A 72,089-nucleotide genomic window follows, 5' to 3' on the forward strand; every position below is an offset into this window, starting at 1 on the left:
TCGGCATGTAATTTCCACAGGTGGGTTATCTCCTATGAGCAGATCAGCGGTCGCGTGGTTGCCGAAGCTTCGGCGAAGAATTCTATTGGCTATACGGCAAAGAGATCGGTCATGCGAATGTGGTTGATGATTTAAAGTATTCAAAAAGGGTTTTACAGAAAGATTCTGAGAATTTTGGCGGTTAATTGCGCAAGGTTATATCAATGAGAGATAAAGAATCTTGGTGGATTCCATAGTTGTGTAATAGTGGCTTCAAACTAAGTGGGAGAGTCTCACCGCCTATAATTGGGTTGCGCGGTTAACTACTTATGAGGTTTCTGGCTATCGGCATAAGGGCGAGTTATTTCAGCTAAGGGAAAAGAATATAAGTGGTAATTTGAGCAAATGGTTCGAGAGATGTGTGTCATAAATGGCCTTATCAATTATGTTCAGCCTTAGGGAAGGTTTAGGATTTACGCTTCGTGTAAATGTGGGTGCTTCATTGAGAGGGTGTTCATGTGCTAGAAGCGTCTTGGAGTTGATTATATTCAGGACCAAGTAAGAGTGGGTGACTCTTAACAACGGTCCTAGTGGATTCAGAGATTAAGGCATGGCACCTAAGGATTTCGAGTCCATAAGTACGGTTAAGAATTGAGCTTTGCAGCGGATTATGAAAAGAGGCTCGGAAGGTTCTATGATATCTTTGGCTTGTAGTATAGCCTTTGGAGGAATGATAGGGAATGACTTCGGATTCGCAAAGGGATTTTCAGAATGGGTGTATCAGATGAAGATGTGAATATGCGCACAAGGAGGGCATGAGACGGTTTGTGGGATTTGAGATAGCATAGTCACGTATAGGGGTGGGCATAAAATCCGAAAAACCGAATTCCGAACCGAACCAAATTAATTTGGTATTTTGGTTTTGGTTTTTCGGTATTTTGGTTTTGGTTTTTTCGGTATTTCGGTCTAATTCGGTACTTGATTTTTGGTATTTCGGTTCGGTTCTCGGTATTATAATTTTACAATTTCGGTAAACCGAAATACCGAAAATTTGGTGAACCTATATAATATATATGACTATATCTAAGCCCAATTACCTATATAATATATCTAAGTCCCGTCGTCCCACCCAGCTCCCCCAACTCCCAAACCCAAACCCAATTACCCAAGTCAGTTAATACCCAAGCCCATTACTCTTCCTCTCTAATAGTCTAATCTCTTCTCTTCTCTTCTCTTAGACCATCTGAATCAAATTAGGGCATTAGGGCTTAGGATATCATCGAGAATCGACTGCGGCTCTGCGAGTCTATGAGTTACGACTTACGATTAGTGGATAGTCGAGCTCGAGTCTCATCTCATCTTCACCGGTTAACTTCACTACTTTTGTGTTATAGGTAAGTTGAGACATCTTCACCGCTGCTGGCTTTGAACATGCGCACCAGAGATCCACCACAGTTTTGACAAAGCGCCTTAGTGTCTTGTTGTGTATATTTTTTTTGAAAAAGATTCAAAGAAGCAGCAATAACATGGCACATTGTGGTCTGTATTTGAAGTTTATCGTAGAAAGCAGGTTCTCTTTTCTATCCCAAGTCCCTTGTCAATGGCTCCTGGCACCCGAATTGGTAGATGGTTATATCAAATTAATTGTTTTGCTATTACTAACAGCTTTTTCATTGATTTATATTTGGTCAGAATTTGGTCTTTATAAGGAAATGAAGTAGTAGCTTTAGGTGTGCGTTTGTATCTTTGGGTCTTTACATCATTTTAGTTACTTGAGAAAGTCGTAACTTCCCAATTGATTGCTATCTCTCTTATGATAACCCACGGTGTAAGCTTTAGATTAATCAAGGGTTCTAAATAATGCAAGACTTGAAAAGTTCCTAAACACGTTTTTCAAGCAAAAAATAAATTTCAAATAGTTAAACACGTTTTTACCAATATTAAATAAGTTACTAAAAATATCAAAATTTTGTAAAGCTGGAGGTTTGTGCTCACGCTCTTCTTCAGTCCGATGTTTTATAGTGCCTGATAGGAATGCGAACTCTATCAGTGCCTCTTTGGTCTGCACTATGATGGTGCAAAATCATGTTCTCTATCGATAACTTCTAGTAACGTGCAAAGTGCAATACTTATAACTTTTATTTTTTGGTGCAACAATACTTATAACTTCAAAGCACATGGAATGTGCTAAATTGGATTTAGGTGCCAAGATTGCACTGTGTTTAAGTTGTTTAATATAGTTGTGTAATGTGCATCGTACAGTTGGCCAACTTTTGCTTTTCACTTGTATACTAATACTGGCGTGCAGAATGCAGATTGTAATATTGTATAATATGATACAGATATACTGGCGTGCAACTGCAGATTGTAAAGAAGTTGTTGTCTTGTTCAACTTTTGATTTTCACTAATTCATTTATGCATGTGCCATCAGATCAGCCATGTGCAGTTGTGCACTGTTATATATCGGAAATTTCAATTAGAGTGTCAATTAGACTGTTAGATCAGCCATCAGATTCTTTTAGAGTGAAAATTTCAATTGTGCATGTGCACTGTTAGCATTGATTATTCATTGATTGTTAAACCGAAACCGTACCGAACCAAAATAAGAAATACCGAACTGTACCGAAATATTTTGGTATGGTATTTGGTATACACAATTGATAAACCGATACCGAAATACCGAACCGAAATTCTTAAATACCGAACCGAAATACCGAACGCCCACCCCTAGTCACGTGATACAAGGCCACTCGAGAAGAGTGCAGATTGAGTTTGTTATGTGTTGAATGGAGTTACTATTGTTTCTGAGGCGATTAAGGATAAATTGGAAGAAGTTAGATTGGTTAGCCATGGTTGAATTGGCATATTAGTGGCAGTGGTCAGTTCCTCCAGTGTGATTGAGTTATGCCAGTGATTTGTAAGGATATGTGCGAGGCTTAACGACCGCCGCAATTGATTTTATTCGGAAGTATTCTAGTGTATGGCCCTGTTATGTGTAGGCAGATCCCGGAAGGGCTATGGTGGCTTAGACCACTACTTAGAGATTTGCATATTCTACGGTTATGAGAATTCACTTGTGTGCGGCCATGGTCCTCCTGAAATGATTTAAGTGAGAAGTTTCTATAGGATGAAGTATTAATCTATTAGTGGTTCCGGAGTTATGATGAAATCTTATGCTATCGCATATTGGCATGCTGGGTGCAGTGAGTGGTATGGAATTTGAAAGTGAGGATCAAGGTTGCGGATCGGTGTTGACGAGGATGTCACGATCTCGGATGAGCAGTAAAGGGGCTTGAATGTTTAGAGTAAGTTGGCATTGTCTTCGACGTCACCTGGGATCGGTGTTATGTGAGCAGGATGGCTCTTGAGATTCAAATCATATATCGCACTTTAGTTGTGCTTGAGTTTTGTAGCCTATGGCGCTATATGTCTTCCCAGGGATGGTATTATGCACTTAGCGTGCTTATGACCGATATTTGGTATTTTGTTGTAATGAGCAATTTAGCACGGTGTGTTCTCCTTATATGAATTTTATGTGTGGATCGGGTGGCACGCCGCCATGGGTATGTTGTTTGGATCGGGTTGCATGCCGCAACAGTGTGATGTTGAGTACAGTTCCCTATATCTGTTTTTATGTGTTTTGTTTCCCATTTTCTAAGGAAAGTTCATATTAGTTGCGTGAGTTGAGTAGTCCCTTCCTGAGTTCGTTTTCCTTATGTATCACGTTCGAGCTTGCAGCCTATTGGCACGTTGTGGCATCATATGGGACTTTTGATCGGGACCGGGGGTGGCTTATTGCCTGAGCAGTTCATACTGGGTGAGACGAGATTATTGGATCTAGGGTCGGTGCAGTCAGATTATATGAAGTATAATAAAGAGCAAAGATCATTATTTGGCCAGAATGAGGTAATGGTTCTTGTCAGAGGTGTAGACTCAATGATTTGTTGACTCGGCAGTTGGTTATGAGTTTTCACGCATCTCTTACGTCACGGCGGTATTGCAAAAGTTGGGGGCAAAATTTATATATATCATGAGGTGCAATGGGAGCATCACATTCATGGAATTTCAGCTATTGCTATCAGCGAATGTTGTTAGGATTATGTGAATTATGCAGCGCATAGTGTGGATTCAACAAGGGTATGCAATCATGTATTGGTGCAGCGTGTCGTGATTGATACGGTGTTTGTAGGTTGGCAGAGCTGTCACACCTCCTTTTCACTACACCCCGTAAAGGGTATAAATACAAAGGAGTTTTTCCAATTAAAGGACAATCGAACCGGGATCGTTTATTTATTAAAAAACAGAGTCGCCACTTGGGATAATTCAGGGTGTCCCAAGACACCGGTTTAAATCCCGAGTCGAGGAAAAGATTGACTCTGTATTACAGTCTGCGAACCAGAAATCCGAGTAAGGAATTTTGTTACCCGGGAGAAGGTGTTAGGCGTTCCCGAGTTCCGTGGTTCTAACACGGTCGCTCTGATCATACTTGGCTTATTAAAATTACTGATTTTAGATCCTATGTGCATTTACCTCTTTACCTCTTTTTAATTAAGAAAATTATCTTGAACTGAGTCACGCGTATGTGTACCCATTTGTTTGGCACGTCAAAAATCATGTCACGCGAACGTGTCCACAATTAATAACGCTTATTATTATTAAGAAAGTTTAGCCGAAGTTACGTGAACGCATACTCCGATTTTGTTTTTAGAAATCGTAACCGTGTCACGCGAACGTGTACACAATCACGATGATAGAACAAAACGCGCCTAAAGCAAACTACTTTCTTTATTTGTTACAAATGCTCACGACACCAACATCCATCTCACTTAACTAAAGACAAATGACACACCAGCAAATTAAATTAAGACACCTTTTCACCTACATCTACTTTGCATTGGCAGGTTATAAATCCAGAATACAACAATTCTAAAGAACATTAGAACTGAGAAGCAAAAACAACATTGAGAAATTAAAAACACAAAGGCAAAATGGAGTCTTGGTTTTGTTTTTTTTCGCCCTCTTGGCTTGCTTCTGTATTTACTAACCCCCCTCTTCTTTACCAAAGAAATTCCACTCTTCAATGACTGCCACAGTAACCCAAATGTACAAAAATTCAGTCTAAATTTCAAACTTTACTTTCCTTATTTGTTAATTTACCTATTAATCTAATCATCACTTCACAATACAAAACAACAGATAATTCATCAAATTATTTAGTAGATTAATTACAACAAAATTAAATGAATTAAAAATATGGAAGGCATTTATGAAAGATTGAGCAAGGAAGCAAACAAGACTCATAAATAGACAACAGCAAATAAAATAAATTTCATATTGGCTTAATGAGTAAAAATGAACACTAACAAAATATCAAATGGAACATTCACGAAACCTAAACGAGAATCATATAGAACTGGAATGAAATGGGAAGATGAACCTTTATATTGATTGACAAATTTGGCTTGTTACATCTGCACTCCAAAGGTGAACAAAGTGTAGGAGCCTGACCACCGACCGGAGCTCGGAACCTCGCCACAAACTCGAATTTGACTCAAACCCACTGCCATTGATGCCAACGTTGAAGCTAACAGAATGGCTATTTATGGGGCTGTTTCCACTGTTTTCCAGCTGAGTTTTTGTGGAGTTCATGGCTAGATTTCGCGGGTCTTTGGTGCTTATTTGTGACTGAAGTTTGCTGCGTTTTTTGGGTGGATTAAGAAGCGTTTCAGGCCTGAGTTTTCGTCGATGCTTTGGGGGTTAATGGCTGAAGTAGTGGCATTTCGAAAGGGGTGATTATGGGTTGGAATTTCGGAGGGGTTCAACTGGTTTGAGGGTGGAGTTTGGCTGAAAAAGAAAGGTCCTTTTAATGGTGGAAAACGGGTGTTGTTTATGAATGATGGAAATAGAAACTTGTCATTCTTAGCTACTATTTTTGGTACTATCTACTACTGGTTCATTTTTGTACAAAAATGCAAACGGAGAAAATGGGTGTTAGGTCTGAAGTTCAGCTAATTCCCATGGAGGAAAGCTGTTGGTTTTTTGTTTTTTTCAGAGGAATTGTTCCGTCTTTTCTTAGCTGCTGCTGCCCTCTTTTACAAAACGGTTGATTTCATAGAGTTTAGGGATCCCCCTCTATTTTAGATGTTAGATACTAAATTAGGTTAGGGATATGGGCCTAGGAATTATGGGCTAGGGAATTGGGTCAAAGACTAAAAAATGGACTACAAGATTTATAAAGACGGGATAAACCAACCTAAAACTAATTCCTCCTTCTAAAATTATATACAATTATAATATAAAAATATAAAACTAATTTTAATTAATTGAACTAAACTATATTAAAATATGAAACTATTTTTGTATTTTTAAGATTATATATAAAAATAAAAATAAGCTACTATTTTTGTATATTTTTTATTTAAATTTATGAAAGATGCATAAACTAAAATATTTTTGTAATTTTTATTTTTATTGTGACGAAATAAAGTAAAAAAAAAGTCAAAATTAGTTGAAATAGCTATATTAGGCCTAAACTAAATATTTACGTGCTAATATATAAAAAATCTTGGGGAGGGTCAAAAATCACATGTCTACAGGCAGCAGGCCTGGCAGAGAATTTCGAGTGTCGAAATTTTGGTTCTAAGCTTATTTGCTAGAATAAAAGGGAACATCTTTAGATTTGCTCGAGCTAATCTGCTCAACTGAGTTTTGGTAGCACGGGTAGGTGCACGAGGTGTTAAGTAGTGATTTCAGACTACTTTATTGCAGTTCTCGGCACGTTCGAGGACGAACATATGTTTAAGTGGGGGAGGATGTAACGGCCCGACCGGTCGTTTTGAGATCTAGCACATCGTTCAGCGGGTTGAGGCCCTGAGTAGCTTCACTTTAGGTATTATGACTTGTACGCATGGTCGAAATTGAATTCTGAGAAGTTCGAAGTTGATTTGGAGCGAGAATTCTCATTTCAGAAGCTTTAAGTTGAAAGAATTGAGTAAGATTGGATTTTTGAGTAAACGACCTCGGAATCGGGATTCGATGATTCTAGCAGGTTCGTATGATGATTTTGGACTTGGGCGTATGTCGGGATTGGATTTTGGAAGACCTGGGAGCGTTTCGGCACCTATTGTGGAAGTTAGCATTTTTGGAAAAATTTCATAAGTTTGGGTTGAAGTGCATTTCACTGTTATCGATGTCTGTTTGGGATTCTGAGTCTGGGAATAACATTGTATGGTGATTCTGGTGTTGGGAGCGCGATTGGTTTGGAGTCATTTGGCTAAAGTTGGAAATTTGAAGGTTTTTGAGAAGTTTGACCGGAAGTGGACCTTTTGATATCGGGGTCAGATTCCAATTCCGGAAGTTGGAATAGGTCCGTAATGTCGAATATGACTTGTGTGCAAAATTTGAGGTCAATCGGACGTGATTTGATAGGTTTACACATCGAAAGTAGAAGTTTGAAAATTTAAAGTTCATTAAGCTTGAATTGTAGTGTGATTCATAGTTTTAGCATTGTTTGACGTGATTTGAGGCTTCGAGCAGGTCCGCGTTATGTTATGGTACTAAGTTGTGTGATTGGACGGGGTCCCAGGGGCCTCGGGTGTGTTTCGGGTTGCATTGCACTCTTATTTGATGTTTCAACGTCGTTTCTTTGGGAATAAAGGGTACTACATTAATCAAATGAGCTTCAAATTCAGTTTTTATTGAACCATTAGATCAGTATCGTAATTACGGAGCCATAGCAAAAAGAATCATCGAATTTGGACATCGTATGAGGAAGTTATGCTCATTTTTGTGTCGGGAAAAACTGCTGCTTTTGGTATGGTCGCAATTGTGAACATATCCATCGCAATTGCGATGCCCAGTTCGCAATTGCAAACTTTTTGTCGCAAATGCGATCTTTTCCAGCCCTTCCTTGTTCGCAATTGCGAACCCTGGATCGCAAATGCAACATCTGCAGCTTGTTTTCAGCTGTGTAACTCGGGTTTTTGCTTCATTTTATCATATTTTGAACCCTAGGTCCTAGAGTGGGTGATTTTGAGAAAGGATTTTTGTATCAAATCATTGGTTAAGTGACTCTAACCAATTTTCAATTATATTTTGTGATTATACCTTAGATTTAACATCAAAATTCATGAGAATCTAAAGGAAAATTTGGGGTTTTAAAGAAAAACCTAGAAATTGAGATTTTTGGATTTTGACCACGATTTTGGGCATGGAATTGAGAATAATTTATATATTTGAGTTCGTGAGGTCATGGGAACTTTATCTTCAAAAAATTTCGGAATCCGGGCATGTGGGCCTAAGGGCAATTTTGTCAACTTTTCTATCGAGTTAGGAATTATTATAAATTGGACTATAATAAGTAATTGAACATGTATTAATAGGTTTACATAATTATTGGCTAGTTTTGGAGCATTTTTGCATCGATTTGAGTCTTCGGAAGGGCGTGGAATGCCGGTTATGGAACTTCGGAGCGAGGTGAGTCTCCTTCCTAACTTTGTAAGAGGCAATTACCCCCATAGGTGAACCAAATTAATATGTGCCTCTATTTGTGGGGGATACGTACGCACGAGGTGACGAGAGTCCGTATGTAGCTACTAGTTATGCCTATGTCCGGGTAGTTTTAGATTTACACCATGCCTTATTGATATTATTGTTGATTTATGTTTATTGTTTATCTTGAGAAGAAGAGAGATTGAGTTTGCTTAGTAAATCTCTTGAAAAGAGTCGAAATTGAGGAATTTGAGATCTTAAAAGTTTTTATTTGAACTTCGTATTTTTGAAATGAATTGAAGGAATATTATAATAGCTTAAGAAATCTATGTGTAATCATGTTGCATGTATGTTTCGCGAGTGGGGTAATTTCCTTAAAAAGCTACAAGCTGAATTTTCCTTATTTTGAAAAGAATCAAGAAAGATAGATGATTTTAATGTTAAATTTATATTTCCGCGTCATAAGTATGATATGTGAGCGGGGTGATTCCTTAAATTTATATTTTACCGCGTCGCACGTTTGATTTGCGAGCAGGGTATTTCCTTATACTACTCTTATGGGATCGGGCCATTCGCCTCGGCAGGATTTATGTACCACACTCTCATGGGAGCGGGCCGTTCGCCACGGCAGGTTAATAGATGCATGGTTCATGTCGTTCGACCCTCGGCAGTGCACATTTTTCTTTTATGTTGGATCGGGTCGTACGCCTCGGCATTCTCTCTCTCTCTCTCTCTCTCTCTATATATATATATATATATATATATATATATATATATATATATACACACACACACACATCATTCTTATGGGACTCGTGCATAACATTTGGCTAGCAGCCAGTGTATTTCAGGATCTTTCCCTGAAATTGTAACAACCATTTTATGAAAGCCACTATACCTTTATGTATATGTTTCGATTACGGAGGGAACATGCTAGTTGAGAGCTTGAGTATAGTCGTAAAGAAGGGAATTGTTTCATGCATTTTATACATGTTTGTTTAATATGTTTACTTTGCTTCATATTTATTCACTTCTTTACTGTATTTGATGTCATTGGACCACTAGTAAGTGTCGAAGTCGATCTCTCGTCACTACCTCTTCGAGGTTAGGCGGGATACTTACTGGGTACACGTTGTTTTTGTACTTATGCTACACTTGCTGTGCATTTTTGTTGCACAGGTACATATTTTTCTTGTGGCTTAATTCAGCGCAGCGGCATGGTTGATACGGAGACTGGGGTGAGCTGCATTTCTCGAGACGGTCCTCAACCAGCAGAGTCTCCTTCAAAGTAGTGTTTTGTATTTCCTTTACTGTCCAATTTGTATTTCGGATGGTTAGTGTATTACATTGTTCCCTAGAAATTGCTCATGCACTTGTGACACCGGGTTTTGGGATGACTAAAGAATTATTTAGTATTTAGGTTTGTTAAAGAGATCATTATTTATTTAGTGAAATTCTTTATTAATTATTTAATATTTAAAAGGGAATGATTTCAAAATAGTAAAACGAGAAATTTTTAGTTATTGGGTGTTGGCTTGCCTGACAGTGGTGTCCGGTGCCATCATGATCCTTAGTGGATTTTGGATCGTGACATATCAGTGCCGAATTGATTGACTCAGCAATATTTGATGTCATAGTCCATCCCCGATTAATAAGTGCATACAACCTAGCCCACTTTTCGTATCCAGCTAATTCCAAGTAATCTTTCACCCGAATATCTACCTTTTCCATTAGACTATCAAATTCATCATGGGTGTATGTTTTTGCCATTGAAAAGTATACTTTGCTCAATTTCTCATGACTCTTTTGAATTTTTTATATACGGTGTTCCATAGATGTCATATACAAGCAAAATGGGGAATGGTAAGATACACCCTGGATACAAATTTGATGATGCTTTCATTCCTATATGAAACAATGCTCATGTTTTTCCATTCGCCATAAGCTACCTTGAATTGCTCAAAGAACCACAACCAAGTAGCATCATTCTCTGAATCAACTGCATCATATGCTAGTGGCAGTATATGATCATATATATACAATTGCCTACAAACAAAAAATCTCATTACGGTTGTATTAAATAATTAGATTAGCAGTTTATATGTTAGTGTAACTTGTATGGACTTTTTTTTAATTGACTAACATGTACCATCCAACGTGCTAGCCGAAACGAATGTCCCTATGTATGCTGATTTCAGGTGGCTGCCATCCACAACGAAGATAGGTGTACAATAATCGAATCTCTTTATAAAAGCATACAACGATATATACAAATGCATGAACTCATTTTTAGGAGATTTTTACATTCTAATATGTGAACCAGGATAAGTTATATTCAATGTATATAAGTACCCTGGTAATTTATTATTGAATCAGCTGGTTCACCCCTCAGAAAATTTACTGCCTTTTCTCTTGCGCGTCACGCCAACATGTAACTAACATCGACATCAAAGTCCAATTTCACATCATCAATTATATCATTTGGCATGTATTTCCCCTTATGATTAGTAAATTTGGACCTAATCATTCCCCCAAACAACTTACTGGTTGCTTGACGTTGCTCATACACCTTATCCTTCAACGAACATGTATGCTTATCATTGAACTCCCTCACTTTGAACATTTGTGACTTGTTAATATTAGAAGCCTTAAATTTCCATTCACAATGCTCCTAAACACATAACAAGATATAGCTGCAAATACATTTTTGTTACACATACAATTGGTTATATTGGCATATGAGTACATTATATACAGATCATAGCAGGATAATGTTGAGTACAGTTGTATAAACGAGGCATTATACAATGAAATACAATGTATGTCACATGAATACATCATGGAAAATGTTGAATACAACATATAAAACAGTGTATTATAAATACATTAATATAGATGGTTCATTACTCCTATAATTGATTCAGCACATATTATTCCAAACACTGATACAGAAACATACAGTGAAAGACAACATATATTATGAATACACCACAATATGTGCTGTATTCATAATATGCTATTATGAATACAACATAAATCGATTTTGAATACACAAACATACAGTTGAATACAACATATAGTATGAAGTTGTAGCATGTAATTGCAGTCAAATCTGATAACATTTGACCTATCAACCCGGAATTGAAATCTTTCAGCAATTGTATATTGCTCCATCACCGCCTTTAATGTGGCTGTATCCTTAAATACTTATCAAACCATCACCTTTTTTTATTAGTATTTGAAATTATCAAATCCCTTTCCGGTTCGAAAACCTCAATTGGTTCACCTGAGTTTAAAGACGCAAGTGTAAGTATATCAAACGTATCAAATGTATTCACACCATCAGTAGAGTCAAGTTGCATTAGGCCATTTTGAATTATACTTCCTCCTTCTACAATATCCAATGTAGTTATACACAATGGATACATCCTGAATTCTTTGTTCTTCTTTTTCAACTCTACATACACCATAAAACCCATGTCGTTATGTATTTCCCTAGGCGTGCAATTTCCTTCCATTTTATATTCAATTTTAATTGACTTGGTATTCAAATCTATGTCAAAAGCATACTCCTTTATCAATATCCCCTCAATCGAATAATCGACATAACAATTTTCATTGTTCCACTTCCCAGAGTGACAAATTAGCATTGTTAAGCTTGTCATCTAGTAAATCGAATTATTAAATATTCTGTAAATACTTGTATCAATGTCGGGCAGAAAAATTCCTATCAATGACGGTCGAATCAAACCCTCGAACTATCTCAGGAAAAAAATTGACTAAATCTCTGAAGCTCTGCAGATTATGTTATATAGAAGCTGAATATACAATACTCTGTTTTTTGTGTTTAGCGTCTGAAAAAACATGCTAATTAATTGGGTTGATAATGAAGCGTGTTAGAATTGATTTTGTTGAGTTATATTATGAGTGTATCACGCTAGTTGATCCTCTTTCCGTTATTAGACAGTTGTGCAGACGTATTTTTAAGGTGATTGTCGTTAGTGTATTCATGAATACATGGCGCAAATACAGCGAAATACAGTCACATACAGTTGGAATCCTTTGTTTTTAGGCGATTTTTGCTATTGTATTCATGAATACAATAGCGCGAATACAATGAACACACTACCGTAATAACTTAATAGTAGCTAAAGAAAGTAATTATGTATATAGTAGTTATAAAAAGTTAATAGCCACTAAATAATAATGATTCTTCGCAACCTTTTGAGTTCAATCTCAGTTAGAAGCAGCTTGTTGGGTTGAGTCTAGTTGGCCTGTGACCCTGTATCTCTTTGGAAAGAGGTCAATATAAGTTAACTTCTATATTTCCTCTAAAACATGAGTTATAATAAGGAATTTTCACACAGTTTACTTAACTCAAACTATTAAAATTTGTCTACTGAATTTATTAGTTACTTTTTCAAACATGTATGGATAGAGTATTCGCTAATTCTATATATTATATTTATATATTTATTTATTATTTTTAGTTTAAACGGTTGATTGAGCGACTATTGTATATAATAATACAACTTGATAGCTCAAATGTCGATGTAGCATTATACTACTGAACCTTTTCATAGATCAATAGCTGCAACAGTTTGTTGTATGATAACTTGTTAAAGTTTTTCCCAAAATGAGAAAGTGTAAAGTTATCTTAATTACTCCTATTAATTTGGTTAGACAAAGAACATTTTTTTTTTTTTTGGTAATTATAGATTTTATATTTACCAGGTAAATATTTACATTTTAACTAGACAAAAAATATTCAAGCCAACTATATATATATAGCAAAAGCAACGTTGTACTCATGTACCTTCCATTTTCCCATATCATGAAGACTGCCAGGTTGCTCTACAAATAAAATTTGGTGATTCAAAATATTATAAGAATTTTTGTTCGTTTAAAATTTTTTTGGTAAAACATGTTTGTTTATAGATTTCATCCATGTTTTGGAAGATTTTGAAAATAAAATTTTCAAATTTTAAAATTAGCTCTAGACCTATTTTTGGCCCAAAATATCATTTTTTTTATTTGTTAACAATTTCAAAAATTATCCCAAACTTTTATATTTTATAAAAAAACCATCATCTATTATGACCCAACTAACCATCAGCTAATTACTATTATTTCTTTTCGACTGATGGATCTTGTAATATTATTGCAATTTGACGAATTATAGTGGCTAGTAACTGTGTTATTAGCAAAATATCAGGTTATAGTTTTAGGATATTGTATTATGTAGTTCATTATAAAAATAATATTTTTGTACCAAACTTATCTATGTTCAGGACTATAGTTTATGATAATGATAACGAATGACATCAATGAAGATTCTACATATACAAGATTAGCAAGTTTATTCGTTTGGTATTGTTGGGTATTTTTGATAATTTTTAGAATTTATGGCTATAAGTCACATTTCGTGTTTTTCAAAAAAAAAAAAAGTGAAATATGTTTTGAAAAATTATGTCCAAATATATTTTCATCTTCAAATCAAAACTTCATCTAAATCAGATTTTTTAAAATAAATTTGGGAATCTATAGCCAAACGCTAGCTAAGAGTCTTCGGGAAGTAAAGGGCGGGCCGGTGCATGAAGCATTCAACATTCACGTAGGGTTTGAGGAAGGACCGCACCTCGAGGAAGAATCTCATTCGATCTCCGAGCTTATAACCAACCTATGAACAATGGTCTGTCTCGTCTAGTTGGTCTCTTTCTTGGCATAAAGAGTCGTCAGTACTGAAAAAGCCCTGGCATTGCCTTCGGGAAATCTAGGAGGAATGTGATATGGACAACCTACTTTAATGCAAGTATCAATGACTGATTCTACGGTTTGAACCTGTGACATACAGGTCATACAAAGACAATTTTACCGTTGCTCTAAGGCTTTCCTTAAGAAAGTAAAATCTTAAAACTAACACAGACAAAAACCAAAATCTTTTACACATCGAATTGTAAGAATAGATCAACACTGCTCAGATTCTGCAACGTTATATTGTCAAAATTTATACACATTAACCAAAGTTGATTAAATTCTTATCCAAAATTATCCTTTTTGTGTATTGCTTCAATGAATATGGTTGTGATTAATTGAAACCAATCAAGGCTGGAGTGTTGTACTCTTTTATTGAAATTGATGGCTGTGTATTGTACTTGTCAGCCTGGTGTGCCGTGGCCTGTAGGGCATGGTAGGACAAAAGGCAGGTGTGGATACACTTTGTCCAAAACGGCGTCCCGTGACACTGTTTTACGAAATATATATACATAAATAATAAGTAAAATAAAACTATCAAGTATAAATATAAAAAGAATATCACTTATTCTTATAATTATTATTTTTTATTTCTTCAAATATTAGCCCTTTCTTTTATTTTTTCTAAGCCGAAGCAGCTTCTTTGCCTTCTTAACAGAGGGATAAGGTCCGCGTACATTCTAATCCTTCCAGACCCCATTTATGGGATGACACTAAATTTGTTATTATTGTTATTATATTTCTTCAAATATTAACACCGCTTATTAAAAATTCTACGTCGCGAAAAAAAGTGGGTGGGGATACTCAGTTACTTTATTGTCTTTATTATTTTAAGCCGAGGGTCTACCTGAAGCAACTTCTCTATTTTCTTAAAGGCAGGAATAAGGTCTGTTTATATATTACCCTCCTCGGACCTTACTTACCGTATTATACTAAATTTATTATTATTATTATTATATTTAATTTAAATATTAACACCGCTTATTAAAAATTCTACGACACGGCGAAAAGGGAGTGGGGGTCCTCAGTTACTTTATTATCTTTATTACTGCCTTTTTGGGACAATAAGCATGCTCTGTAAAGCCTTCCTGGCTGATATTCCAATACTGAATTTCTCTAAAGTCCATATTTTGTTCCCATATTGCGCCAATATGTCATGTCTTTGCACCAGCATTATAAAGAAAAGAAATAAAAGGAAAAATATATAGATAAATAAATTCTTTTTCTTTTTTCAAAGAAATTAAACAAAAAACGTTAAAACAAACAAATTTCGAAAATAATTTTTTTGCATTAATTTGTTCAAGCAAGTTTCAACCAAACAATGAAACGCGTTGTAATATTAGAAGGGGCGAATGTAAAATAGCGATGCTGGGTTCATCTAAACAATATAACTCCCGTTTGACAATAAAATTTGGGAGCTTTTTTTAAAATTTTGTTTCCAAATATTTGTTTGTTTATAAATTCTAACCATTTTGTGACAGATTTTGAAAACAAAATCTTCAAATCCCAAAAATAGTTCTAGAGTAGTTTTTGAAGTTTTTCACTCACAAATTTTCAATTTTTTCGAGTAAAATGTATGTCCAAACATAATTTTAATTTTTAAAAATTATTTTTTATCATATTTTAATTTTCTTTTTTTCAAGTTTCAACTAAATCTATATACAAACGCTAGCATAGATTTTGTCACATGGTGTGAAAAGTCACACAAGTGTCATTGGTTAATACTCCTTGAAATGTCATAATCAACACTAGGATATGTAGAAGAATGTCTGAGTTTTTTATTAGCAGTTTAATTCCAAATTTTACTAATAAGTTACAGTTGGAGGTTAAGTTTTACATCCCATTAATTTAATAAATTAATTTTTTTAATTCTTGAAATGTCATTTTCAGTCATCTGTGGTCCGCAACCGGCCGAGCCGTCCACTTCTTTTGGAGTTTAATATTATTGAAATGGCTAACCATATGAAAGCTTTGTGATGATTATCTGAAATTTAAAATGTAGTAAGATAATTGCCTATTTTTAATTGAGTTATAACTTTATAATTTTTTGGGTACTGATATTCGAAATTTATTGATTAGATTACTTTAAATTTGAGTAGAATAGGTCCATTAAAATGGTCAAACGCCCGTAATTAGTTTCTACCAAAAAAAAAAATTCTATTTTTAAAGTTAAAACTTGAGACCTTTATTAGAAATTTCAACTCTCTTTGCCACGTTTCTTGAGACCATATTTTATTGGAACAATTTTCTCAATAATTTAATGATAATTTACATTACGTGCTCTTATTAACTTCTAAGGGCTCTTTTAGTAGGAGGGACAAGGGATGATCAGCTTCGAACTTAAATTTGAGATAAGTTTATTTCATATTTTGTTGGAATAAAATCGTAATATAAGTGTATAACTAATATCAGAATTAGTTATTTCGGGATTGTACTGTTTTTTTATCCCTATGGAAGGGTAGGATAACTAATCCCAATATAACTAATTCCGGGATAATTAATCATGAGGTATTTTTACCTTCTGTAGCAAAGGTTAACACCTTATTTATTTTAAATAAATACCATTTAAAAAAATTATATTCTATAGATACATTTTAATGTTTATAACAAAATATATAATTTTGGTTACCTCTTATCCCTAAGCCACTAAATACGCTATTCAATTACACTATTTTCTTTCTCTCTCTACTTTGATATATGCCATTCTCTTCCCCCATTCCCTGAAAACACAACTCAGGGCTCCGCTCGCTGCCATATTTCTTTGTTTCTGTTTGTCAAGTCTCCACAATGCTCTCTCGTTTCATCTCCAAATCCTCACACCTCCGACTCTTAACCTTGCTTCCTTCCAAAACCCACTTCTTAAACCCTAAACCTATTTCCACTATACCCTCTTTTCCTATTCCCAAGCCATGTTTCTTCCCCAACAACTCCCATTTCTTCTCCACAAGTAACAACAACAATGGCAAAGATTCAGAGCCATCATCTTCTGATTTGTGGAAACTTTTTTCTGAAACTGATCAATTACTGATCAATGAATACATAAAAAGTGTTGAGGGTATACAATCACAGGTTCTTGATGATAGGTCTTGGGCTAAACAAGAACAAGAAGAGAGTGGTGATGTGTTTAAAGAAAACACGGGTGTTGGTGGATGTGGTGAGGATGAGATTCGCCGGAAATTAGGGTTTGTTCTTGAACAAAGATGACGGAGTTTGGGGTTGACCGACTTGATTTTCTGTTAATATATTTCAATGTATTTTCAACGTATCACGATGTATTTTCATGTATTTCATTGTATTCGTTGTTTTTTTCCATTATAATTCAATGTATCTCGTTGTATTCCATGTATTTCATTGTATTCACTGTCTCGTTTATGCCATGAATGTATTCATATGTTTTTTAAATTAATATAATTTATGTATTCAGATGTATTATATAATTTCTCTGAAGATTGCTATATTTTTGGGGTATTTTTTGGTTGAGAATCTTTTTTTATACAAGGAAATACAAAATTTGTGTGTTATAATTGAGTTTGTTGAGTTATATTAAGAGTCTATTATGTTAATTGATTCACTGTCCGTTCAAAAATAGTGTAATCCCTTGTTTCACGCCGTGAATACAGTCGAATATAGTCGAATACATTAATTTGTCCAGTTGTAATCCCATGTTTCACGCCATGAATACAGTCGACTACAATAACTGATTAACTGGACTTCCCTGATTCACGCCTATTTTTGCTACTGTATTCATGAATACAGTAGCTTCAATACATCTAATACATCTTATATCAACAGAAAACGTATCTACAATCCGTAATATAGCAAATGGTATCTATAAATAACTAATTAAAACTAAAAGATAGTGCTTTATAAAAATTTCTCTACCTTGTTTCTCAACCAATTCCCTCCATTTCAAATTAGATGAGGTATTTTTCTTTTTAGTCTGTTCCAAAATAAATGACACGTTTCTAATTTTGGAAGTAATTCAACTTTAAACTCTTCATTTTATCCATTTTATCCTTAATAAGAAGTTTTTATAACCACACAAATGTTATGGCCCCTTAAGCTTTTAAGACCATAAATTTTAAAAATCTTCCCTTATTTTTTAAAAAATTTGTGTCGAGTCAAATTACCTCGTCTAAATTGAAACGAAACGAGTATTAAATAATTGGAAAAATTGTTATGATGAAATATTAGCAAAAAGAGTATATTCCGTGGCAGATGCCAAATAAGGTTGATTAAGCAACCCAAGGATCTAGTACTCTTATAACTATTCGTGAATTTTCAAGACTTTCTGATGGGACGTTACATCATTGTGTTAATGTTCTTCTAAAATATCTCCAAATGTATAATTTTTTTTTCGCTTTTTTGTGTATAATTATGTATAATCAGTATATAATCTATGTATATCGGCTAGGAAAGTTAAACAATAAACTTATGCCCCGTTTGGCCATGAGTTTTCCCAAAACAAATTTGGAATTTATTTTCAAAACTCATGTTTGGCCATAAATTTTCTCGCATTTTGGCAAAATCCCAAATTTTAAAATCACCATAATTGCTGATTTTGGGCCAAAATCCCAAAACTTGGGAATTATATACATGTTTTTCCAAAATAAAGTTGAGAAATATGTTTTGAAAACGTATGTCGAAACACATTTTCATCTTCAAATCAAATTTCCCCCAAATTAGATTTTTCAAAATAAATATGAGATCTATGGCCAAACGCTAGCTTAGCTGGCTATTTGCGTAAAAATCCCTTTTATTGGGGGCAAAAGTTTAGTTTGACCAGTAATGATTGAGAAATGACGTGAATGCTTTCTGCAGGGATGGAGTCAAACTGAATCATTTGTTATAAAGGAACTCTTTCATTTGAAAATTTAATATAAGCTCTACTTTTAATGGATTCAAATTTTAACTTTCAAGTTAATTTACTTTGCCTTTATATGACCCCAAAAAAAAAAAAATTTACTAGCTACCATCTTATAATTTTATATATTAACCATGTAGAAGTTGGAACATAGTTGACGAATTTTGGAGCAGTGGTAAAATATAATATATAGTTCAAGAGTTCGGGCCGTGTAAGTAGCCACTAATACTTGTATTAGGGTAGACTATCTATATTACACCCTTTGAGGTGCCGCCTTAATTTCTCCGAATCCTACATGAGCGCAAGTTGCCATGTGCATCAGACTGCCTTTTTTGTTGAAGTCGGAACATAAAAGGAGAACCTTGAAGCAACGGAAAAATGTAATTTATAGGCCATGAATTCGAGCCGTAGAAGCAGTCATAATTAATGCATGCATTAAGGTAGACTAACTATATCATACCTTTGGAGTGCGCTATTTTCTTGAACCCTACGTGAACGCGAGATGTCTTATGCGTCACGCGCTTTTTAATGTGGAAGTTGTAACTTACTACTTAAATTTTCTTTTAGATTTTCAATTCCCATATTAAGATAGTCTCTTTTAAAAAAATAAAAAATCCATGTAAATGGCCAAATGACGAAAAGTCGGTTGGATATCCGTTATTGGAGACCACCTTGGTTCAACATTTGGCCCACTCTAGGGTGTATTCCAAACAATCAATCAAAAAGTGTAATACATACATTTGATATGATAGGAATACAACTATTATTTAATTTTGTGAAAAAAAAAAATTGAGCATTTAATCTAATATTCAAGGCAATGAATTAGGGGTGGGCATATATCGGATAAAATCGATAACCCGAACCGTTAATTCTTTATTGGGTTATCGGTATTGGGTTATTGGGTTAACGGTTCGGTAACAGGTTAATTTTTTTTTATTGGGTTATCGGTCGGGCTCGGTTTGCATTTTTGTTATTGGGTAAAAATCGATAACCCAATAAGAATGATGTAATTTACTAATTTACCCTTAAGTATATACTAGGGTTATTTATTTTCCTAATTCCCTCTTCACTCTTCAGTCTTCAGTCGTTTGTCTCTCAGTTCTCATTCTTGTTTCCGTCGCAGCCCCCAAGAGTCAAGATGCAAGACTCACCACCAGTTCTCCGCCAGACATCAGTAGATACTGCACAGAAGTGGGAGCATGCTTTTGTTAAGAAACAACAAAAATTGGCAGTTTACACGTTCTGGCAGTTTGGTTTCTTTGTTTTATATATTGCAAATTTTTTTAGTTGTTTTATGTTATCGGGTAAACCGATAACCGAACCGATAACGATATATAACCGATAACCGATAACCAATATCTTATCGGTTTGATTATCGGGTTATGATATTTGTAAACCGATAACCGATAGGCAAAACTGATAATATTCAAAATCGAACCGAACCGACCGATGCCCACCCCTACCATGAATGGAATGACTCGAGACATCATAAATTCCTTTGTAAATCCTTTTATAATGGATGCGATCAATATGAAAAGAAAAATAAATTATGCAATCAGGATCATCAATATTTAATTTTGATACCATGTGAAAGAATTTAAACATCCAATTGAAATGTTAAATAATTATTAGAATGACTCAAAACATTATAAAGACCATAAGAAACCATTACAAAATAGGAAAAATGACACAGTATAGCCGCTGTAAAAATAATAGCCGGAAAATGTATAAAATTTATATATTTTTTTTTGTAGATATATACATTCTGTATGTTACATACAAAAATTATATAAATTTTATATACTTTTTTGGCTAACAAATATAAATAGTTTATGGCGCGGGCTAAACGTGATAATATCCCTACAAAATAACGAGGGACAACTATAATATTGACAATGTATATATTTTGTTCAAACAAATACATTGACCACATGTACATTAATTAACTATTATTAATATTATGCATTAAGTTTCAAATCCAACTATGAAAAAGGAAAACAAGAAAAATAGTACCAACATTAAATTGACAGTTCAAAACTCACATGAAGCAATGTGTGGAGGACCAATTTTATTTTAGGAGTGAAGAAAAAGTATGTTTTGTGACATTGAAAGAGTTCCTATTTTTATTTAGAAAAAAGAGAAATAGACATAAACCAATAAAGTTGTTTTTGTGCCTCTTTTTTCCTTCCCATTTTCATGAATAAAAATTCATAACAATATTGTTATCCTTCATATAAAATACTAGAAAAAAATGGAGTAGCAAGTAATCCTTCATCCTTAACCAGATGTCTCGGGTTCTAGTTTTTGGGTATGGAGTCGCCTTTGTTAGGGAGCGTTTTCCCCAATGTGGGATTACCCGGGAATTCGAATTTAGTTGGGCCTCGATGTGGGTACTGGACATCGGGACCATTTTTTTGGGAGAGAATTATTCGATTTATGCACCATAATAAATATCCGATGACATAGTTGAGGTGTAGTCAAACTGATTCACTATATGGTTATATCTCGCATTCGGGTAGAGTCCAAAAAAGGATCGCACCCCAAGGACTGTGATGTAGATAGCCTATCCTTTAGTCAAATTGATTCAGACAATATGGTTGGGCGGTACGGTGCATGAAACATCCCTTATCCAGGCAGGACCCGGAAAAGGACCGTACACCAAGGGGTATGATGTAGATAGCCTATCCCGATACAAGTATTAGTAGCTTATTATACAAATAATTACTTACATGTGACTATATATATATAATCTTTCTTTTTAACATCATAATATTATTGTGAAGAACAATTATATTATAGATTAGAGTTTCCAGATTATAGTCACATTTGCAAACTGCTGACTTATTTGTTATTAACCCACTTGAAAAATTTGCTACAGATCATGTCTAACAATATAAAGATTTTATTATTTTTAGTTTTACTTTTATTTTTGAGTTTACCAATAACAGTGAGCAGGAATTTTGTAATTGCATTTCACTTAACTACGTTGAATATATTTCTCAATGTAGCCATATTTTATTATTTTTTTGCTCGCATGAAATTGAAAAAAAAATAAAAAAAAAATTATTAAAACTTATTTTCTTAAATTTACCATGATATTTTTGCGATTGTAACATTATGTTATTAATTAATAAAATTAAATTAATTTAAAATATTTTTTTTTGATAATAGTGCCACTATAAAATTGAAGGAAGGTAATAATTTTCATATTTTTTCACATGATTAACAAAAAGAAAAAATAAAACCTTAATATAAAATACTAGAAAAAAATCAAGAAAAAAAAAAAACAAGAAAAATCCAAAAAATACAACGAAAAACTGAAGAAAAAGCCAGCATGGCCGGTGCCTCTCTTCATCATCATTAACCTCTCTCTCTCTCTCTCTCTATTTCCCACAATTTTATACATTTTCTTCTTCTTCTCCTTCTTCTTCTTGTCTGCAAAAAGAAAAAAATTATTACAAAAAATTTCCAGCCAATCCCAAATCTCAAAAGCAAAAAGAGAAACAAAGAAAAAAAAGGAGGAGGGGCCAAAATATACAATCTTGAAACCCCATTACATACAATTATTCACTTCCTTTTTCATATTTGGCCAGCTTTGCAATATACCCCTTTTTCTCTTTCTTTCATATTTGGCCAGCTTTACACACCCTTTTCGTTTTTCTTCTGTGGGAGGGAGAATTTTGTGCTTCATAGATCTCTCTCTAGGAAAAGAAAAGGTGCGATTTCTACAATCATTTTTGAGGTTTTGATCAATTGGGGTTTTGATTTTTTGATCATATTTACCTCAGATCTTGATTTTGTGAATTGAATTTATATGTTTATTTGTTGATTTTATTGTAAAGATCTGTTTTTTATTTAGTTTTCAGTTATATTTCAAATTTGATTAATTGGTATGCAGATATTTGTTTGATCTGTAGGTGATTATGGATGAACTCTTTGTTTTAATTTGTCAAAATGGGTTTTTGAAGATTTGATTTCTTTTGGATATAGTTGATCTCTTTGATTAAATTTGTCAAATGCTCGTATTGATTTGATTTTTATTGGCTAAAGTTGTTGTATTGGGGGTTAGTGTCTGAATTTTGGATGAGTAATGTTTGATTATATTAGGTAATCTTACAATAGATCATTAGTTTTATAAGGTGCACATTATTTCTGAGGAATGTAAAATTCAGATGTTTACCATGAGTTTTTTTTTTTGGTTTAGAGATTATACCTTCCTTGAGCCGAGGGTCTATCGGAAACAACCTCTTTACCCTCCCAAGGTAGCTGTAATACGCACTAACCTCCCCAGACCCCACTTGTGGGACTTCACTGGGTCGATTGTTGTTGTTGTTAGTTTAGAGATTTATATGCTAGTAAAAAATGCAGAGACCATTTAGTGTTAGAGTAACCCCTAATTTGTATTGTTTTTGACAAGTAAAGAACCCCGAATTTGTATTAACGGACCGATTATTGAGTTTCTGAATCAAGCGGAATTGCTATTGGATTCATGTAGCTGACTACAGCTTAGTTTGGGTTTTGAGGCGTAGTAGTTGTTGCTTAGATTGAGATATAATGCAGTTCAGTTCAGTTGAGATATAATGAAGCATGAAATGTTGCTGACTTGATAATGCTTCTCTGCTTCCTTGATACTTCCTCTAAATCTGAGCACAGAGGGTTCGATGAGAATAGAGGAAAAAATGTGAATATTAATTCTATAACTTTTGACTACATTCTCAGTTTATTGGAATTTGATTGGTGTACTAACTTAGAGAAAAAGTTCAGTTGAAATCCTTTTCTGCTTTTGTTGGCTGCTTATTGGATTAGGAGCTATATATGAAAAGGTGTTCGAACTACTCTTCTGCCTGCTCTCGAAAGAAACTTTGTTGGTTGTAGTATTCTCATGTTAAGATTGGAAAAGTGCCTGATCATTGATTCTTGAATGTGCTGCAATTATTAGATGCTCAATGCAAGTCTTAATGTTTTAGGAACTTATGAACAAACATTTGAGAGCACTCCTACTCAGAATAATTTAAACTGCCCATTCGTATGCCATTTTGATGCTTGCGAGGGGCAGATATTTCCACTTGATAAGTATGGACGACTTAGTGAATTGTAGGAATGAAGAAAATTACTTTTGAAAGACCTATTTTTGATTGCATTTGCCAAAATCAGTTTTAGACAGATGACAAGATTTCTTCATTTGAAGAATAAAAGACTGCCAAGTCTTTAAAATTGAATGCCTCCTTAATTCGAATTAAATCAGATTAACACTCTTTGTCGTTTAAAGGGGGTATCTCTCTTCTACTACACTCTTTGTTTATTTTATAGTGGATTTGGTGATTCAACCCTGCTCTCTGTAGCTGCGCCACTTCAACCATCTCCATTTTAGACGCTTATGAAAATACTTAAGAGTTCTTAGTGCTGATACTTAAGTGATGGTGATTGGATTTACCGGTAGGATGATTTCTAGCTTCTAAATTGGTTTTGTGGAATGGAATTTGGTAAAAGAAGCTGTATCACGCTTCAAATGTGATGAACTCTCTGTTGTGAAGATTGATTTGTTCCCATAATATGTTCTAACGAAGATTTCATTATGTTTTGGTACTGTATATGTTGATGAATTTCCTAGTTTTGTTGCATTTATCAATATGGACTGTATTCCATAAATACTGATGTTCTCATTTCCATTGTACAGTTGGTTTGCTCAGAATATTGAGATAGCTGAGCTTAGGACCTTCAACATTCCAGTTTCCGTTGTTGAAAGAAGTGGTAACAAGGACTTTGCACAATGTCTAGCTCTGCAAAAGCTTTGGATCCTGCATTTCAGGGTGCAGGTCAAAGAGTGTATCCTTATCTGAGTTTCATTTCATATTTCTTGAGGTCATTCTATTTGATGGATTATGTACAGGAAGCTGGAAGGTGTTTAGTTACTTTCTGACTGTTTGTGAGTGCTTGCAATTTTTGTTAATTGTTTATGGCGTAACTTGGTCTGTCAGAAAATTTTGAAGTTTAGAATTCTACTTAACTCTATTTAGAGGAACCGAAATTTGGAGAATTGAGGATTTCCAGCCAGTTCCTTTGCCAAAATCCGATTATGGAAAATTTTACTCGGGTGATTCATACATCATCTTGCAGGTACATATTGATATATAAGTTTTTGTTTTATTTTATACTGAGGTATTTAAGAAAATGTTTTGTGCTTGTTGACTTCATGGGATAGTGACTTTTATATATTCATAACCTGGAATACTTCCATTTTAAATTTCAGACAACTTCAGGAAAGGGAGGTGCTTACTTGTATGATATACACTTCTGGCTTGGAAAGGATACTAGTCAGGTATGAACTCAGTTTCATTCTTCGCTACAGATCCAACTTATGTTATTTTCCATTTTCTATAATTGAATGCTTTGTTAGGATGAAGCTGGAACTGCAGCTATCAAAACAGTGGAGCTTGATGCGGTTCTTGGAGGGCGAGCAGTACAGTATCGGGAAATCCAAGGTCACGAATCTGACAAATTTTTGTCATACTTTAAACCGTGTATTATACCTCTGGAAGGTGGTATTGCATCTGGATTCAAGAAACCAGAGGAGGAAGAATTTGAAACAAGGCTGTATATTTGCAAGGGTAAACGAGTTGTGAGGATGAAGCAGGTACATCTTAACGGCTAATGTCTGAGATCGTCAAATTGTGGTTGAGTTTTGATTATAACTGAGTTGAAAATGTTTTCAGGTCCCGTTCTCCCGGTCCTCTCTAAATCATGATGATGTGTTCATTCTGGACACTAAAGACAAGATATATCAGTTCAATGGTGCCAACTCCAATATCCAGGAAAGGGCCAAAGCATTGGAAATTATTCAGTTTTTGAAGGAAAAATATCACGAGGGGACGTGTGATGTTGCAATAGTTGGTACGTACAAACCATGGAAAATAGAAAGAGAAGCGGATCAATTCGTATATATTCTTACACTCCCTTTATCCTAATTTAGCTGTCCTTGTTTGACTCTGATTGTTAAAAAGGTTATCTGCCCTTAATTCTGGATTTTTGGTTAATTTAGTTTCTACCCCTTGCAACTAATACATTAAGCAGTTGGTAGCATTTCAGCGTACTTTTCATATGAAAAGTAACTGTCTAATATCATTCTAAACTTTTATTAATTTGACCATCAAAATCGAAGTAGGACACTCATATCAGGATGGATGGAGTAAGTGATATTGTTCATATAATGTTTGAAAGTTTTCTCAAACGATAAAAACAACATCACGCTTAAACATCAGGTGGAAAATTTCAAAAAGTAGAGTTCGCCATTGAATGCTGCCATGCTTTTGTGCATATTATCAACCAAGATAGGGAACAAATATTTAGACTTATTAGTAAACTAATGGGGAATGGTCTTTATTGTGATGCCAATACCATACGGTTGGACAGAGTCAGTGTTTATGTTTATCCGCCATGTACGGCATCTAGTGCAGCATACCGCTCTTTTTTTACTTTCCTAAATTTTATGTGACATACCTGTGGGCTTGACTACTCAATACCTTTTCAACTGTATATCTCAGATGATGGAAATTTGCAAGCTGAGTCTGATTCTGGTTCGTTCTGGGTTTTGTTTGGTGGATTTGCTCCAATTAGCAAAAAGGTTGTTACTGAAGATGATATTATTCCCGAGAAGACACCTCCTAAACTTTACAGGTAGTGTTTCCTTCTTTTATCTTATGTTTGTTATTAGGTTGAGATTGTTGACTGAATTGTTACTTTTTAAGTAAATCATGTTGATGACTTTGATTCCCTTTTTTTACCCCCATTTCTATGTCAATTGCAATGCCCTTATGCTTGCTACTTTCTCATCACTGAATTGCGTATGTCAAACTTTTGCTGGTGTTAGTGCTGAAGCTGATTGCTTCCTCATTTTGCAGTATCAATGGTCAAGTCAGTTCTATGGATGGTGAACTTTCAAAGTCCAGCTTGGAAAACAACAAATGCTATCTTTTGGATTGCGGTGCTGAGGTATTTGTTTGGGTTGGTCGTGTAACTCAACTGGAGGAGAGGAAAGCTGCCATTCAAACAGCAGAGGTAGAATTGCTTAATCTACATGTTTCTTGTTTGATATGGTTTCTTGTGGCTAAATGGCTCATAATATCCCCAGGAATATCTTGTCTCTCAAAATAGACCCAAGGCAACACGTGTAACCCGGGTTATTCAAGGTTATGAGCCCCATTCTTTCAAGTCCAACTTTGACTCTTGGCCATCAGGATCCGCACCTGCGCCTGAAGAGGGGAGAGGAAAAGTAGCAGGTATATTTACTCTCAACTTGTGAAGAATTGTAATGTTGTTTGTCGTCAGTAGTTTTAAGTTGTTGTCGCATCTTTACAGCTTTGTTGAAGCAACAAGGTGTTGGTGTCAAAGGTGCCAGCAAAAGTGCTCCTGTAGTTGAGGAAGTACCTCCATTGCTTGAAGGGGGTGGAAAAGTAGAGGTTCGAGCAGCACCCTTATTTCCATTTCATCAACAATGTTTGTGTTGATTTACCAGCTTGTTAACTAAAAACATGAGATTTATTAGGTTTGGCGCATTAATGGTAGTGCAAAGACACCCGTCCCAAAAGAAGATATTGGTAAATTCTACAGTGGAGATTGCTATGTAGTTCTCTACAACTACCACTCTCATGATAGGAGAGAAGATTATTATCTATGCTGGTGGATTGGAAAGGACAGTATTGAGGTAATGTGGATTGTCACTGCAAATCAAGGGTGCATGCATCTTTTTTTCCATAATTTTTATTTGCATAATTATCTTGATATGCCATGCCTCTGAGAATTATAGTTTTCATTGTCTTAACTTGCTTAGGGTCTATCGGAAACAGTCTCTCTACCTGTCAGGGTAGGGGTAGGGGTAAGGCTAAGGCTGGGTACATCCTAGCCTCTTCAGACTACACTTGTGGGAATACATTGGGTCGTTGTTGTATTGTCTTTAACTTGCTTGTGAGCTAGTCCTTCAGGGACATGGTGAACATGGTGAAACAAAGGAAATGAAATCATAATATGTAATGGTTTACATCTAAGAACTTCAATTGTTTAAATGATTCTCATATGCTAATACTTTCTTGTGAACTATTTTTCAATTAGGCCAGTATGGATATATTTATAAAAGAATGTCTTACCTATAAAACATGATTTATTACATTAGAGTGAGGTAGATATTATGTTGCTCGGACTCTTCAAAAATGTTACCGTGCTCGTGTCGGGTCCTCTAAAATGCACCACGTTTGGAGGATCCGACACGCACCTGGTAGCAACTTTGAAAAGTCCGAGCAACATATAGGGTGGATGTGATTTTTTATAATATGTGAAGTGATTTAAAGTGAGGCGTCTAGTGTGTTATAGGAATGTCAATTCAAGGATTGAGTACTATAGTGCAATAATACTATTTGGTTTATTTTGAAATGTTTGGAGGTTCCGATATTCTCCACCAGGGAGGGGGTCAAATTAAATCTGAAGGGACTAAAAGACCCGCCATGTGCTTTCATCTAGTTCCCTTTTTTAGCTTGTGTTTCGTTTTTCTGCTTTGTTGTAGATATGTAATGACTCTGAATGCGTGTTGTCCAGTTTCTGTACGTGATAAAGTCATGTGTTTTGATACAGGAGGACCAAAGCATGGCTGCTCGATTGGCCAGTACAATGTGCAATTCGCTTAAAGGAAGACCTGTACTGGTATTACTCGTCACATATTGGTTATCTTTCTCAAAAGGTCGGCTAGGTTTTAATTTGATATTTACCATTGTCCAGGGTCGGGTGTTTCAAGGGAAAGAACCTCCACAATTTGTTGCAATCTTCCAACCCATGCTGGTTCTCAAGGTACAGCGTAATACATGCTGCTGTTGCTGCAGAACTTGATTTTACTTCTTCAATAACCCTGATGAATTTCTGTTTTCCTCAGGGTGGTTTGAGCTCTGGCTACAAAAATTATATTGCTGATAAAGGCTTGAATGATGAAACCTATGCTGCTGATTCAGTTGCACTTATTCGGTTATCTGGAACTTCGGTGCATAATAACAAAGCGGTTCAAGTTGATGCTGTAAGCTTACGGGCCTTCAACTTTTTTTTGGCTACTAAAGTTTCAGATAATTTTCTACCAGGATTATTTATTGTTCTCTTTTCGTGTCTAAACTCTGTCAGGTGCCAGCTTCGCTGAACTCTAATGAGTGTTTTCTTCTGCAATCTGGCTCTTCATTATTCAGTTGGCACGGTAACCAGAGTACTTACGAGCAGCAGCAATTAGCAGCTAAGGTTGCAGAATTCTTGAAGGTGAGGACGGCCCAATCTTTTAAGTACTCTTTGAGAAAGTGCTCATGGTTTTACTTTGAAATATCCAAAGACTTGGAGGGGAATTTAAATTTCTTTTCTCAAGCGGATTCCACTGAGTTTATGAGAGTTCCCCTAATATAGAGTTAATTATGAAAATAAAATATATCCATATCTACAGCGAGTGAGACAGTGAGTGAGTTATTTCATGCTAAAAGTTGCTTGAAGTTGTTATCTGGCAATTCTCATAATTCGAGCTAGCATGGAAGGTGACAATCTACTCCAATTGGAAAAAGATGACACATTTTATCCCGTATCGTCTTAGTGTGTGCTACACGGGACTAATTGAGTTAATTTTCTGTGCAACTTCAGCCGGGAGCGACAGTGAAACACACTAAAGAGGGAACTGAGAGCTCAGCTTTCTGGTTTGCTCTTGGAGGAAAACAAAGTTATACCAGCAAGAAAGTGGCTCCAGAAGTCTCCCGGGATCCCCACTTGTTCGCTTATTCATTTAATAAAGGTGCATCCATTATCATATACTTCGTTTGATTTTTCATTTGCAATAAGGATTGCTTTCATCTGCTAACGATTTTTTTAATGATTTCCATGTTATCACGTTGATATCCAGGAAAATTTGAGGTAATACTCTATAGTATGAATTCTAAATCTCTCAATTTCTGTTAAGATCCTTTACCTTTTTAAATTTGTTCTCTACTCACTTGTTAGGTTGAAGAAATCTACAACTTCTCTCAAGATGATTTATTGACCGAGGACGTCTTACTACTCGACACACATGCTGAAGTGTTTATTTGGATTGGTCAGTCAGCAGACTCCAAAGAAAAGCAGAGTGCTTTTGACGTTGGACAGGTAATTCGCAAGGCTATCATAGGCATTTACTTTTATGTAAGCGTGTCTTCTAATTTACATTTTAATCCTTAATATGATTACAGAAATACGTAGAGATGGCTGCATCTTTGGAAGGATTATCACCAAATGTTCCACTCTACAAAGTAACAGAAGGAAATGAGCCTTGCTTCTTTACAACATTTTTCTCATGGGATCCTGCAAAAGCTAGTGTACGCGACTAAACCTTTCACCTGGCTGTCATTATGAGACTTTCTGTCACGAACTTTGATATGGAAATCTTAGACACTATGTTGTTGCCATAGAAGAGTTGCACGGGTCATCCGTTATTTATATATTTGTTTTATAATTTTGGAGAGGATAGGGAATACAAATTGCTATACTTAAATATGTCAATCACTGATGGGGTATATTAGTATTTGTTTTTGAGCAACAGCTAATTACTTCTATCGTAGTGACAACATTTGAATACGTGTTTCTGATCTTTAAACCAAAATCATGCACTTGTAATAATATCAAATGATCTCACTTAAAAAAGGATCTCTGTCAATAGCTTTGTAATAGGGGTTAAACTAACATGTTGAAGCTTCTTCTTTCTCACTGCTGAAGACAAATTAAGTTACTTTCCTTGAGGGTGAATTTCTGCATGGATATTTTAACTGCAATTCTGGTACTCCACGATATCTGTAGTTGTAACATATTGATCTTATCAGTTATCTCAAGAGTGTTTTTTCCCACCTCTTAAGGAATAATATGATCTTTATTTTGCACTAAACTACCTTACTATTTAACCAGGCCCATGGAAACTCATTCCAGAAGAAGGTTATGCTACTCTTTGGGGTTGGTCATGCTTCAGAGGTAATTACTAGATTTCATCAAGCAAAAATGTATTTATGCTCAATTTATTTTTTGTACTTGCAATTGTTTTTCCATATCTGTCATCTCAAGACATCTGAAATCCGTGAATCGCATAGTTGCTAAGTCCTTTCAGAGGCCAATCTAGCATGTGTGACAATGTACATTTTCCTATCTAAGCTGGCCATACTAGAAGTGTAATGAAGAAAATATTTTCGGTTGGCGTTCCCTGGTACCAAGTTTCATATCTCTGTCTGGGTTTACTTTAGGATCATATTAAAGCCCTTTGCTCCCCTCCCTCAGTTCTCCAAAAAGGGGTTAAAAAAAGAAAAAGAAAAAAGAAAATGATATAACAAAAGAATGTGGAATAGGAGAAGGAACAATAACTGCAAATAAAAATGATATTTGGGTCTCAAAATGTTTCAGATTAAGGGAAGGTTTTCTGAAAGAATGTGCAGAAGCAAAATCATCAGTGTAGATCTCATGGTTATTAATTGTTAAGGGTTGATTTCTGTCATTATCAACCAAGCATCGAATGTGATAAATCTCCGATGTTAAAAAAATTTCCAATGTGCTTAACGGCCTTCTCTATATTTCAGAATCAGCAAAGGTCAAATGGGTCAGGTGGGCCAACCCAAAGGGCGTCAGCCTTAGCTGCGTTGAACTCTGCTTTCAGTTCCCCATCTCCTCCAAAAGCTACTTCTGCAACTAGGCCTGCCGGAACAAGTTCAGCTTCACAAAGAGCAGCTGCCATTGCTGCGTTATCTGGTGTTCTTACAGCTGAAAAAAAGCAGTCATCTGAGGGTGGTTCTCCCGTCCGATCAAACAGAAGCTCACCTGTGCGGTCAAGCCGAAGCTCTCCTGTCCGATCAGCAGACTCTGGCCCTGCTGGTATAAAAATCTTCTTTGCTCTTCCTCTTGCTACTAGCTTTCGGTGTATTCTCCATTTGTGTGTTTTTTGAATCTATTCTATTATTGTATCAAGATATCTTGTGCCCATGACAAAATCATTTTTCTTAGCTCTCGAGCTTTTAATTCAGTACATTTCAAGTGCTCGCATGCAATTATCTCTGTGCACATACATGTATAAATTATGTTGATGGTTCTGTTTATGCATGGAATTATGTGCGCTTATTGTTCTTGAAGTGTTATAATAGCAAGTTTATGTGCTTAGGCTGTCAGTTAATGATATTGAGGGAAATATTGGCTGCATGGAAAGTCAATTTTGACAGTTCCTATGGAAAATTGAATCATTTACTTAAAATTGACCTTTAAGTTTAGTTGTTGGAGTAGTTTGACATACCTCGATGCTTACTTTTCCGCCATAGCAGAAAATGATCTTTCTACTGCTGAGGTCCAAGATTCTGAAAAAGCTTCAGAACCTACGGAGATTGTTGAGCCTGCAGAGTCTAATGGGTCAGAACCAAAGCCAGAAGCAGAGCAGGATGAGGGTGGAAATGAAAGCGGGCAGGCTATATTTAGCTATGAACAGCTGAAGGCTAAATCTGACAACCCTGTCACTGGGATTGACTTTAAGCGAAGAGAGGTTTGTAGCTCAAATACCATTGACATTCCTATATCTTGATGAAACTTCATTCCTTCTCTCATTTCTGATGGTCTTCTTTCAGGCTTATCTATCGGATGAGGAGTTTGAGTCTGTACTTGGTATGAAAAAAGAAGCATTCTATAAGTTGCCTAAATGGAAGCAAGATATGCACAAAAGAAAAGTTGATCTCTTCTAGAATCTGCATTGGAAACCAAACGGCGTCCCACGCTACCATCTCCATCTTGCAATTCTCAACATTTGTTTGACATGTTTCTCGCCAGAGCAACCTACTTTTATAGGTACATATTGCCTGGATTATGTAGCATTTTTTTTTTCCGTCTGCTTCTCTCAATGACCATAGCTCATGATAGTTATATTTTTACGATTATGTGATGCCTGCTTGAAGTTTGGTTTTTGGTTGAAAGTCAGCAGCCAGATTGATTCTTTGATTTGATCAGTGTATCTGAGTTTGTGTTCATTGAAGTCTCGTCTCTTTCGAGTCATGTATTTGTTAATTAAAGGGTGTATACATTATATGTTGTAACCGATACAAAAGGAATATAACATTTGGGGTTTGCCATCAAGAGACCTATTTGGTTATGTTATTCTTTGTTTTTGTTAATACCGGTGGTATTCAGGCCAACTTGCATGCAACTCGACTATTCTACTGGGTACCTGCTTTGGTTATGTTATTCCTCGTTTTTTAATACCGGTGGTATCCAGGCTAGCTTGCATGCAACTCGACTATTTTACGCATGCAACTCGACTATTGTTATGTTATTCTTTTTAAGGCTTGGTTCACACATTGGCTATTGAGATTTCTGTCACATGTATTTGAGTTTTTGGGTGCTGAAAAAATGGATACTGGAGTTTACTCTCGTGGTGGTAATGGTATTGATTATATTTTGATCTAAGCTTAGCTTTATAATTTATTGAGATCTTGATCAGTATTATTTCTTTTCTTTTTCGATTTCAATCAATCTTTATAAAACAACATTGGATAAACCATCATATATTTTAGAAGCATAAAACAATAACATAAAAAATCAGTTTTAATGTGGAAAAATTTATGAGTGAGCTTGATGAAGAGGAATAGCGTCGTGAGAGTGGACAAGACGGAGAAAAAGAAAGGTCGGATAGGAGAAGTTTTATTTTGTGTCTCGTATAAATTACACTAGTTGTATGAGGCCCATTTTTGTCTCACAAATTTGTGGATCTCAATCGTAAAAATTGCACGGGGCGCTCTATTTGGTCGCCCCCATTTAATATATACCTATTTTTTTTAAAACTTTTAACTTGTATCCACTTTTTAAATAACTTTCTCCTCCTTCGTTTTCTTCTTCAAGTTACAAAACAAATTGGTATTTATCTCCAGAAGCAATGTTGCTTTAGTTATATGGTCAATTTTTTTTAATTGAACAGTTTGGCAGTTGTAGCTCCAAATTTACAGCAAATTAGTCTTAGGAAAAAGTTTAAGTTATCAAGAGGATGAGCTGTAAAATTTTGGAGTTTTTGTATGTTTATTCGTGTTTGAGCTGAGAAGATGTACACTATTTTTCTTAAAAAATCACTGCTAATTGTGGTGCTTCAGCTCTAGAGCTGAAGTTCGCCAGTTACAAAACAAAAACTTCAGCTCTAGAGCTGAAGTTCGCTAGTTACAAAACAAAAACTTCAGCTCTAGAGATGAAGTTCGCCAGTTAAAAAACAAAAAACTTCAGCTCTAGAGCTGAACTTCAGGCCCGGCTACTAGAATGCTGAAGTTTTGCGTGATTGCCTTTGCTACTTCAGTCCCGTATGCTGAAGTTATGCGAAAAAGCAGGTACGTTTGCAATTTTTTTTATAAAGCTGGCACAAGTTAAAACGTGACACAAAAAGCGGGTGTAGATGCAAATGCCCCATCCCAATCTTACACTTCTGGGTCCACAGAAATCTGGGTCCACAAAACTGTGAGATAAAAAAGTTGTCTCATACAACTAGTGTCAGTTGTATGAGACACAAAATAAAAAATTTCGGTCGGATAGCTTGGTCCAACCTTTCTTAAATGCGCGTAATTAATGCCCACATAAGCTTAGTCGATGGTCAGAGACTTTTAAAGTAGTTATTTTGATCAAGTTGAGGTGTCTGCGAAGCTGACCGAGCCAGAAATGCTTTTGGTGAACTGAAGGTTCAAACGCAGGTTCGAGCTTCGATCTGAGTGGACATGATCGTGAAGTTGTAGCTTGATTCCTCGAGCCCTTACCGTAATCTCTGGTAATGCAAACTGGTTAATTGAGTCAATTAGTCTAGGTGCCCTAACGCACCTTAATCCGTTAGGTGGACGGGGAAGGTCCGTCTAAAAGACGACGAGTGGAGTCCAAAATGGCTCCCACCGCCGCAGTATATTCAGAGGGCGACCTTCCCTTGGCGGCGTCTAAAATGGGTGGTGATGCTAACCCAGCCGCAGAGGGGAACTCCTCGATCTGCGGACGCGGTAGATATACCTCAAAGTTTCAAGGTGGAAGCAGGGGAAATATATTGTGGTGGACTAAATGTTTCAAGGTATTAAGAGTAAAGTAGTTTGAGTCAAAATGCTTAATACCTTAATTACAATATAAATTAGAGTATGTGCTTTTCATTTGTGCATTTTAGGTGAGTCGGCTGGAGAGAGAAGAGGAGGAAGAAGTAGAGTAAGCTCTAAAACTAGTGCGTGAAGGTGAAAAGAGAGAGAAGTTAAGGTGGTGGCGGAGTGACAGAACCGCCGTCGACAATCGTGGGTGGTGGTGGTGGTAAGTTTCGGATGGTTAACGGATCAATTTTGAACTTGGAAGTCTGCTAAAGAATTTCTGGTGTCCAGTTCTGGTTTCCTTCTTCGCATGCACGATGGCAGTCCCGCGTTCGCGAAGGGTTTCATCGCACGCAAACAACGGAAGATCATTTACCAAACGGGGGTAGAATTTGAGGAGGACCCTCAAAATTCTAATACAAGAAAGTTGTAATGTCTCTTAAATTACCAAATTACCCCTCATATTAATCTAAATTCTTTACTTTTTTAAAGAAATAAATAAAAATATCAGATTTATTTGAAGATGTAGTAGGTTAGCATTGTATGCATATTTCTCTTCGCAAAAATGCCCTTATTATTTAAGAGCCACCGTACTAAGCTTAAGGGCTTTTTGGACCTTCTCCAAACCCAAAATAATAAAGCCCACCTATAAGCCTTAAAGCCAGAATTCTCACCTTCCATCCATTTCCAAAAGACCCGATTCTAAATCCATACTCGGTATCAGTCTCAACCAGCTGCATCAATTCATGTATAACTATGGCATTTTCTACATTTGTTACATCCGTGACAGATGCGAGATTCGCCAATGCGTCTGCTTCTGCATTTTCCTCCTTAGATATTTGTACGGCTTTCCATGTCTGAAATTGTGTAAGCAATTCTTGTACATTTTCCAATTAAATTATTATTTTTGAAAAAAACGGTGACCTGACACACTGAAATCAAATGTTAGGTGGCGACTCTAAGTTAATCCTTTTGAACACAAAAGATTAAAAAGGTGGAACATGAAGAGAGAAAGTGGTTAGCCATTGTGAAAGCAGGCTTACTAAAGTTTAGCGCAGATAATGTGAAAAAATCTAAGCATCCAACCCAAAATCTTAAGGCAATAGATGAAGTAGCTAATGTTAGAATATGGACAAAAATCACATGAAAAAAAAGAAGAAAAATGAGACTAAGGGTGTGTTTAGTACGATCCTTGAAAATGTTTTCATGGAAAATGAGTGGTTTTATCACTTATTTTCTCTTATTTGTTTGGTGTGTGAAAAAGTTTTTCTGAAAAATATTTTCTAGCGTTTGGTTAAAGAGTAAAAAATACTTTTTTAGAAAAATATTTTTTTATGCTACAGAATTGGTGGGTGTGGGTTGGGTTGGTGAGGATGGGGAATATGGTGGGGAAAGTAAGACTTCGGGAAAATCTTTTCTCTTCTCTTGATAGGGAAAACATTTTCCTCCAATTGGAGAAAAATGAATTCATGAGAAAAATATTTTTCAAAACATTTAAGTCAACTAAATAGGGGAAAATTGGATTTTCCGAAAAATATTTTCATTCATACCAAACACACCCTAAAAGAGGAAAAAGGATATCCGCATAAAGATCAGAATGGAAATAATAGTACGTGTTAGTAATAGAAAATAACTTTTTACCTAACAATTATTCTGTACTTCTCTTGTATAACATCCCTTTAATTAATTATACTGATATATGATCACTTATCCAAAACATCATTATATTTTTATTTAATCATTTATCCACAACAGTTACGAAATTTAATCATAAGAAAAATTGTAACTTATAGTATTTTTGGTAAAATTTTTGAATATTTAAAATTTTAATTTTAAAATACTTAGTTGAACTAATTCAATTTAGCTTCAAGATTTAGTTAAATTGACTCTCGATAAGTAAAATATATTATCTAAATTAAAACATAGGAATTAGACTACTATTTTTGGATTATTCAAATGCGATCTCCCCTGTTATATAAATTCTTTCTTTTATTTAATATGACACTATTTCTTATTAGTATTTAATAAAAGAAAGAATGACACATTTTATGCTTTCTCATTAATCATTATATGGTAAACTACTTTTCTATTAAAAAAGATTTACTAAAATTAAAAAATTGGGCACGTCATCTCCTCTAATTTGTCCGTGACTTGTCCATCTTTAGGGCCAAATATGGTTTCATATGGGACGGCAAAGTTAGGATTTTTCTTATTTATATTTGTGATTGCAATCTCATGTGTCCACCTTAGCTAATTTCAATATAAAATATCAGAAATTCTTCAATTATTTGAATCAAGGTGGGCCAGATATTAAATTTTCTATCTTTTGTATGATTGATATTCAAATAATTTAGACAATTATTGACAATACTCTAAAAGAGGAGATAAGTAGAAAACTCTAGATCCTAAAACGTAAACAAAAAGGAAAACAAATGGAGTACTAAATAGATAGAAAAAAAAGAACCCTTAAGGAACTAGTGGTTGGTAGGTTTAGTGACATGCTTCTCATTGACGGTTGAGATGGGATGGATATGAACTCTTTATTCATTATTACATGTCTCGGGTTTAAATTACGGGTATGAAAGAAATCATGGTAGAAAATGCTTTTCCATGTCTCAGGTTCGAACTATGGGTATGAAAGAAATCATAATAGAGAACGCTTTCCCGTTAATAAATCTTACACAGTGTGAATCGGATTAATTAGGGTCCTAATACGGGTACCAAACACAGGATAGGAAACCAAGAAAAAAACATGGCCTATAAGCTTCACAAGATGTTCACAAACTTACATATAATAGCAAAGACAAATTCAACATTTAGACTTAGTGAATTTGATTTTTAAGGTTCTTTTTGCGAAATTGTACTTTTAAAATTATGAATTCAGATATAATATTTTTAAAATTATAGTTGATTTTCGTATTTATATTTATAATCATTTAGGGTATTGATTTCATATAAATTCGCGGCCGAAAAGTTACCTCCGTTTCCGAAAAAAGGAGAATAAAAATTCTTTGTTGTGCATGGCATACACAAAAAGAATAAGAAATACAAGCCCTACCTAACTCATAATATATGGTAAAAATTGTGTGGGGTAGCCACTTTTTAAAGTGGTATTAATTATTTATCCAGCATTTTTAATGCTTAGCAATAGTAGTCACTAGTCTATTATAATTAATATGAAAAGACTGTGTTATCATTTCTTCTATCTCTCTCATGTTAGGGAGAAGAACTGTGCCGGAAGGATTTTCTTCTTTAGTGTTTCTTAGCGAGACTTAGATTTAACACATTGTAAATTTTGGTTTTGTTATGTAGTAATAATTTTATGGAAAATTATAAACCACAGAAACTAGAACAGAAAACTTTAAATACCTCTCAGATAGTATGAACTTTGGCTTTCGATTACTTTTGAAAATGGGCTATTTTGAACGACCAGTTGTAAATCTGGCTATTTTTGAATTTCTCCCTATTTACTAGTACCAATTACCTTAATTGATATTTATTTTAGCAGGAAACTAGAACAGAAAACATTAGAAAACAAACTTTCTGAGTTTTATTTATTTTTCTTTTTCTTTTGGTTGGTTAGGTTATGTAGTCTTTTATTTTCTTAGTTGTTTCTTTTTGTTATTAGCTTTATGTTGTGTAATTCGACATCAATCTTATATGTAAATTGCAATTATTATTATTTTTATTTTTTTTGTGAAAAGATGCAAATAACGTTTGGTTTTCTGCTACGTTATGGACCATGAACTTACAGTTACAAGTTCAAAAGTTAAGGACATTCGGTCCTAAACTTCGAGTTCCAAGTTCAAAAGTTAAGGACACTTGGTCCTGAACTTAGAATTACAAGTTCAAAAGTTAAGGACACTTGGTCCTGAACTTAGACTAACAAGCTCAAAAGTTAAGGACAATAGGTCATGAACTTACAGTTACAAGTTCAAAAGTTAAGGACAATAGGTCCTGAAGTCCTGAACTTAGACTAACAAGCTTAAAAGTTAAGGACAATAGGTCCTGAACTTAGACTAAGAAGCCCAAAAGTTAAGGACAATAGGTCCTGAACTTAGACTAAGAAGCCCAAAAGTTAAGGACAATAGGTCTTGAACTTATAGTTACAAGTTCAAAAGTTAAGGACAATAGGTCCTGAAGTCCTGAACTTAGACTAACAAGCTTAAAAGTTAAGGACAATAGGTCCTGAACTTAGACTAAGAAGCCCAAAAGTTAAGGACAATAGGTCTTGAACTTATAGTTACAAGTTCAAAAATTAAGGACAATAGGTCCTGAAGTTCTGAACTTAGACTAACAAGCTCAAAAGTTAAGGACAATAGGTCTTGAACTTAGGCTATGAAGCCCAAAAGTTAAGGACAATAGATCCTGAACTTAGACTAAGAAGCTCAAAAGTTAAGGACACTTGGTCCTGAACTTACAGTTACAAGTTCAAAAGTTAAGGACATGTAGTCCTGAAGTTCTGAAGTTAAGTTCAAAAGTTAAGGACATGTAGTCCTGAACTTAGAATTACAAGTTTAAAAGTTAAGGACATGTAGTCCTGAAGTCCTGAAGTTAAGTTCAAAAGTTAAGGACATGAGCAGAAGGGTATTTTAGTCTGGACAAATAAAGTTTATTAAAGCAGTGGCTAAAGACTAAAGACATTTTAAACAGTGGCTTAAAAGTAAATACATGTGTTATTAGTGGCTAACTGTGCACTTTCCCCTAATATATGCTACCCGTGAGGATATTATGATATATATTATATTAAAGTTTCTACAAAAAGACTCCAAATGCTTGTGAACTTAAGAGTAAGTTTAATTAACTTAATATTTATATAAAGTCTTCTGATTAAGAACCTTCTTACATTAGCATAAGTGAAGAAGAAATAGTTAATATCCGTCATTAATGCTTACATTAGGTAATAAGTTGCTTATGATATATTTGAGGTGCGAGTTTTTTGGACCCTATATGAATATGGGTACTTTATGCATCAAGCTACTTTTTCCTTAGTTTTTAGTGTTTGTCCCAGATAGCAGCTCTAGATGAACTGCTCATCTAGGCACGATCGCAGACAAACACAAAGCGCCACTTGCCTTAGTGAGCTCGAAAAAGAGGACGCGATTGGCGACTTTGGATGGAAGGAGAAACTAGGGTTCAAATGGGGAGAAATTTAAAAATAGCTAAATTTACAAGTGGTCATTCAAAAATAGCCCCAGTTCCAAAAGTAATCAAAATTTAGCCACTGTTTATGTAAAGATAAATCTGAACGAAAACACTATTTAAAATCCGGAAAAATACTCCAGCATAATATACTGGGGAGTTCCAGTATAATATACCGGTCCAGCATAATATACTGGAGTTTAGAGCACCGGTACTCTAGTCTCTAGTATATTACACTAGAGCCAGCAAAGTATACCGGTCCAGCATAATATGCTGGAAGTTCATACACAGGTGCACCGAACTCCAGTATATTATGCTAGACCGGTCTCTGTTGCAGCAAAGTAGTGGCTATTTTTCAATGACTTGGCAAACGCTGACTATTTTTGATTGACCAGTCCGAAAATTGGCTAGACCATGCTATTTTAATGGGTTACTCTCACTAATAACACACTATTAAAAATATAATACAAAAGATTAGCATTAATTAATGATTAACAAATGTGATAACCTTTTGGGTCATCACTTGTTTTTAAAATAAATTATGCATTTTGAGGCCTTAAAGACCTCTTTCGGTATTACCTCAATTTGCGTGCACAGTTTGGACGTGTAGCCGGAAAGCCATTTTGTGAAAATCTGTGAAAAATGATAAATTTTGTCTTTAAAATGGATTTAAGTTGACTTCGGTCAACATTTTGGGTAAACGGACCCGGACCCATGATTTGACGGTCCCAGAGGGTCCGTGGAAAAATATGGGACTTGGGCGTATGCCCGGAATCGAATTCTGAGGTATCATGCCCGAGAAATTAATTTTTTTAAAAAATTATTTTCTGGAAATTTCTATGAGTTTTGGAAATGAAATGTATTTAGAATTTGATGGTATCGGGGCCGTATTCTGGTTTCGGAGCCCTAGGTCTTATATGTGAAATAAGATGAGTCTGTGAAATTTGGTAAGAAACGGAAGTCGTTTAAGGTGATTCGGACCCGTAGTTGTGAAAATTCCTACTTTGAAAGTTTTGAGAATTTTTCTTAGATTTCTATGCTAAATTCGTTATTTAAGAGGTTATTTTGGTGATTTGATCGCACGGATAAGTTCATATGATGTTTTTGAGTTAGTACGTATGTTTGGTTTGGAGCCCCAAGGGCTCGAGTGATTTTCGGAAAGTCTTTGAACTTATGAAAGTTGCAGGTTTTTGCTGTTCAGTGCACATGAATTTTGTTTTTCGCGTTCGTGTGGTCCCACTCGCGAACGCATAAGGCAAATTTCCCAGGTACCAGTTTTCTTCTTCGTGAACACAAAGCCTGAGATGCGAACGCGAGGCTGAGGGGGGAGTACCCTTCGCGAACGCGTCCAGCCACTCGCGAACGCGTAAGGCAGTTGGCCTGGGAGGGGGGTTCTCACTTGTTCTACGCGAACGCGGCCACTGGCCCGCGAACGCGAAGGATTGAGGGGTCAAAGCTCTGCAAATGCGAGCCTAAGGTCGCGAACGCGAAGGTCACCTAGGTATAACCCATCGCGAACGCGACAGGCCTATCGCGTATCGCGAACGCGATAAAGGCCTGTCTAGTGATTTTAAAACAGAAGCAAAAACGAGACTTAATCAAAATTTCATAACTTCTTCTTCCAAACTTCAAATTGGGCGATTTTTGAAAGATAACTTCACCACAAATATATTGGTATGTAATCTTAGACTCATTTTTTCTTCAATTTCCATTAACACCCATTAGATTTCTAGGCTTAAATCATGTTCTTAAGGGTAGAAAATTAGAAATTTGGGTAGAGTTAGGGCTTTTTGTATAATTGGGATTTAGACCTCGTTTTGGGGTCGAATTTTGGAACTAGTTATATATTCGGGCTCATGGGCTCATGGGTGATCGGGTTTTGGTCCGAACCTCGTATTTTGACCAAGCCGGCCCGGGGTCAATTTTTGACTTTTTGGGAAGAATGATAGGAAGGCTATAATTAAGCATTGGAATTGGATTGTTTAGAGTTTATTGATGTTATTAAGTCGATTATGTCTAGGTACAATTGATTTGGAGCCAAATTCAAAGGGAGAAGCGATGTTTGAGGCTTGAGTTGGCCGTAGAAGTTCGAGGTAAGTGTTTGGTCTAACCTTAGCTTGAGGGATTAGGAGTTGTGTCATATTTGCTACTTGTTTCTTGTTAAGTACGACGTATAAGCATGACGACGAGTATCTATATGTTGGTGTCGAGCATGACCGTGAGTCTTAAATTGAAATTTATTGTGTTCTTAAATAATACTACGGATGCTTAAGTTGATGATTCTCTGTATTGAGCAAGGATTATGATTATTCTCGTGGAAATTACTTATGATTGAGTATTAGTGTTAACTGAGGCAGTTAGATGTGGAGCAAGTTTGGTTATAGCTGTTTCTCCCTTGCCGGGATGTATTTACTCCTACTGTCGATTCTCTTGCCGGGATAGTGTATTTCTTTATTGATCCCTTGCCGGGACTCTTGTTATAATTGTTGTTGATTGTATATGTGGATCGGGTTGCACGCCGCAACAACATTATATTTGGATCGGGTTACGCGCCGCAACAATATTATATTTGGATCGGGTTGCACGCAGCAACAATATTATATGTGGATCGCATTGCACGCCGCAACAATGATTTAATTGGATCGGGTTGCACGCTGCAATAATAATATAATCGGATCGGGTTGCACGCCGCAATAGTGATAAATAATATTGATCGGGTTGCACGCTGCAATAGTGATAAATAATATTGATCGGGTTACACGCTGCAACAATAATATAATCGGATTGGGTTGCACGCCGCAACAGTGATAAATAATATGGATCGGGTTGCACGCCGCAACAGTGTTATTATGTGTTGGGATCGGGTTGCGCGCCGCAACATTGATGATACAAAATGTTTATAGATTGGTTACAAGTTCCTTATTGTTTTGCTGTGAATTCTAAGTTGTCCTTATGCCTTTTCTCTTGGTTTACTGTTGATATTGATATACCCCCGCAGCATGTACCCCCTCCCATCTTAACTTGTTGTTCCTGTTTTATTTTCCGTTGTATATTATATAACTGCACAGGTTTATTTGGTAGTCTGGTTCTAGCCTCATCACTACTTCGCTGGGGTTAGGCCAGACTCTTACCAGCACATGGGGTCGGTTGTGCTGATACTGCACTCTACACTAAGTGCAGACCCCGGAGCGACAGTGTTTGGACCATAGCATTTGGGTGACTGCATTCAATCCAGTTAGAGATCCCGAGGTAGTCCTGCAAGCGTCCGCAGGCCCGACGTTCTCTTCTATCTTATTATGTATTCTGTTTTCATTTGTTTCCGAGACAGATTGTACTTCCTTTTCAGACACTTGTATGTAGTATTCGTAGATAGTCCGTGATATTGTGACACTGAATTCCCGGTAGAGACGTATGTTGGCATTGTCGTACTGGTTATGGTTAATTATTCAGATTAAGTCTTCCACTTGTTTTTATTTATCGTTAATGTTTTATTGTTGATCACATGTTAGTTTAAATTGTTAAAAAGGGCTAATAAATGAGTTACTAATTCTACAATACGTGGTTTGTCTAGCTTCCACGAGTAAGTGCCATCACGATTCACGAGGGTGGGAAATCCATACCGTGACAACAAATATGGCAATAAAATATTTATACATATATCACATTTAAATCAATTCAAATCAACAAGAATCAAGCTGTTTAATAAGGCAGTCCTAGTATTTAATATCTTTCCCTATTGTTTCTCTCCAATCCACAAGATGCTTTATATTTTCGTTAGAAATCAATCCATTCTATAACAATTTTTTCCTTTCCATACATGGATCATTTTATATCATGTAATGTAGCAAATTATACATCTTTATATTCTGATTAAATAAAATACATATATTTTATGAAAAAATTATAATGTATATTTGTGGTATATACACATTATAAATCATATATTCTTTTAGGAAAATTCATGTATATATGCATATGTTGTTTATACACGTCTTATATTTAAATATATATCATCGATCCATTACATAATATTTTTTCCTTTTTATACATGGACCTTTTTATTCAACTTAATCCTAGCAAAATTATATATATGTACATTCCAATGAAATAAAATACATATATTTCGTGAAAAAAATATAATATATGTTTGTGGTATATTATAAATCATGTATTTTTTTTTAGAAAAAATCATGTATATATGCACATATTATTTATACACTTATTTATATTTAAATAGATATTATTAATATACCATTTATATTTTGCACTAATATCACGTTCATATTTATATAAATTATCCATAATAAATAGTATATGTAACATATTTATTTTCTTCTCTATACATATTAGTGGCATGTTAAAATTTTAAATTAAATTTTATGTAAGGTATATGCTAGCAATATACTTTGAATAATATCAATATAATAATGTATTATGAGGTATATATATAAGTTATATGTGTGAAATATTTACATTATAAATTATCACAATATAATATACTTGAAATATATTAAAGGTATATTTTGAGTTAAAATAAATTTGTACCGAAATTTTTTTAAAAATAAAATAAGAAAAAAATATTAAAATTCTTATTTTACAGAGGAAATTATTTTTGAGATATTTTTCTTTCAGAATCTTTGATATATTTGGGTAAGTGTTATTTATGGAAGAGAAAAAAAGAAATTATGAAAGAGTGAGGGAAAAAGAAATGTAGTAAAAAGTTTATTAATGTAGAGGGATCCCTTAGTTAATGGAGTTATCAATGTGAAAGTGCTAAAAAAGTAAAAAAAAAATGTGCTGTTTTTGAAATAAACGAAGCCTACTATCGTTTTATGAGAATTTTTTTTTTAAAGTGACCAAGCATGTAAAAATCTCTATTTTTAATGTTCAAATGAGCCAATAAAATAGCTAGTGGGCTGGATTTTCTAGGCCTTCTCACTTGCAAATGAACTAAAGGCTCATTCAATTGGTTTTAATTAGCTATTATTATTATTTAAAAAAAACTATTATCATCCAAGTCTACATAAATCTTAAAGGCTTGAGGTCACACGAAAAATTTGGAGTTTTATTCATTTCTCCGATAATATATAAATGAAATTAAATTCCCACGGCCATTCCTCATGTAGCTAGCATACGCCTTTCGAGTTCGGTCGAATTCAGTAACTTTGGTTCAAAATATGTATTTATCTTAAAAATTATGCAATATATATATATATATTATTAATTAAGAACTCAGTAACTTAATCGGACTATAATATTAAACCATAACTTTTAAAACTGCTCTGCCTCAAAATAAAAGCTGCCATAAATATATTTGAGCATTTTAGAACAACGTAACAAAATTCTCTAACATGATATGTTCTATCATGGTCATGTCTCAAAATCAATATTTAATAGTTTGATAGGTACGGCATTTGATTTGAAACCTAAACCATATGCTTTAAAACTATTAATACCAATACTAACATAGAAAAATATTGTTGGCTTTTTCAGATGAAATCTTCATCGAAAATATTAAATTTGAATTGAAAATGTATAGTTTATAACTTGTCCATCATTAGAGCCAATAAATAGTTCAAATAGCACGGCTATTGGGTATGGAAAAAATTCTGTTAGCGAGCGTTTCATTCTTAAATGGGGTTTATGTTGCGCGAATCTAAATAGGTATCTTTACACGAATAATCGGTCATATTTGTTGTTTACTTTTTCTAATTATATACAGAGATTATACATTGATTATACATAATTATATACATATAATACATAAATTATGCATATATTATATTTTTACCGGCTATTTTTAATTGAAGCGATTGGATGAGCGGCTATTTGGATTAATTCTTCTTCTAAATATAGTCGGACTGTTATGCAGGTACCAGACACGAGATACCGAATGGGTGGACCCAACCAAAAATAAAATGGGACGGCTACTTTAGTATTTTTTTTTCTTTTTTTTTTCTTTGAATTTTCTCATGTGGGGGAAGGCATATAAAATCTCCAAGATTCTCAATTATTTGGACCAAAGTGGGACAGAAATTAAATTTTGTAGCTTTGTATGATTGATGACTTCAACTATAATAATTTAGAAGAAGAAATTCGATACATCCAAAAATAATGCAATTGCAGTTCAGTCCAAGTATTTAAAAACACTTCATGAAATACAACATCCACGTAAAAGATAAAACAAAACCCAATATTTTTTTTAATTATTTTTTGCTTTTTAGTTAGATTTCTTTGACCCAAAAGATAATATTGAAATGTCACCTTTGGTCCACACTGTACCCAGACTACTGGAATTACTCTTAGGTTCATGAAGTTTCAGTAATTGTTACTAGGGCTGTGCACGGATCGGATCGGATCGGATTTAGCATATTTCGGATTCGAATTTCGGATTTCGGATTCTAGAAAATGCAATCTGAATCCGATCCGAATTATATCGGATCGGATCGGATATCGGATCGAATTATGATGCCTCAAAGTTAAACTAATATGTATATTTTCTTTGTAAAAGAGGCAATACATTAAGAAAAATTCATGTTTATGCAATTATGAGAGTACTATGGTGCCAATATAGCTAAATCTAGCAATTGTAAAGGTAATAACTTGGAGGTTGATGTAAATTAAAGTGTAGTATTTATACATGTCCTAATAATTTCGGATTTCGGATTGGATTGGATTAAAATATACCAATCCGAAATCCGATCCGAAATCCGAAATTTTAATAAACATAATCCGAAATCCGATCCAATCCGAAATCCGAAATTCAAAATTGAATGGATCAGTTCGGATTTCGGATATCCGATCCGAATGAACAGCCCTAATTGTTACAGTGCCTCCTGGAGTTTTCAAAATTAGAAAAGCTTAATTTCCTCATTTTGGAAATGGGATATGAACAAATACAACTTTTACGTAATCTTAATATTTTAGTTAGCAAATATTTTCACACTCATATCAAACACATTCTAAAATCTTACTATACCAATTTTAATTTCCAAATAAAAAGAGTACAATTAAATCTCTCTATAACAGTTTTCCTTTATAACAGTATTTCATTATAATGGACAAGTTTATTTTGGAACTAATTTTCATGTTATCTTATATTATATATTCTTAATAATATTATTTCGTTATAGCAGCGAAAAGATATCGAAATAAACAATATTTTTATAGACAAATTTGACTGTATTTGCAATTATAATAAGAAATATAAAAGAGTTATTTGATCACAGTATTTTTCTTTATAACAATATTTTCATTTAATGGCCAAGTTTATTCTAGAACTGATCATGTTATCTTATATTATATATTTTCTATAAAAGGATTTTGCTATAACAGCCAAAAAATTATCGGAACAAATAATACTATTATAAAAAGATTTGACAATATTTTCTATTACAATAGAAAATATAAAAGGAATTATTTGATAACACAAGATATGTTAGGGACCTCAATTTGTTCTATTATAGCACAATGCCAAGTTTCTATTTAGTCCACTCAAAATTTCAAAGCTTTTTTGATCCCAATTTCTATGGATGATTCTCCCCCAACCTACATATCTTTCTTCTTCAACTCTTCCCACTTGAACCCAAAGTGCCAAAAAAGAAATTGCTTGGACCACTATTTAAATGAACACTCCAAATGGCTAAAAATGAAAGGATTTTCCTTTGTCTCTTTTTAATTGAGTGTTTGAAACGTGGCACAATTATGATTGTCGGTGGCTATTGGCTATTGGCCAATTTTGGATATGAATGTTTATAATGAAGCACTCATTAGGTTGGGTATCCTAGGCAAGTAGTTTCAAAAGCTTATACTACCCCCCTCCCCCCCCCCCCCCCAAAATATAAAAAAAGATTTTCGAGTGAAATTCAAAAATAGTCGGATTTATCACTGGTAATTGAAAAATAATTATAGTTTTAAAAGTAATCAAAGTTTAGCTACTTTTCATGTAAAGATAAAATTTGAACAAAAACACTGATAAAAGTCCGAAAATATTTCAGCATAATATGCTGGAGTTCCAATTTTTTACATATGAGCTTGCAACATAATATGCTGAAATTTTATAATGTGTTGGAGTTCCATCATATTATGTTCCATCATAAATTTTATAAAGTTTATATGCAGAAGCTCTATAATCCCGCATATTATGCTGGAACTTTCCGTATTTAGGAGTTCCAACATAATATATTGTATATGCGGAAGCTCAATAGTCCAGCATATTATGCTGGAATTTTTCGTGTTTCAGCAAAAGAGTGACTATTTTTTAATGATTTCACAAATATTGGTTATTTTTCGATTACCAATCAGGAAAATGGTTAGCCCGTGCTATTTTGACGAGATTTTCGGATAGTAATAATATCTATGTAAATATTTTTCCGATCAACTAAGTTGAAACGGATTGCTTTAGTTTGATTCGAGTAAAGCGTATAAATATTAAGAATTTTTTTGAATCTTATGATTTTAAATTAAACGTGTTTATAATATTATCAAAAGAATCCTTTGAATCAGTATTTTTTCTTTTAACTAAAGTGAGGTAAAAATTATCAGGGAAATAATTTTTTGCAAGGTTAATAGCTAGTGCTTAACTAGTGATGATTAGCAAAAAAACGTATTTGTGATTAATCATTATAATTTGACTTAATCAATAGCATGATAAACATCATCAACCTTTTGGGGTAGGGAAATAGTTAAGAACCAATTGCATCATAAGTCATCATTAAACCTTTTGTTAGAGTGAAATTAGGATTCCCTTAATTTATGGCGTTTCAAGATAACTATATCACTTGAGAGTGTTAAATGGTACTTAATTAATTCTCAAGATTCATTTATTAAAATACGGTTGACTTGGCACATTGCTTAAGAAATACATTGAAAATAAGTACAGTCACATCTAAGGGTGTCTAACGGGCCGGATCAACCCGTTTCCGGACCGGCCCAGACCAGTTGAAGCCGGAACCGGACCGGATCGGTACAAGGGGGCCAGGTGGGCTGGGTTAAGGGGTAAGGGGGTTGGTCCAACCACCTTAGTTCCACCGGTTAACCGCATCGGTCAAACCCGATCAACACGATTCACTATAGAACCAGTTAACAGGCCCGACCGGATCGGACCGGCCCAAACCGGTTTAACGGCTACTTTTAATTTTTTTTAATTATTTCTGACTTTCTGACTGTTGGCAACAGTCTGCTGGGCCAAGGGGCCGTTGCCCAATGGCTATTTTGCACAAATAGCCCAAGGGACCGTTGCCCAATGGCCGTTGAATTTACTCTTTCTTTTCGTTAATTTACTTGTTGTTAAATGTAAACCTTTCAATTTGCAAGTTTGAATTTTGAAATAAATGTAGCACTTGCAATTTATAATTGCAATTTTTTTCCCATCTTCATTGTATTCTTTATATTTTTACTTTATATTAATATAGCTTACAATAGTTATACAAAATACAAAAAAGAATTAAAAATTACACTAACCCGGCCCGGCCGACCTCTTGTACCCGTAACCCTTACAGTTTATTTTTTACCCGGATGGACCCGAACCCGTTAAGCCTGGTAACTCCTAACCCGTAACCGGCTCGGTTTGAAACCCGAACGGTTTCAACTTTTCCCTACCTAGCCCGGCCCACCCGTTTAACACCTAAACCTCAATAATAGCATTCCTATATAATAATCATTTACTATTAAATTCGAGTTTTTTTCGGCACCAATTATTATGTTATGTTATAATATATGTCCTCTATAATAGCACTTCACTATAACAATAAAAAAATATCAAAACAAATGATGTTGTTATAGAGAGATTTGAAGGTAGTACTTAATAAAAAGGGTAAAATAAATATAAAATAATAAATTATTTATTTATTTTTCAAATTGGACAAGTGAAAACAAATATTTATATTTAGTATAGTGAAAAAGTAAACGTGAACGGAGGCATCAATTATCAATTTGACTTGTAAGTAATTTGGATTTGACACTATTGTAGTTGTATGTCACGACCCAAACTGGAGGGCCATGACTAGCACCCGACATACTTGTCGAGCACCAACGTACATTTTATCTAACCTTCTTTATTATCTTTTATGGCCAACGAGATCAATATAATTGGTAGACATGGATCATGCACAACTAACAACAAAAGATGATGACATGAACATACATGTTTGGATGACCAGACAATCAAGACACTATATATAAGGTACGAGCTACCATGCTACCATGCTACCATGAAAGAGTACAACAAAAATCAACCGACAAAGCATACCAAACTATACATGAGTCGGCACTTGTCTATGAGCCTCTAAAAGAACATAAGTGCTGCAACATTCCTAGAACAGGGCCCCGACATACCCATAACGTCTATAACAAAAATGCATACCAAGACCACGACAAGTCTGAAGAAGGGATCTCGCCAATCACCGCTGAATTGGACCACCTACTGTGGTTGGGGGAGCTGCACCTGGCTGTCTATCAGGACCTGCAGCACGACATGCAGCGTCCACAAATAAAAGGACGTCAGTACGAATAAAGTACTGAGTATGTAAGGCAGGGAACCATAAGTACGAACAGTAATGTAAGCAGGAATAAAGAATATATAACCTGTAACGTCTGGGTACCTCTGAGGGCTACTGACATGCAATGCATGATACATATGTATATATGCATAAACTTTTAAAACATACGCCTCTGTGGGCATCATTATCATCATATCATACCCGGCCGAAAGAGGACTCGGTAAAACCATACCCGACCATCATAAGGTTCAGTAGAATCGTACCCGGCCATGTGGAGCTCGGTAAAACCCAACTGATCAGTGGTTGCATAATATGTTCCGTACCCGGCCGACTATAGCGCGGCTCGGTAGAGTAAAATAGATACATATATAATACTGCATGCTCGACTCATGGAATCATGTTCTAAACCTTTCGGAGTGACGTAAGGTCGGTATCCTTTGTACACGTTATTAGGACTAACTCTTCACTATGAACCTTATAAGAATTAGGAAGTATCAACAACATTGATAATATAAGAATAAGAGAAGCAACATCAACATTAATCGTTCCATAAGAGGGAAAATAATGTAAGTACTGCTAGCTTCTAAGAGTACAGTATCTTTGGAAGCTCGTTCATTACATTATGTATAATCGGAGTCGTGCAAAAGAAGGAAAAGGATAGCCTCACATACCTTGTATATACTGCCCAACCTCAAGCTATGCAAATGTCAAGACTCCTTAGTCTACAATAGGAGAAATGACACCATCGTTAATGTTTAAGCGTCAGAACTATTATGTACCGACCACAACCTATTTTATGATGAAACGGACAGCACCTCCCCTATTTATATGACTTACACAAGTGAAAAAAATCACCAAAAAGCCTAAACAACATTAATGTTAATCATATTGAACCTCCCAAAATAGTCCACCAACCGATAACATTACTACCAAGCCTTTCGATATATATTCCACAAGTTATAGCTTCATTGACTTAGCCGCAACTTAGATAATCTTAAATACATATAGAGTAAGAGGTTACTTACCTTTATACAGAAAGAACAACTCCAATTTGACCTTAATTTTCCATGAAATATCCCTCCAATGCTGCCACAACAACAAGAAAACGAAACTAGCAATCAATTAGTGTTTTTTGGCAATAAAATCACTTTAGAAGGCTTGAAATCTCCTAGGGTTGATATTAAGAACTTGAGGGAGTATTTACAGAACATAAACCTTTTAAAACAACCTCCCACACGAGTTGGAACAACACAAAAATGAGCAACAACAAGAAGAAAAAGAAACTTACTAGCGCCACGGGATTCCCGACACTTGATTTATGTTGTTTGCCCTTTGTTTGGGTCTTGAATCTTGAGAGAACCTTGAGAGGGTGTTCCTAGGGTTCTAAGGTCTGAATATCGTGAAAAAAATGACTTGAAACGGGTTGGAGGCATCATATATATACCCAAATGTCTTAAACCGCCTAAGTGGGCCCCATAGAGAGGTGCTTGGCACAGTCTCACGAAAACGCGAATATCTCTCTACTCCGAGATCGTATCGATAAACGGTTTAATGCGTTGGAAACTAGACTCATAGATCTTCAATTTGGTAGGTAAATTACCCCATAATTCTAAGTAAATTGGGATAAAAGCTTAGTAGCATTTGACCTAATGTTTAAGTAAATTTATAAACCTAAGTTGTGACAACTTTTGTCGACTTTTATCTCATAACTCGTTTGACTTCAAGACTTATAATACGGATATTATATGATTCAAATACCTTAAAACACTACCTCTTGAGTGTACTAAGCACCTCTAGGTTTATCCGAAAATACGGCTGACAACATCCTTGATTCGTTTAACTTCTAATACTTGTTAACCACCCTTATACACCTTTGTATTATTTAAGACCAATATGATTAACTTCTTATCATCTTAAAGATAATCTCTTCATGGATTTTCATTGACTACCTTATGGCATGAGCTAATATACATGAATATGGGTTGTAACACCAGATTTCTACTTTGTGTCTCAAATTAATTTATTTTGAAAGAACTTTTGAGATATTCCACTCTTTATTAATTAGTTGGACTTTGTGCTGAATGCTTAAATCCCCTATTTCCCTTAGGGGTCGTTTGGTAGGGTGTATAAGAATAGTGCAGAATAATGTGTATTAGTAATGCAAGCATTAGTTATGCAAATATTATTTTTTATCTATAGTTTGGTGTGGTGTATTAAAATTATAATGCATTACATAATTTTTTAAAAAAATAGTTGCTTACAAAAATGCCCTCCATATTCTCTAGCTTTAAGGGACTTTAAGGACAATTTTGTCTTTAACCATGCTAATGCATGCATTAAAGCTTTGGTATTACTAATGCCATAGTTTTCTATGCATTACTTATGCATAGGATAATGCCAAGTATGATGTATAACTAATACAAGTATTAGTTATACACAAGTTGACAAAAGATACCAAACAAGGTATTAGTAATGCATAGAGCTAATGCTTGCATTATTTTTTCTAATACCTCCTACCAAACGACCCCTTAGTTTTTTAAGGGCAAATTTGAACTATTGAGAGTGGAGTCAATTCCCCGCCAAGACATTCAAAAAATATTATATTATGAAAGGAGAGTTAAGATTAAATAATTGAAAGTTGACTTGGGTTGTGCAAGATTGAGTAACCATTATAGTATTTTAATATTCTAGAATTTAAATAATTGTGGAGACAAAAAATAGTGTACTATATTTAAGATGCAATTAAAGAGAGTTTGCGTAATTAAAGGATAATTCTTTTGCTCATCTCAATGAGTTAAAATAACAATAATTAGATTATTCGAGGAAACGTCAATGTAGCTTCTACTAAGGAGATCAGCATAGAGAGCAGTGAAGTCAAAAATAAATTTATTCTTTCTATGTTTTCCCTTATTTTCTTAAATAAATAACTTGCTCAATAGGTTTTTAATTAACCTATAGTTTAAAATTACTATCATGTTGGAGCTAAATTACGAATTAAGGACAAAAAACGAGATTTTCTGCTACCGCTCTTTTTCATGTTTTACTCTAGCGAATGAGAGCCTTATAGCAACGGTTAAGTTGTATTCTCGTGGCATATAAGTCATGGTTTCGAACTTTGAAATCCGCAATTAATGTTTGTATCAGGGAGGTTGTCTACATCACAATCCTTTAAAATGTAGCTCTTCTTGGGACCCCACGTGAACCAATGGCGGACGCACGTGGTGGCAAGCGGGTTCAACTGAAACCGCTTCATCGAAAAATAATACTGTGTATATGTATAAATTACGATTAAAGCTGCGTAAATTTTGTACAAATATTTTATTTGAACCCACTTGACAACTACTATTTTACTACTAAAGTTATGTGTTGATTGAACCCGCTTGCACAAAATTCTGGGTCCGCCATTGGCGTGAACCAGAAGCGGCTCGACCTAGGATTTGAAGGTCGGGGGTACACTTTTAGATTCAACCAAAATCTGCTTTGTATATAGGGTGTCAATTACTAATATATCACTATTTTCTAAAGTTATATATATATGAAGTTTTTGTCGAACTTTATAAATGCCGATGACACCTCTTGGTATAGTATAGGTTCGCCTTTGACGTGAACGCATAATACTTTGTGCACCGGGTTGATTAACTCTTCGACTTTTTGGTTAGCTGGAAAAGCTTGCAAAAAGTTAGTCTTAAGAACAAAAAAGAAGTGCAAAGTCTTGAAATAATCATATCTTCTTGGCTAAGATTTCCTTTGTTGTGTTTCTTTTATTTTTTAATAGTTTTACTAAAGTTTGAAAAAAGGGGAAGAAACAAAGGGAAAATTAAGGTGGAAATGTGTTAAATAAATGATTCATCACATGGTTTCAATCAATGTTCTCTCCACTCTCAAAAAGCTTAAGTACCTCATATTCCTTCAATGTCTCTTTAACTTTTTGAGTTTACCCTGCCATTAATCTTGGGTGATTAATTAAATAAATGTGATTTAAGTAATGTAATTTCTTAAGACGTAATTAATGGGGAGACATAAATTGTGTGTGCAAGATTTAATATACATTTAATTAAAGTTTGCATATCAATATGATGATTCGAGGAAAGGCAATAGAGTAATGTGAACTTAGAAATAAATTATTATTCTCTTTATTCTACCTATTCATAAATAGTTAAATACCAAGACCCTTTTAAGCTCTTATTTTATTTTCCTTGGTAGCGGAGAAAGTTAGCAATATATTACAAGCACAAAACCCCTTAACGAAATATTGTTAGCCTTTTTTATCCTTTTCAAATAGAGTCACATTATACGCTTCGTATAATGTCATTTGATATATATATGCTTCGATTATATCAGTTTCCTGATGTGTTACTGCTTCTCCTTCTGTATTTCTTTGTCATAATTGTTGTGATTATGGCTTCCTTAAGCCGAGGGTCTATCGAAAACAACTTCTCTACTTTTACAATGTAGGGATAAGATTTACGTACACATTACTCTCCATAGGCCTATTACAACAACAACAACAACAACAATAACAACACATTATAATTTCATAAGTGGGGTCTGGGAGAGTAGGATGTACGCAGCCTTACCCCGACTCTGGAAGGACAGAGAAACTATTTCCGATAGATCCTCGGCTAAAGAAGGTGAAAGAAGCCCTGATAGCAACTAATAACAAGACAAATAATTAGAAAACTAAATCGTCTCTCTCTCTCTCCATATATATATATATATATATATATATATATATATATATATATATATATATATATATATATATATACTATATTAAAAGCACGAAAGCCCTTAGCGAAATGTCGTTCGACCTTTTTACCCTTAAAAATCGACTTTACACTAGATAAAATTGTAATTTAAGTTGTCTTCCTAATATTTAAGAATATACATTCAATTACCATTTATGCTAATTTTCCTAAAGTTAGAACTTTAAAATCAACTAGAATTAATTTGTTGATCTTTCCTTATTAGATTGTATTACAATTTTATTTGCAATAGGAAGACGTGATTTTAATACAATAAAGACTTTTGTTTCAAAAGGAAAAACAATACTAGCTTTTTACCACGTCTAATCTCCATATCATTTGTAGGATTTTAAATTAAAACGTTAAAAAAAGAAAGAAAGAGAAGATTAATCAAGTACACTACTATATTGATTAATTTCTAGAATACATAATAACTTACATATCGTTCTATCTATCTATATTAAATGCAAGAAGGTCCTTAATGATATATCGTTCGCTTTTTTTTACCGTCGACTAAAGAAGGTAAAAAAAGCCCTGATAGCAACTAATAACAAGACAAATAATTAAAAAACTAAATCGAAGATAGCAACAGAAAATATTTATCTATATCTATATCTATATCAAACCGAACCAATCGACTATAGAAGTAGCTATTTAAAATTTATTTTATATATATATATGTGTGTGTGTGTGTGTGTGTGTTACTTTCCAAAGTTTGGCGGTGAAGACTCAGATCGATTACCTTCTCCTCAAAAGGTGTAATAGAGGGTAGTGCAAGGATTGCAAGGTTATCCCTATTTTTTCTCTCCTTTAATATATTTAGTCAAAAGGAAGGAAAGAAAGGGAACAAAGGGGGAAAAAATAGGGTGAAAATGTGTTACATAACACATGGTTTCAATCAATGCATTCACCAATCTCCAAGCCTTTAGCTGCCTCATCACATTCCTTTCATGACTCTTTTCCTTCATTTTTATGCCATTTTTGACCTCCTCGTTTAAGCCCGCTTATGGTGCGTGAAGCCCGCTTATGGTGCGTGTGCACTGATTATGTTCAAAGTAAACCCTTCGGTAACTAATATTCTCGATTTTTAATCACAAGTCTCAAGTTTAGGATTTAAAAATGAAAAAAGTCGGTAAATAATGTTTGTGCCGCTGATGAATTTTACTGACACGAATTTAAAATAATCAAATTATTAAATTCAGATACTGAATCAACGACAACAAAAATAAACAAACTCAATGTAATTTTACAAGTGAGGTATGAGGAGGTAGTATGTACGTCGCCTTAATCGTACCTTACGGAGGATGTTTATGATAGATCTTCGGCTCAAATTCCGATACTGAATTATTTAAATGAAAAAAAAAGAAAAAATAGGAATAAAAATTAGTTTGAATTGCTAATGCAAGATAGACACAAGGACCTGATTAGACTGTCCCTCATTAAGAATGACAGCAGGCTTTCTGCTACCAATAATTATGAATGCCAGTTCCTTCACTAAATACTGTAATTACTCCTTTGTTTTTATTGGAGTAATTAATTTCTTATCATAAATCAACTGCCAAATGAAATTAAATAAAACTAAATTATTCGACTAAATATTAAAGTATTCAGGAAAATTTATTCAAAAATTTAGGAGTGAAAATATATGTTTCTATATGAAAAAACAAAGGGTGATGAAGCAAAATTCTTTTACATTATCAGTATTGAGTTATAACCAACTAAATTATACTGTAGCATAAAAATGTAAGAGCAGCCTGATGCACTAAGCTCCCGCTATGCGCGGAGACCAGGTAACGACCGGACGACAAGGATCTATAACGCGGTCTTATCTGCATTTATGCAAAAAACTATTTCCACGGCTTGAACTTGTGATCTTCTGGTCACATGGCAACAACTTGACCAGTTAATCAAAAGAAATTGTCTATATAAAAACTTAAAATATTATTGAACAAATTGTATTATGAACAAAATACTACAAAAACTCCCAAAAAGAGCACAAAAAATATATAAAACTGTATATTTTTTTTTTTCTCTTGGCTACTAACAATCACTATAAGCTATAGAATCCAAAGGAGATGAACACAAATACTTTTTAAAAACAGAATTAATATCTAAATTACTATTCCCACGTCTAACAATAGGATATTTTGATACTATAGACAAAGAATTAAAACCCGATTTCGAGTTCGAGTTTGAGTTCAACCCAGTGAGTGAACTCAGTTCATGAATTGACTCACCCGAGTTGATCAAATTCACATTCTTTAACATGAACTCATTTCCAACGAGTTGGTTGAATAATCCTGACTCGGACACGGAGTTCTTCTTCTTGTGTTGAATTGCGACGCGCGCAATTTCTGTTACCATAGCATTTGACATTCTTCGTATACCTCTAGCTCCACCAAATACAATCCCCGAGTCAACTAGTTTTTTCTCCGAGTTCTTTTTCTTATGTGCGATTGTTGGTAATACAACGGTTTCTGGACTACGATTCTTGAGTTGACTCAGTGAGTCACCGAGTACGAGATGATCCTTAACATCTATTAGCATAATGTGCTTGTAATTTCTTCGAATTCTTCCTAATAACATTGGATAACAAGCCCATCTTCTTAAATTCAATGGAACATGGTCTAAAAATCCACTTAAAGAATTCTCAGGGTCGAGTTCATCCACGTCGAAACTCACGACCGAGCCATAACTCAACCGAGTTGACCGAGTTGACTCAGTTTTATTCCCAATTTCGTCATTACTGCTGCGAATTTTGCGACCCCAAATGGGTTCTCCACTTGAATTCTCTTTCTTGCTCGAAATCACGAACTGGGTCGGGTCGAAAGTAGTCGAAGAAGTATAAATGTCTGTTTCCTTACAGTAGCCATGAATGAGTTTCAAGAACGAGGTGTTCTCTTCAACAATGGCGTTATCAAATGAACTCGACTTTGATGGAAATATTAACAAAATATCTGATTTTGACGTAACACTTGATCTGTGTATAAGCCTGAGGAATGATTTCAGTTCATTAACCGTAACGGATTCAACTACATGAGCAATAATAACATCATTCATTGCTCTTGTTCCTCGTCTGTATAAAGAACCCATTCCTTGTAATGCATGTGGGGAAATTAATTTGTTGGGTTTTTTCCTAGGGTTTAAATATGAAGAACTTAGTTGTTTTCTTGAATTGAAATGATGAGGTGAAGTGGGTTCAAAAGTTGAGAGAGTAAAGAGAAGAAGAGTAATGAAAATGAGAAGAGCACAAATTGAAATGGTGGATTGAGCTTTTGAGAGAAGTTGAGTTGAATTTGAACGTTTGAGAATTGCATTAATGGATTTGAATGAAGGAGAAGAAGAGGAAGAAAAAGAGAAATTATTGGGTTTTTTGTTGAGAATTTTGTTGTTGTTGTTGTTATCTTCTTCTTCTGGGAAGAAAATGAAGAGGAAGCCCATTGCCCAACTTTCACTACTATTGTTAGTGCTATTGGAGTTGCTTTCTTTGGTTTTTGCTGTAAATCCCATAGCCAAATTACTTTCTCTCTCACTCTCACACACACAAGCTTTTTGTTTCTCTCTCTAGATAGCTCTATATTCTTGTGATTGTTGTTGGGTTTCTCTCTCTAAATAGCTTTCAATCTTCCACCTCCATATATATATATATATATATGAAGTTATAATGAACTTTCTTTGTCTCTTTCTTGGAGGTGTGATTAGGAAGATGTTAAAATGATTAAGGGGCAAAAAGGGTATATATTATATTTTTCTCGGTTATCTTATTTTTCTAGCTTTAAAAAAGTGATTATTTATGGGTCTATCGAAAACAACTTTTTTGTTTTCATAAGGTAGGAGTAAGACTGCTTACACACTACCTTCTCCAAATCTCACTTATGAGATTACACTGGATTTATCGTTATTGTTGTTATCTTAGTTTTCTAGCTTTGATTACTGCTTTTCTTTCTCATGGCTTCTTCACGAGTATTATTTTATTTTTCAAAAGTATTGTGATTATGCTTTCCTTAAACCGAGGGTCTATCGGAAAGAATCTCTCTATTTTTACAAGGTAGAGATAACGTTTGCGTATATACTACCTTCCTCATATTCTTCTTGTGAGATTACACCGGAGATGTTGATGTTGTTGTTATTGTTGTTATAATTATACTTGATCAAGTTTTTCCTTTTCTTTTAATCAAGTTTTTGTAGTTTTATGTTTTCTGTTTCTTCTTTTTAATAATAATGGTGTTTGAACACAATAGAGTGAGACTAGCCAGTTAGGAGTTAGACTAAGAATGTCATTGGTCGTCTATTGATGCAGGGCTTTACCTGCTAGTTTTACTATACCAGCCATCTATTTCGTATTTCGTATTCTGTATTTCATATCTCTTATATTGTTGTTATTTTATTATGCATTTTTATGGTACTAATATATCGGCTCCTGTTGCTTTTTTGAGCCGAGGGTCTCCTGGAAACAGCCTCTCTACCCTTCGGGGTAGGGGTAAGGTCTGCGTACATATTACCCTCCCCAGACCCCACTTGTGGGATTATACTGGGTCGTTGTTGTTGTTGTTGTTGTTGTTGACTAGTGCAAATAACGAGTATCTCTGTTCATTAAAAACTTAGACAAATAAAAAGAAATAATCAGTGGAACTTTGTGTAGAGCAACTTTTACAAACATTTATTCCACTTTGAGAGATATAATTGAGTTTGGTGGTTAATTTTTATAAATTTTGTGCCTGATTTAAACACACTTTACCAAAGTTTAATGGAACAATATATAGTAGGCACTCTTCTGGGATAAATGGATTAATTATTTATACGTTTTCCCAAAATGCAAGTAACTTTGACAGAATTCTAAGTTCTAAATGAGGTAATTTTAAATGTTTCATTCACCAACAAATTATTTCTACATACTTGACAAGTTATAAAAAAAATAGCAATAAATTAAATATGTTTTTAAAGAAATTATATTTGACTATTTAATTGATAATTAGACATGTTCTTATTTCAATTTTCATTGAAAAATCATTTTCTAATTGTACTTTTTAAATTTAATTATGCTTTGGTTTAAATTAGTAAAGGACAATGTATTAATATGGTAAAAATGGCAGGAATGTGGGGCTACTGTGAAGCGTCGGTGGACTGGAGGGGTAGATTTTAATAAACGAGCAAAATGTGTGTATTAATGTAAATGAGTCCTAAAATGTAGGGGCCAGCCTACAGTTTATGGACAAACATAGTTTACTATTTTGTTTCTGTGGCTATAGTTTTGAATTGCTATAAATTATGCTATTTCCACTTCTGCTGCTTTAAATTTTTCTTGCTGTACAACAACAACAACAACAATCCAGTATAATCTCACAAGTGGGGTCTGGGGAGAGTAATATGTACGCAGACCTTACCCCTACCCCGAAGGGTAGAGAGGCTGTTTCCAGGAGACCCTCGGCTCAAAAAAGCAATAGGAGATGATATATTAGTGCCATAAAAATGCGTAATAAAAATAACAACAATAACAACAACAATATATAAGAGATATGAAATATGAAATACAGGATACAAAATACGAAAATATCTTTATAAACAAGTCAAATATGAAATATAATATAATGATATGTTATCAAAGGCATTTGTTATTTTTTAATAGGCAAAATACCTTATCACCCCCTAAACTTGTCACGGATTACTAGTTACAGCCTTAAACTATTTGTGATCTTAATTACCCCCCTCAACTAGGCCTTTTAAGAGTCATTACCACTGGACGCTGATGTGGCAAATTGTGTGGGTGCACTCGCCTACCACGTGGATTTATGTGGCATTTTTTTGAAAAATAAAATATATTTTTACGTTTTAAGTATGTTACTTTTTTAGATAATTTTTTTTGAATACAATTTATAATAAAACTTGGATAGAATTACATTATTTAGGCTAAAAAATTTTACTTGGCTAGAAATAATAAAGTTTTAGTTAATATTTTTTTTAATTTGGCCTGAAAATAAAGATTTATACAATTAAAATAAATAGTCAAGGCATCTAAAAAGTTATAAAAATATATGGTCTGAAATTAATTATTTTGGCTATAATTTTTTATATAGTTCTAAATTATGGTGCTCTAAAATATATATATATTTTTTTTTACAGATTGTGTGTCACTTTTAAGAAACAATAGCTAGTTTGTACTTCTAGATGGTAGGATAGGAGTAAGCTTCTTTAATTTTTCTTTTCTTTTGAGGATGGAATGAGTATTGCTATTTTTTTTATTAAAGTATTTTTCTATCAAACATAAAAAGACAATGAAGGAGAAATAGATTTTTAAGAAATCTACCATGTCAGTCTTGTATGAGAGTCAAACTGAACCTCCATTATGGTCTTGTCCCAATAAAGCTCTTTGTTTTTATATGTCAAAAATGTGAATCAATGGTGATGATTTCATAGAACTTTCCATGAGGGGGATTTATACTATTATTTATAGATTCATGTAAACAGGAGACGGGATCTATCGGAAACAATTTCTCTATCTTCACAAGGTAAAAGGAAGGTTGCATACACAATATCTTTCCCAAACTCGGGATTATACTGGATTTTTCATTGTTTTTGTTATCTTATTTTTCTAGTTGTGATTATTGCTTTTTTTTTTTTTTTTCTCATGGCTTCTTCACTATAGTACTTTTTTTTTTCAAAACAGTTGTGATTATGCTTTTATTCAGTCGATGGTCTACAAAAATAACATCTCTACTTTTACAAGGTAGAGGTAACGTTTGCGTACATACTATCCTCCCCACACCCTCTTTATGAGATTACACTGGATATATTGTTGTTATTGTGGTAATATATACTTGGTCAAGTTTGTCCTTTTCTTTTAATCAAGTTTTTGTAGTTCTATGTTTTTTCTTCTTCTTTTTAATAATAGTGTTTGAGCAAACTTACACGCACTTTGATTATTTTATCAGGTATTTATTATCTTCAACCACTATAAATAATAAGTAACTCTGTCCATTAAAAACTTAGACAAATGAAAGGAAATAATCGGTGGAACTTTGTCTACAATAACTTTTACGGCCTTCATTCCACTTTGAGAGACATAATCGAGTTTGGTGATTAATTTTTATCAATTTTCTGTCTTATTTGAACACAATTTAGCAAAATTTAATTATTTATACTTTTTCCAAATGCAAATAACTTTGATGGAATTCTAATTTCTAAATGAGGTAATTCACGCAATTGGACATATATCCAAATGTTTCATTAACCAACAAAGTATTTCTACATACTATACAAGTTAAAAGTTTCATTTTCATCAATAAATTAAATATGTTTTTTAAAAAGATATAAAATTTGACTAATAGAATTAATAATTAAACGATAAACATGTGTTCTTATTTCAATTTCCGTCAAGATTTCATTGAAAAATCATTTAGTAATTGTACTTTTTAAATTAATTATGATATGGTTTAAATTAATAAAGGACAATGTATTAATATGGTAAAAATGACAGGAAAGTGGGGTTACTGTGAAACGTCGGTGGACAGGAGGGGCAGATTTTAATAAATGAGGAAAATGTGTGTATTAATGTAAATGAATCCTAAAATGGAGGGGCCAGCCTACAGTTTATGGACAAGCTCAAAATAGTTATTTTGTTTCTCTGGCTATAGTTTTCAATTGCTATAAATTGTATGGTATTTCTACATCTGCTGCTTTAAATTTTTCTTGCTGTATTAAGAAAATACCTATATAAACAAGTCAAATATCTGTATAAAATACAGACGAAACAATTGTAAATTATCACTATCAAGACAGGATATGTAATGACAAATTAGAAAAAGGCAACCTCATGTCCAAAATATTCCCGTTCATGTAGGGTTTCGGGAAGAGCTATACCCTAGGGGGTGTTAAATATATTGTAAACAGCAAACTTTAATGACTACTTCGACAACTCGAACACGTAATCTATAGACCATACACAGATCATTTTACCGTTACTTCAAGCTTTCGTTCGCAACATGCCAACATGTAATTGTATTTCTTTTCTTAAAGTATTTTTCTACCAAACATAAAAAGACAATGAAGGAGAAAAATATTTTTAAGAAATCCATCTTGTCAGTCTTGTGTTAGGGTCAAACTGAACCTCCATTATGATCATGTCCCAATAAAGCTATTTGTTTTTTATAAGTCAAAAATGTGAAAGAATGATGATGATTTCATAGAACTTTCCATGAAAAATGTGCTAGTTTAATAGGGGCGGATTTATAATATTATTTATAGATTCACGTATTTCTTGATGATTTCATAGATTTCCTATATAAATTAATAAATTCACTAAATATTTATAAATATTTAACCGTAAACTTAATTATTAATATTATAGATTAATCTAAGAATTGCGATAAAAACTTATAAATTTTAAGGGTGTGTTTGGTATGAAGAAAAATATTATTAGAAAAATATTTTCCAATTTTCCCATGTTTGGTTGGCTTAAATATTTTGGAAAACATTTTTCTCATGAACACATTTTCCTAAAAATGGGGGAAAATATTTTCCAATACTCTTTTTTAACCTTTCCCACCCTATTTCCATCCCCACCAATCCACCCCCACCCCACCCTTACCCCAACCCCACTCCCAACCCTCCACCCTAAACAGAAATATTATTAATGGTACTTTCTTTTGATGTTATAGATAAAGTACTTTTTTTTTTATTTCAACAAATGAATATTTTTCTTTTCATCATATATATATTTTTTAATTTTAACAAAAAAAAGTACTTTTTTTTCGTGATGCAAAAAAAGAATTTTCTTTCATTTGAAAAAAAAATAAAAATTCATGATGTCGAAAAAGTATTTTCTTTCATTTCAACAAAATAAGTATTTTATGTTCATGTTGTAGAAAGAGTACTTTCTTTTTGAACAAAAAAAAGTATTTTCTTTTTAGTGATGGAGCACAAATTTCAACGTTATTTTTTGCGTAAAAAATTAATACAACACATTAGTTCTTTTGGGTTTTGTGAATTTTTAGAAAAATAATTAAGTTCTTCAAGAAAATAGAGTTTCTATTCTCTAATCAAACACTAGAAAATATTCTCCGAATTTTTTTTTCCATTTACCAATCAAACAAGAAAAAATAAGTTATAAAACCACTCATTTTTCATGAAAACATTTTCCTTCGTACCAAACACACCCTAAATCTTGATTCCGCCCAATTAGTTTAATGGAGTACTTAGTAATTGCTAGTTACTACTAGGAAAGTAGCAGCTACAGTCTGCAGCCTAATGTATACGATCTTTTTCTTTTCTTGATTTTGGTATTTGGTATAAGAAATTTGTTGGTCCATCCCAAAGGTTGTAGTGAGATATATGTTGCTCGAACTCTTCGAAAATATTGTCGGGTGTGTCTCGGATCCTTTAAAAATAGTATATTTTTGAAAGATCTGACACGAGTGCAACATCATTTTAGAGAGTCCGCACAACATAGAGTGAGATTGATAGAAGAAATTTCGAGTTCGAGCACAAAGAAAGGATTTTTTTTTAATAGAATTATATTTTCTTTTAATGAGCCGATGATCTATCAAAAATAGTTTCTCTACTTGCATAAAGGTAGGGGTAAGACTATCGTACTCACTGCTCTCCCCAAACCTCACTTGTGGAACTATACTGAATATGTTATTGTTGTTGTTATTATTGAGTCTTATATTATCCGAATTCAAATTAGTCAAGACTCTAATATGGATACTGAACATCGAACAAAAATAACAAAAAGAAAAATTTATTGGTCTAACAAGATTTCTATGGAGGTAAGTCACTCCATAATCCTGTATTATACAAGTGAAGATATATCAATTGTTACATTTTCTACTGATTTATGCTATTCCTATTACAATATTATACAAATACGAAAACTATACAAAATTTTAAATTTAGTGATATATTGCAAAGACCCTACATTGCCAGCTTCAATTTATGACAAATGTCCGGTTGGAGGGGATATAATATTGCCCCTCCTATATGGGGTGAAATTCAAAAATTGCCAGATTTACAACTGGTCGTTTAAAAATAGCTCAGTTTCAAAAGTAATCGAAATTTAATCACTTTTCATGTAAAGATAAATCTGAGCGAAAACACTGTTCAAAACCCGAAAAATACGCCAGTATATTATGCTGAAGTTCCAGCATAAATATACTTGAACTCCAACATATTATACTGGAGTTCCAGCTAGAGTTCAAGTATACTTATGCTAGTTCCACCATAAGTACACTAGTATAATATACCGGTCCAACATAATATACTGGAGTTTGGAGCACCGGTGCTCCAATCTCCAGTATATTATACTGGAGCCAGCAAAGTATACCGATCTAACATAATATGCTGGAGTTCATACACAGGTGCACCGAATTCCAGTATATTATGTCGGACCGGTCTCTGCTGCAGCAAAATAGTGGCTATTTTTCATTGACTTGGTAAACGCTGGCTATTTTTGAATGACCAGTCCGAAAACTAGTTATACCGTGCTAGTTTTACTCCTATATGTCTACTCACTTTAGATTAATGGATGAATTTACAGGGTAAATTTTTTTCTTTTTTTTAGGCACTCAAATATTCAATATATATTAGCTCGATTAATCCGACCTTGTTGCGTATTTTTCATCTACTCTTAATCATATATGTCTCATATTCGAGACCTAAGAATAGAGTTCTCTTTGGTAGGAAGAGCCAACCTTTCTCCCATAATAATGTACTTTCCACGTGTGAATGCGGATTAGTCGAGCCAATAAATTCTGAATACCATATACTCAAAGTGTTCCTTCGCCTTAACCATAGATCTCGATTGGAGCCTTGAAAATAACATCATCTTTGATGAGAAGAGCGAAACCCCTAATAACATATTTTTTATGGCGCAAATACAAATTAGTCGAGTTAGCGAACCGCGGACACCAAATACTCTATAAGAATATTTCTTATAAATGCTGGCTACTGCTACTGGGTAGTTGAAATAGTAAATACTACACCAATAGTACAACCAATTATGACTTCACATAGGAAATCCCACCATGTCTACCAAGATTTATTTTACCTCTCCTAAATATGCGCAATTTGTGAATGCAACCACACCTTCCACTGATGCACCAAATCAGTACTGCAAGTGCCAGCCATTGAATTTAACGGCATGACCTAGTCTAATCAAGAATTTAGAGTTAAATGAATTCAGAATGAATATAATATTATTATAATATATTTTACTCTCTTTTTTTGGCATATAGGTATTAGGTAAGTACATAGTTCAAAAATTAAAATATAATAAATTTAGTTAAAGCTATAAAATTTGCCTATGCTCCGTACATGAGTTTTCATGTTCTTGTTTATGATCCTCTTCCCTACGTCCCAACATAATGTAACGACCCGGCTGGTTGTTTCATGAATTATCACTTCGTTTCCCTTTATTTCTGCTTCTTTATGTATTGTTCAGTTGTATTATGTGGTATCGAATTGGTTAGTTCGGGTTCAGAGTGGTTTTGGAGAGGAATGAAACACTTAGTCTCTTTTGAGTAAGCTTAAGTTGAAAAAGTCAATCGGATGTTGGCTTATGTGTAGAAGGTCTCGGTTGTGAATTTTAATGGTTCGGATAGCTTTGTTAGGTGATTTAGGACTTAAGAGCGTGATCAGAATGTATTTTGGAAGTCCGTGGTAGATTTAGGCTTGAATTGACGAAATTGAAAATTTGGCTTTTTCCGGTCGGCAGCGGAAATCTTGATATAGAGGTCGGATTGGAATTCCGGAAATTGGAGTAGGTTCGTTGTGTCATTTTGGATGTGCGTGCAAAATTTCAGGTCATTCAGAGGTTATTTGATAGGTTTCGAATTCATTTGTGAAATTTGAAAGTTGATAAGTTCTTAGGCCTGAATCCGAGGTTGATTCGGTGTTTCGGTGTTGTTTTGAGTAATTCGAAGGCTCGACTAAGTTTGAATGATGTTAAGGGATGTGTTGGCATGTTTGGTTGAGGTCTCGAGGGCTTCGGGTGTGTTTCGGATGCCCAATGGGACATTTTTGGACTTGAGGAATTAACAGTTTTGCTGGTATTCTGTTGCAGACATTTTGCTCTTCGCAATCACATAGAGGAGTTCGCGATCGCGTAGGCTTATTTGGGGCAGAGATGGAGTTGTTCTACGCGATCGCAGCGATGAGGTCGCGATCGCATATGTGGGAGATGTTGGGCTTCGCAAACCCGTGGCCAGGGTCGCATTCGCGTAGAAGGAGGTGAGCCGGTGTTAGTGGAGGTGGTTGTTATCACACCTCCTTTTTCCGCCCCCGCGAGGGGTGAAGGAGTTTTTTCCATTTAAAGGACAATCGAAACGGGATTTGTCTGTTTATTTCATAGTCGCCACTCAGGAGATTTAGGGTGTCCCAAGTCACCAATTTAATCCCGAATCGAGGAAAATATTCGACTTTCCAAATGAAGTCTGCGAACCAGAAATTCTAAGTAAGGAATTCTGTTGACCCGAGGGAAGGTGTTAGGCACCCCCGAATCCTGTGGTTCTAGCACGGTCGCTTAAACTGTTGTAATGGCTAAAATATCTGATTTTAATACATGTTCAAAAACTATAGTGCAATTTCAACTTTTAACCGCTTTATTGTTATTATTATTTTTATAAAGAATTGCAACATTGTGAAAATATATCTTGAACCACGTCACATCAATGTACCCGTGGTTATCGACATATTTCGACTCTATTGAGATTTGGACTTGGGTCACATAAATGTGCACCCTAGTTTTAAGAAAATTAAATTATTAAAAGCGCGCCTAAAGCGACTAGCGTATCATTTACTTTGGGTAGGGCCGTGAAAGTTTGTTAAACGGTCCATTCCGAAGTCTAAGCAATTTTTTTAAGTAAATATTTACCGAGGGCCCCGCACTTTTTATATTTTTATTCGGCGAGGCTCATCTCATTTTTTTTTAAAAAAGAACAGTCCTAAAGTGACTACATTTCTATTTAGGTTGGTCTCTAAAATAAAAGAAAATAATCCTAGTTAATTACATGCTAAAAAAAACGTAACATATTAATTGCTAGATTAAGACAAATGTTTTTGGAAGAAAATATTACTAAAATTGAAATTATAAATAAAATACGACATCTACAAATAACATATTCAAAAGAAACTAATTAACCTATAGCTAGATTAAACTCGCATTGCTAGACGAATTGATTCATTGGGACTAAATGCTTTTCAATTATTTGAAACTAAATCCACCTTAATTATTGATGCTTACAAAAGTTTGTTGAAGCTAACTCGTTAACTTGGATAACCTATTGGATTAAGGTTCTTATCCTTTCTACATTGAATCGCGCTTCAAATATGTCAAGCCTACGGATTCTATAAAATTAATGGCCTTTTTATTTCTGCCTAAAACTGGCAGAACTAAACCAACCTACTCAAACAATTACCCCTTCAAACCAAACAAATCCACTTTTTAAACAAACGAGCTGCCTGAACCAAACACTAATACCTAATTCACATAATTAGTCCAAATTTATGCCTTAACTAGGTTTATCAGCAGGTTCACGATTAACTTGTTATTTCAGACTGATGCCGGCTCCAATTAGGATTACCTAAACTTGTTTAATTCTAATAACTCAATATACTTAATTCGAAATGAAAATAGAACTCTAACTAACATACACTGGAAAACTATTAATAGTTTACAAATTACAGTTTATAATCAAAAGAAAATAGTTCTAGCCAAATATAAATTCCATCGTCCATGTTCTTAATTTGAATTACAAAGATAGATTATACATCTGCCTATCATTTGACTATTAAACATGCAAATACAAATTAACTACTTGACTACTTGAGTATTTCTTTTCACTACAACAGCCGCATCACAATGATTCGAAAGTGTACCTGATAGTAGAAGACAGAAGAAGAAAGTGAAGATCAGTAGACCAGTAGCTAACAACAGCGAGAATCAGCACCAAGCAGTACAACAACAACCAGTAAACCCAGCTCAAACGAAACTGAAAACCCAACAGTACCAAAATGAAACACAGACAGATGCAAGGAAATAATAGTTTCTGATTTTCAAATACTTAAGAACAGCAACCTGACAACTCTTAGTGCAAAAGTTCAAACTCAACACTCTAACTCTTAATCTAAAAGTTCTGATTTTTTTTTGAATTTGTTTCCTCTCCTTTTCCAGTATTTTTCATTTTTTTCTCTTTCAGTCTCCTCCCCCTCTTTATACAATCTGCCCGACCTTTATCTCTTTCAAAAAAAATCAGAATTTCCCACTAAAAATCTACTCTTTTTACTTTAAATCCCACTAAGGAAGCTTTTTCCCTGATTTTCAGCCCCCCATTACTTTTTGTTCCCCATTAATATATTAATTAATACCCCCATTAACAAAGCACTAACACTAAAATATAAACCTAACTGTTTCAATCCCAAATTGCCCCTGAAAACCCTTAATATTACTGCCTTTTTAACACAAACACTACTGCTTTACAACCTTTTAAATCTGAAATCTGTTTTCATCTTTAACAAAGATTTGAAAATTAAAACTGACTTTCAACTGTAACTAAACTTATTTCTGATTACTGAAGGATTAAGGTTAGAAATTAATTGGAACAAATGAACTTGGAATTAAATCAATCTAGTCTTAATCACAACATAGAACTTAACAAAATCCTTAAAACTGAAATTGAAATAATTAATCAATATGCACATGAATGCAAACATCAGGAATGCAAGTTCATTGTCATTAGGATGACAATGTCCTGAAACCAAATGGCCACGGATCAAATATACACAACAACGTTTGACAAACTTTCTATTTTAACAAACAAGAGTGCATTAATTGACGAGAACTAATTTAACTGACTACCTAAAACAAACGATAACAGTCAATACAAAATAAACAAACAGGCTGTTTCAATCAACAATAACAGGAACATGGACTTATAATAAAATAACTAATCGACGAACTTAATTAAATCGATTACACACATTGTAACTCATAGCAATTACAAATAACAGAAACAATGCTAGAATTTGATCGAATAAACGGGTCTAGTGGATATGAGACAGAATTAAGTAAAAAAAAATAAGAAAATTATACAGATTACTACAACAAGCAATAATACATACATAGAGTACAAAAGAAAAACAGGGAAAATACCTCTGAATCTTCAAACCCAAAATATGTCCTAATCTTGAATCGGTTTGAACCTTATTGAGGTCGAACGGACCTGAATCGAAGTATTCTAATTTGAGAATACTTCGATTAAGGTCCATTAGACCCCAAACCTTCATTTAATCTGACAAATTCCATGAATTGAAATTTTAGGGTTCCATTTTTTCTCGAATTTAGGGTTTGATCATTTCTGGGCAGATTTGAAGGGAATCAAGAGTGGTTTAGGGGTGAAGGAAGCTTGGGGGTCGCCTAGTATGAATCTGAAACAAATCTAGCAAGTTCATGTTCGGCTCGAACCTTCAAAAGAAGATTCGAGGAGTTTTAGGAAGATTCGAAACAAACGATTGTTAGATCCATGGTGAGGGTGGTCAGGAGAAGCTACGGTGTTGATTTGGAAACCATCGGAGAAAGTTGGATTTTCAGACCAAACTTTGATCGAAGATTCGAGATGTTAGGGCCTGATTCGAAGGATATAGGCTACAGATTTGGAAAGGGGAGGTCGAGGGGAAGCTATGGTGTAAAGATGGGATCGTTTGGACCACCGGAACCGCCGTGAGGCAATTTCCGGTGGGCGATGCACGGTGGTTGACGGTAGGGTTATGCTTGGTCTCTGAAGGAGACGATGAACAGGGAAAGGGGGTGTTTGGTTTGGGGGGCTGATGTGATGGCTTAGGCTTATATACGGGGGAGGGAATAGATCCTGGGCCGTTCGATCTTCTGAGATCAATGGCCCAGATCAATTCACTTAAAAGGAACGATGTCGTTTGACTTTGGTTGGGGGGTCGGTTCGAACCGGATACAAATGGATCGGGTTGGAGACGGCTTACTAAAAGGGATCTTGGACCGTTGGATTGGGTGTTTGAACGGTTAAGATTGATGGGTGACGAAACGATGTAGTTTTATCATCATACTACGTCGTTTCGTCCGTCTCTGAGACCAGTTGTTTGGATTGGGCTAGGGATGAAGTTTGGGCCTAATTTCACCTGGCCCAATCCGAATTTCCTTACTACTTTATCCATTTTCCCTTTTTTCTTTAATTACAAAAATTAAACAAAAAAATCCTAAATAAATCGTAAAAAATAAAAATAAAATTTCACACATATTATTTAACCTATAATAATTAACACACAAGTTAAACATTAAATAAAATCAACCAATGACAAGAAACACATATTTATATTTTTTTGTGATTTTCCTTTAACCAGATTATGGTTAATTAATTTCTAAATGTATTTTTGTATTTTATCCTTTTATATAAATTAATGATTAATTAATTGTAAAAATGCAACATTAATTCCTAAATGCACATGTACCTACATATTTCATTATTTCAATTGATTATAAATATTCATAGCCAAAAACATAAATAT

At 34.4% G+C, this 72,089-nt stretch overlaps 3 protein-coding genes and 1 long non-coding RNA gene across 6 annotated transcripts; 2 read left to right on the forward strand and 2 right to left on the reverse strand.

Moving 5' to 3' along the window:
• The first annotated feature begins 22,422 nt into the window (after positions 1-22,422).
• On the forward strand, positions 22,423-33,218 carry LOC107813400 (villin-3-like). Of its 2 annotated transcripts, none has more exons than XM_075233617.1 (22): positions 22,423-22,804; positions 24,766-24,914; positions 25,106-25,205; positions 25,339-25,407; positions 25,486-25,722; positions 25,802-25,979; positions 26,630-26,762; positions 26,987-27,143; positions 27,217-27,364; positions 27,444-27,544; positions 27,631-27,789; positions 28,710-28,778; positions 28,854-28,922; positions 29,005-29,142; positions 29,244-29,372; positions 29,742-30,008; positions 30,096-30,236; positions 30,320-30,445; positions 31,029-31,091; positions 31,688-31,979; positions 32,420-32,634; positions 32,717-33,218. In XM_075233617.1, exons 2-16 carry the CDS (start codon positions 24,859-24,861, stop codon positions 29,916-29,918), a joined length of 1,920 nt encoding a protein of 639 aa, XP_075089718.1. In that variant the 5' UTR covers positions 22,423-22,804; positions 24,766-24,858; the 3' UTR covers positions 29,919-30,008; positions 30,096-30,236; positions 30,320-30,445; positions 31,029-31,091; positions 31,688-31,979; positions 32,420-32,634; positions 32,717-33,218. The 2 variants fall into 2 exon arrangements, with proteins under 2 accessions (XP_075089718.1, XP_075089719.1); XM_075233618.1 differs by having other exon boundaries at positions 29,742-29,889.
• On the forward strand, positions 30,332-32,830 carry LOC142170510 (villin-2-like). Its single transcript, XM_075232440.1, has 5 exons — positions 30,332-30,445; positions 31,029-31,091; positions 31,688-32,022; positions 32,382-32,634; positions 32,717-32,830. The coding sequence occupies exons 1-5, from the start codon at positions 30,332-30,334 to the stop codon at positions 32,828-32,830; spliced, it is 879 nt and encodes a 292-aa protein (XP_075088541.1).
• A 17,060-nt stretch (positions 33,219-50,278) lies between the features above and the next one.
• Positions 50,279-52,213, reverse strand: LOC142170606 (uncharacterized). 2 transcript variants are annotated; one of them, XR_012699874.1, is made up of 4 exons: positions 52,106-52,213; positions 51,843-51,903; positions 51,489-51,539; positions 50,279-50,780 (listed from the first exon to the last, which is right to left on the reverse strand). It is a non-coding gene; the product is annotated as an uncharacterized LOC142170606 (long non-coding RNA). The 2 variants fall into 2 exon arrangements; XR_012699873.1 differs by having other exon boundaries at positions 50,279-51,539.
• Positions 52,214-57,602: 5,389 nt separating this feature from the next.
• On the reverse strand, positions 57,603-58,655 carry LOC107813399 (uncharacterized). The gene has a single exon (XM_016638669.2). The coding sequence runs from the start codon at positions 58,653-58,655 to the stop codon at positions 57,603-57,605; it is 1,053 nt and encodes a 350-aa protein (XP_016494155.2).
• Between the last annotated feature and the right edge of the window lie 13,434 nt (positions 58,656-72,089).

This window comes from Nicotiana tabacum, chromosome 16 (assembly GCF_000715075.1).
Source record: "Nicotiana tabacum cultivar K326 chromosome 16, ASM71507v2, whole genome shotgun sequence".
Classification (NCBI taxonomy): Eukaryota; Viridiplantae; Streptophyta; class Magnoliopsida; order Solanales; family Solanaceae; genus Nicotiana; species Nicotiana tabacum.

Bases quoted from the DNA above. Each gene is read 5' to 3' on its own strand.
- LOC107813400 (XM_075233617.1), top strand. From the start codon at position 24,859: ATGTCTAGCTCTGCAAAAGCTTTGGATCCTGCATTTCAGGGTGCAGGT. The intron at 27,545-27,630 runs GTTCGAGCAGCA...GAGATTTATTAG, and splicing joins AAGGGGGTGGAAAAGTAGAG to GTTTGGCGCATTAATGGTAG. The intron at 27,790-28,709 runs GTAATGTGGATT...GTTTTGATACAG, and splicing joins TTGGAAAGGACAGTATTGAG to GAGGACCAAAGCATGGCTGC.
- LOC142170510 (XM_075232440.1), top strand. From the start codon at position 30,332: ATGGCTGCATCTTTGGAAGGATTATCACCAAATGTTCCACTCTACAAA. The intron at 31,092-31,687 runs GTAATTACTAGA...TCTATATTTCAG, and splicing joins GGGTTGGTCATGCTTCAGAG to AATCAGCAAAGGTCAAATGG. The intron at 32,023-32,381 runs GTGTATTCTCCA...TTGTTGGAGTAG, and splicing joins CCTCTTGCTACTAGCTTTCG to TTTGACATACCTCGATGCTT.
- LOC107813399 (XM_016638669.2), bottom strand. From the start codon at position 58,655: ATGGGTTCTTTATACAGACGAGGAACAAGAGCAATGAATGATGTTATT.